Source organism: Pinus tabuliformis, chromosome 1_2, assembly GCF_031772625.1.
Source record: "Pinus tabuliformis cultivar Carrire ecotype Pingquan chromosome 1_2, CPIR1, whole genome shotgun sequence".
In the NCBI taxonomy this organism is placed as follows: domain Eukaryota; kingdom Viridiplantae; phylum Streptophyta; class Pinopsida; order Pinales; family Pinaceae; genus Pinus; species Pinus tabuliformis.
In genome coordinates, this window is record NC_142298.1 from 642,966,376 (window position 1) to 643,038,464 (window position 72,089).

Here is a 72,089-nt window from a genome sequence, read left to right on the forward strand (position 1 = left end):
ACAAGGCCTAAGGCTATATAAAGGGAAGGAAATCATTAGGCAAGCGTATCTGAAATGTCTCGAATATCTGATGAAGCATTAGATCCAGTATGCAGGTTATGGGTTGATGATGCATTGCTTGATCTGAGCTAAGGAGAGATCTCATCGGTTGATGGAGAGCATGATCTAAGGAGAGATCGGGATCAAATGGTTTGAAATGAACTATCTTTATGATGCTTATTCTAGATCTACATACTGACGCATGTATTGTTCTATAAGTATTATGAGTATGATTGATGTCTAGAACAGCTGCAAGTTATGAGAAATTATTTTTAGATCTGTACGCGGGTTGTCTTTGGCGAAAGCGCGTATACACGCGTGTTTGATTCATCGAAGTAGCGTATACATTGTAAAGCTTGATACTTGAAGTTTCAGATGGGTCTGATGGTTATTACAGAGTTCTGTGTCTGCTCTGTGTTCTGGTGACGGTGTTGTTAACAGGGTTTCAGTGATTCAGAGTTTGATGATTGTTTTGAGCTTCAATGATAGTTATGGGTCCAGTATGAAAATTGGATGAAATGTGGCCTTTCAGATTATGTGTTGTGCTTCAGTGTATCTAGTCTGAAAATTGATGAAACGTGGTACCTGGAGGAGAGAAGATTGTAGGCAAGCACCTACGTACTAGTATCTAAGCTAGTACAAAAGCTAAAGGAGATCTTTGGAGCATTGTAGCAGGTAGCAGCCTGCGTACTAGTAAATGGATCGGCTAGTACAAGAGCAAAGGGGGTTGTAGCTCCCGTACTGGTATAAGACTGCACCAGTACAAATATTGTAAAAGGATTTTCTTATTAAGAAGAAGATTGAGATGACTTGCAGCAGGTGGTTTTCACCCACATTGGGTTTCCACCTTATATCTTTGTGTTCATGTGTGTGGCTCTTGTGTGATGTTCTGTTCTGTTATTCTGCACCCGTTTACTGTTAATATGCTTAATAATGATCTGATGCATTTACTGAAGATTAAGCTAACTGAATTATAAGATCTCTGGATATACGCGAGTTTCATTAGACACAGTAGCGTGTACACGCGGGTTCACTTAATTGAAGTAGCGTATATGTTTCTGAGTATGAAATTGAAAAGTTTGATTGATCTGATAATACTGATTCACCCCCCCCTCTCAGTATTATTTCCAACACTCAAGCCCTGTGGACATTATTTTCCTTCAAGAGACTTTATGTAAAGCTGACTCCGCCACCTCCCTCCTTGGTTCATGGCTGCCGGGGTGGTCCTTCTCAGCCATCGATGTGTCGGGCAGATCAGGAGGCATTGCGATCGGCTTCAAAAACATTTCTATTAATCTCAAGAACATCTGGGGTGGTGTGGGTTTTCTAGGGGCTGATATATATTCAAAAGACTTGGAGGAACATCTTAAAATTATAAATGTATATGGCCCCTGCCAAAACAGAGAACTTTTCTGGCATCAGCTGCTCGGTTCTGAGCTCCTACTCGATGAGAACATTATATTGGGGGGAGACTTAAATTTCTCCATGGGCTTCTCCGAATCATGGGGTCACCAGGCACAAATTGATCCACTCTCTGATTTCTTTGGACAACTGCTTGAAGATTACCGCTGGATTGACCTCCCATCCGCAAAAATCCAGTTCACATGGAAGAACAACAGAACAGGGGACCACAGTTTAGCAAGGAGGCTAGACCGTTTCATTCTCAAAGAAGGACTCAGCAATGTACATCCTAGAGCTAGGCAATGGGTGGGAAGCGGTGGGATCTCGGATCACAGACCAATATATTTGGAAATGAGTGCAAGACATCAGTCTCAAAAAGCCCCATTCAAATTCAACGCTACCTGGCTGAGGGATCCCACCTACATCAAGCTGATATCGGACTACTGGAAGGCACATCCGATCCGGGAGGATGAAGACCCAGCCACTGGATTTGTAAGGAACCTCTCAGAACTCAAAGTGGTCTCGAGAAATTGGGCTAAACTGAAGAGACAACAGGATGACTAGACCATCTCCTTTGCGGAACAAGCATTAGAAGCCCTTGAATCCCAATTGGATGGTACATATTTATCCCCAGATCAGAAGTCAATATATGATGATCTCATCAAAAGGAGGACCCATATTCTCAGGGATAGAGAGGATTCCTGGCGCCTTAGAAGCAGAGCCATCTGGCTAAAGGAGGGGGACGACAATTCAAAATTCTACCACCGGTTTGCAAATGGACGGAAGGCAATAAATACAATCTGGGAACTACAGGATGAGCATGGTTACTCGGTGAGCAGGCCTGGAGACCTAGCACACCTTGCCACCTCCCATTTCAGAAAAATATACAAAGCTCCAGATCAAGCAAGCCTTCTCGAAATAATGAGGGTGGCAGAACTCTTTCCTAGATTTGTGGAGGAGGAGGATGCAGAAGATCTCACTAAAGACATTACATTGGAGGAGCTGAAATCTACCATCAAAGGTTTTCAGAAGGAAAAAAGTCTGGGACCGGACGGCTGGACCATTGAATTCTACTCAGCATTCTTTGAGCTATTGGGGCAGGACATTCTAAACGTTATAAATCACTGCTGTCATAATGGATCCATCCCCTCAAGTATAAAAGCCACTTTCATAGCTCTTATTCCTAAATCAGACAAGCCGGTATCCTTTGATGAGTTTAGGCCCATCTCGCTCTGCAACTGCCTCTATAAGATTCTGGAAAAAATTCTAGCTAACAGGATCAAGCCTATCCTCTCGGCCAACATATCCTCTGAACAATTCGCTTTCCTCCATCGCCGTCAGATTCATGAAGCAATTGGTACAGCACAAGAGCTTCTTCATTCAATGCAGAGCAAAAATCTGAAGGGCATGATTCTCAAGGTGGACCTATCAAAAGCTTTCGATAGGGTAAATCTCTTGTATATCAGAATGCTCCTCACCCATCTGGGCTTCCCCTTCCTTTTCATCAAGAGAATAATGAGCTGCATATCAGATGTCCCGTTCAGTGTCCTCCTCAACGGCTCCCCCTCCCCTTTCTTCACTGTTGAGAGAGGCCTCAGGCAAGGTTGTCCCCTCTCTCCCCTCCTTTTTCTCCTCATTATGGAAGGCTTAAGCAGACTGATAGCATCTGAACATAGAAGAGGAAGATTAAAAGGGATAAAAATATCGGACAACTGCTTCCTCACACATCTACTTTTTGTGGATGATGTATTGATCTTTTTAAATGGCAGTATGGCAGACTCTTCGACGCTAAAATATGCTTTTGATCTCCTCCAGAAAGCAATAGGAATGGTAATAAATATTCAAAAATCCACCATAACGGAACTTGGTTGCACTCCTCAGGAGATCATCTACATCAAAAACCGCTTCCCGTTCCACTTTCATCCCTTAGAGGAAGGGCTTAAATATCTAGGTTTCAAGGTGAAACATGGAGGATACAAAATAGTTGATTGGATCTGGCTAATCTCCAAAGTGGAAAAAAGGATAAATGTCTGGTATAATAGATATCTCACGAGGGCAGGAAGGCTCACTCTCATAAAAGCTGTTTTGGAAGCAACGCCGGTTTACTGGATGTCTCTAGCGTGGATTCCCAGAGGAATATTAGCCAGGCTTCAAAAAATCTGCTGCAGATTCTTATGGCAGGGGAACAGACAAGGAAATCTTTTTGCTTGGGTAAAATGGGACACCATAGCCAAACCAAAAAAATGGGGAGGCTGGGGGATTAAGAGACTGGACCTATTCGCAAATTCTTTGGCGGCCAAGTTGGGATGGCAACTTCTTACATCAGAAAGTCTCTGGTCGAAGGTAGTTATGGAAAAATATATCGCTCCTGAAAGCATATACAGTTGGATCTGTCGGGAACAGAGAGGAGGAGGTAGGCACCCAATCATATGGAAAGCGGTTTTAAACTCTCTTCCCCTTATTCGTGAAGGCCTCACCTGGAGAATCAGACAAGGTAACATAGTCCGAGTTGGTATAGACCCCTGGATTGGCTGTGGAAACATGCATACTCTCCCAGCACAGCTCATAGCCCACCTTAGGGAGCAAGGAGCCTTCCAGATTGCTCATATTGCAGATCAGGGAAACACTTCCTTTCTCCATCAGGCCTGGAGGACAGCACGAGACCTACACATTCCAGACCAGTGGAGACGAGCATGGGAGTTATATACGGAGGCTCTCACACAAGCACAGATCAGATTGACGGAGGGAGAGGATGAAATTGTCTGGGCTCTGGCAAAAAGCGGATCATACACACCAAAGGAGGGATACCTGCAGCTCATGCAGCCAAACAAGCCAGACAATATGCAGCAATGGTGGAAGACAATCTGGCATTTAAAAGCAGCCCCCAGAACTCGCCTTCTAATGTGGGCAATTCTCTTCAACAAAGTACCAACAGGAGCAAATTTAAAAAAGAGATCCTTCCATGGACCTTTCTGGTGCCACTTATGCAAAAGCAATGATGAAGACTCTGAGCACCTCTTCCTAACATGCCCGGTTGTCAAAGAACAGTGGTCTACACTTGCTACAAGGTCCCCTTCCATCCATCTATGGCAGGGCCATTCTATTAGCGATGCCTGGGATAATTGGCATGCTCACCATTCAGGCAAAGACAGGAACATCCCACTCCTGATGTGCTGGACCATCTGGACAGCCAGGAACAGGGCCATTTTCGACCAAAAAAATCCTCACTGGCCTACCCTCATAGCGCACCTCTTTGCTGACTATGCCCTCATTCCTGAGGATCCTCCACCTGCTCCCCATAGGATCATCACCCCGGAGACAATTGACAAATCCTTTCCCTGGGCCTATTTTGATGGCTCAGCCCAAGAGGCTGGTTGTTGGGGGGGTTCCATCCTTTATCTGAGAGAAAACCATTCATACTTGCTGCAAATTTACTTGGGCAGGGGCACAAACAATTATGCTGAACTCACCACTGCTAAACACCTAATATCATTTGCACATGAAAAGGGTTGTACAAAACTACAATTGTTTGGGGATTCACAAATTGTATGCAATTGGCTCACCAGGAAATCATCATGCACTGTTTTCTCTTTGAGACACATTCTGGATGAGGCACTCAGACTAACAGATGTATTTGAAACATTTGAATGTCGACATATCTACAGGGAGCGCAACTCTCGGGCGGACTACCTGTCCAAACAAGCAGCGCAAAGGCAGGAAGAGGACTGGCTAATTCAAGAAGACCTGGATGGGACCTTCTATCAGCATTACCACAGACCCTTTGATGACCATCAGGCACAGAGGGACACTCAGAACTGAAAAGGGTCCCAATATGCACAAAATGACGCTTTTTGTTTTTTCCATTACATACTATTTAGATAGACTTGTTTATATATGGACAGCATAGTAAAGGTGAACTGTTATTATCACCTTTCTCTATTTTTTGTGCCTCCTTATGAGGGGCAACACTCACAGCAGCACAGTATATATGTTTTTTTACACAGACAGACTCTTGTGACAGATACCTCTCTGAAACTCCCTGCGTGGAACAACAGTTCAGAGAGAGGACGGTGGTTTTTTGTTATGATCGTACACCTGGTTCCCTTTTGCACTTTATTTTTGGAACTATGGACAGCCTCTGTTGAGGATATTGTGAGACACACAGTCTCAGTATGCATATGCACTGCATCTACAGAATGTAATTTCTCCTGACTAATAGAAATTACGACTTTTTCCATGGGAAAAAAAAAAATAAGATATATTTATTAAAAAATATGGAAATGAATTTGTTGATATCAATTAATATTAATTATAAATAAAAAAAAAATTTAATATATATATTTTTAATTATAAATTTATCAATATTTTAATTTTGTAATTTTGACTAAGTTTTTCATCTTCCAATTATTATGCTTTGATATGTGGAAACAATTTAAATTATTTTTTTTAATATATATAGAGTAAATTATTCATTATAATGGCTTTTGCCAATTTATTATATATATCATTTATATCATTTATTATCTTAAAAGTTGTACATGAGTTGATCATAAAGATTTTCAAAAATTATATCAAACACTATTTAAAAATTAGAATATGATAATTTGGGATTTATATTAATATTTGTAAGATTTAAGTATAATGCATTTTTACTATTTAATTAAAAAAATACTTGAAGAGATATTAATCTATAACATGAAATCTACAAGTATGCTTTCGTAGACTTAGCAGTGGTTTATATACCAATTTGGTGTCTTGATTGGTCCTGACCTTAAAATTAGATAATAATAATAATATCCACATAAATTAGAAGAAATGGTTAAAAAGTTTTAGTAATCAAAATTTAATTATCAATTAATAAAATGGATAATGAATCAATATCAAATACACAATAAGCACTTGTATTTGGGTATATTCTTGAACTAATAAAAAAAATCATTTAAAATTTTGATGATAATATGCTAATGTAACATCTACATATAAGAAAATATAATCAACTTGGGTTGATTAGTTCATTTATATTAAGTTCCTAGTTCATTTATGTTAAATTCTAACAAATCTTCTGTAGATATTTTATATCAATAAATTCACCACTACATGCAAGATTTAATTAAAAATCTAGCTTTATTGGCTTTTATAAAATAAATAAATACTCCTAATCATAACATTTCTTTTAGTTTTTACGTAATTTTATCACTTATATACACAATTTTAACAAATAAATATTTATGATATAAACCAAATATTTAAAATAGAATTCAATTTTTTTTAACATTTAAATTATATTAATATATCATAAATTTTTTCAAGTATACATTAAATTTTCCAATTATGTAACTATGTATTTTCTAATTTGTATATAATTTTGTCATGAATTATTAATGTATATATTCAATTTATTAATATATAATTTCAATATTTTTTAACATGAGAGTTAGTTCTTTAAAAATAGATAACTATTCCTAAGATGGGATGTTAGATAAGCAACAATGTGGAGGTGGATTGCCACCATCCCACCAAGGCACTTGGTATGCCATGCAATGCCATTAAAGTTCAATATGCATGCTAGATACCTGTACTTACTCAATCGATGTTGTATCCACTATGAACCTTTGCTCGACCTAGAAACAAGTCACATTTCTCGGGCTTATTAATTGTATTTTCCTTCTTGGGCTCACCACAATATTTAGCATGGTGACAATGCTCGAAGCCTTTATGCTACCTTGGTTTTTAGAGGGGCTCTAGAATGTTCTTTTCATTTCATTAGCCCTCCAAGAAGTGGTTCCTCCTCGACTCTATAATTTCCATTCTAGTAGAGATACTCTAGGACTATGGTTTTATGGGTTGGTACCTGGAGGATAATATGTACTTGCCTCCTCTTTGTCGGTGAATTGACACTAGGCTTGTTTTGTTAGGATTATTTGGTAGAATCTTGAAACCTCGCCCACTCATTCTTAGCTCCATCACTTTTGAAGCTCGACTTTGGAAGGAGACATCCACATATACTAATTCTTTCCTCCCTCTCTCAACTCACAGTGTCAATCTGGAAACAACTCCAACTCTAGGATTCTCCTCGCAAGTTCATGGTCCTTTCCCCTTGTCAAAACCATGCTTATTTAGGGTTTATACACCTTGAGTTTATAATATTTCTCCCTTGGGTTAAATTTTTTTATCTTAGGGTTTATATACCTTGGTTTATAATAGGTTTAATATTATTCTCTCGGTTTATAATACCTTGGGGTTTTAGAATTAATCATTTAGGTTTATAAGTAATCTACATTTACTAATGTGCTTGTGGTTGTGGCCTATATCAATCATGCTCAACCATGGTCCAATGTGGCATTGTGACAAATAGTCTCAATATGAATACTAACCATGGTCAACCATGGTCCAACATCACATTTTGACAAATATTGTCTTGACATTAAATTAAATCATGGTCAACCATTCTCCAATATGAAAATCAACCATTGTCCCATTGTGGCAAATTTTGTTTCAATATGAAAGTCACTCAAGGCCAACTTAGTCATAGAGTTGCTGAGATGTTGCTTGAGGGATGCCCCCTTCTGCCATCTCGAATGTCTGATTCTGATTCGTTGATCAATTTTGAACCCAAGGCCTCCTCAGAGAAGAGAAACCCTTGTTGATCAGTTTCCTATGCATCACAAGCACATCATTGGTCTCTATTTTCAGTTGTAAAAATTAACAGTTATGGCTGAATCATTCCCAGGTCTCCTCAGAAGGGAAAACAACCCAAACAGGAATGAGTCAGCTGAAAATTTTTGAGTTTTTTTATTTTCGAGGAGTTTAAAGAGTGTCAGTAGCTATTGTTCTAAACTGAAAGAAAAAAGAAAAAAAATTGTAAAGGAAGGAAAATGCCACAGCCCTAGCTGTGGCTTTAGAGAGATTGATTTTGTGCATAGGGTGGACCATCCGACACACGGATCTCGTCCATCTATGTGTCCTCTATTCGCTAACTGCCCATATTTTGTTGCAAACCCACTTTAGAAAGTTGGTCTGCAAATTCATTGTGTTCCCTGTATATAAGACATAGAGAGATGATGTTGAAATGAGATTTTAAATGCATGGTTTCTTCTAGTAATGTAGAGAAAATGTAGTCCTGACATCTGCTTGTTCCATTGAACCATTTGACAATATTCAAAGAGTCCCTAAAGATCTGAATTGTGGATATGCCCAGTTGGGTGATCCAGCAAAGGAGTTTCAAGGCTGTCAGCTCGGCGAAGTTATTAGTTCCAAACCCTAAGCCCACTGAGGCTTGGAGGCATCTTTGGGGATTTAGGTGAATGATTATCCCAGCACCGCATTTGTTGTCTTGGCTGGAGGCCCCATCGAAATATGCCCATGGAATCCCTTCCTTGATATTCTCCTCTTTGATCGGGCGAGGTAAATCCTCGTGGATGGGTTCAAGGATGCTTGTGAAGGTAGACGCACTTCTAATAGTTGTGCTCTCCACCAAGGGAATTTGATCTTGAAAAATATTTTTATTCCTTGCGAGCCATAACCTCTAGGAGATGATAAGGGGAAGGTTCCTCATATTTCCTTCAGGATATGGGTCCACTAAGATTTCCAGGATTCTTCTATCGTCCGCCCATTCCATGAAACTCTTTTGTGGATCAGTTCCCCAACAGCTTGCCAGATTGCTTTGTAGAAGGAAAAATCTATGAAGAGATGAAAAATTGACTCAGAGGCCATTTTTCAAAGGGCGCATCTCCCTAGTCCTAACTTGTATCCTTTCTGTAGGATGTCCCACGTAGGAACCTTCTCCTTTAGGATGCACTAGAAGAACATTCGAGCTTTTGCCAGGCATTTCATTTTCCAGATTGAGGTTACCCACTAGTCCTCATTTCCCCAGCCTTTCTTTGTCATTAGGTACTTGTAACCTTGTTTTGGGGAGTATTTTCTTGAGTCTGGATGGGCCCATACTACCTGATCTGGTCTATCTCTTAGTCGAAAATTTGATCTAGACATCTCTGAGGTGAAAGTGATCCACTCCCCTCTCCATTGAGGGTTGAGATTTAGGTCTGATCCTGTAAGCCATGCTTGGCCCCATATGGGGGAGTGGCCATGGTTCTCAATCTGACTAAGGTTATTAATGCCTCTTGTGTTAAGATGGTTGATGAGGCTCAGGGATAGTGTGAAATCTTCGTTGCATCCTACCCAAGGACCCTTCCCTATTCGGACATGTTCGCCATTCCCTACCTGCTAGGATAGACCTTGTTCTATGATCTTAAAGCCTTCTAATGTTGCTTTCCACACCACTGAGACACTCCCTTTTTTTTTTGTTAGGCTTCTGATCTAGTCTTGTAACGGCATTGGGTCAATATATTTTTGTTTAACCACCGTAGTCTAGAGGTTCTCCATTTTCATAATCCTCCATCCCAACTTTGCTGCCAACGATGGTCCGAAGGCAGTTAAATCTTTAATTCCCCATCCTCCCCAATCCTTTGGCCTTGCCACCTTTTCCCAGGCCACCCATGGGAGTACCAAGTCTTCTTGTGATCCTACCCATAAGAATTTGCTATAGACTCTTCTGATTTTCTCCAGAGTCCCTTTTGAAACCCAGGTTAATGGAGCCTAGTAGACCGGTATAGCCAGGATGACTGATTTGATTAGTGTCAATTTTCCAACTCTAGATAGCCATTTGAAGCTCCAGTGGGTGACTCTTGATTCGATTTTTTCTATTAGCCAGTGCCAATCCTGATTCCTGTATGAGCAAGGCATTAGGTAGAACCCAAGATATATGAAGTAGTCTTGGAGCCTCATATCCTCGAAGGGCAAGTCCTTTTTGATTTCGATTACTTCATGCTAGTTGAATCCTTCCAACAGAAGGTGTGATTTATCTACGTTAACTTGAAGGCCTGTTGCCTTTAAGAAGACATTTAGTATCCTTTTTAATTCGTGGGTTTTGGATCTTCTTCCATTAGAGAATAGCAGGATGTCATCCACAAATAGGAGATAGGTTATTTTTAGATTGACTGCCACTTCCAACCCTTGGATATTTCCTTTCCTTTGGGCATCAATGATCAATTGACTGAGGCCTTCTACTGCCAAAAGGAAGAGGAGAGGAGAGATGGGACATCCTTGTCGTAATCCTCTCTACCTCTCGAAAAATGAGGTGGTTGCTCCGTTGATGAGAATTGCAAAGCGTACACTAGTTAAGCATCCCATTACCTGGTTTATGAAGTCTATGTGGAACCCCAGGTGCGTGAGAAGCATCCGAATGTACATCCAACTGACCCTGTCAAATGCTTTAGATAAGTCAATTTTCACTACTACTCCTTAGATTTTTTTTTTGGATGATACTGTGAATGGATTCCTGGGCTACTCCAATAGCTTCATGGATCTACCTCCCATTCAGAAAGCCGAACTGTTCTCTTGACATGTTCCTGGATAAAATTGGCTTAACCCAGAGGGCTATCACCTTTGCTATGATTTTATAAATACAGTTGCAGAGGGAGACCGGTTGGAAGTCCTAAAAACAGGAAGGGTCTTCTTTTTACGGAATGAGGTTTATGAAGGTTGAGTTGAAGGGCGGGTAGATTACCCCTTTCCTTCTAGATTCTTCAACAACTTTGGTAAGATCTTGCCCTAATTGCTCAAAGAAATGTTGGAACAGTTCCACTGTCCAGCCGTCTGGGACAGGGCTTTTGTCTTTTGGCATTTCTTTTACTATTCCTTCCACCTCCCCCCTGGTGACTTCTTCCATTAGCTCCAGCGAATCCTCTTCTTCCACATAACGACGAAAAGTCTAGGTTGTTTGGATTACTTCTGCCAAGGAAATTTCGCGCTGGTCAGAGAACAGGTTCTGAAAGTGTCTTATACCCATCTCGAATAGATCCTCGAAGGATTGGGCCTCTTTGCCTCCTTCTTCTTTTAGGTGCCAGATGGTGTTTGTGTTCTTCCTTCCTCTAGCATACTTTTGGAAGAATTTTGTATTTTCATCCCCTGCCTTTAGCCAAATGGCTTTGCTTTTCATTCGACATTGTTCTTCTCTTGCCAAGAGAATTTTATTCCTTTGGCCTTCCTGCTACATGATTTTTTCCTTTTTATCTTGGGTTTCATAGCCATCGGCTTCAAGGCTTTCAAGCCATTGGAGATTCCTTCCTATTTGGATGAGGTCTTCATCTTCTTTCAGTTTCTTTTCCTTGGCCCAATTCACTGTGGCTTTTTTAACATGTTTTAGGTTCTCCATAAAGAGGAAGGATTTATTATCAGCGTCACTAGTCCTTGTAGGTCTCCAAGTGGACTCAAAGAGGGAGTTGAAGGAATCCTCTTGAAGCCAGGCAGGGTTGAATTTGAAGGGGCCTGCTAGTTTTTTGGGGATCTTGGATAGTTCTAGCAAGACTGGTATATGATCCGAGTTCCCGCCTTCACCCACCCAATGATGAAAAGTTGGAATTTTTGCTGCAGCTTCCTCCTGAAGGAGAAAACAGTCCAGTCTTTTTGCTACATGGCCTTCCCCCACTCTTCTATTTCTCTAGGTAGGTCTTACCTTCAGCAAGTTAATGTCCAGTAATTTGTTGTCTCTAAAAAGGTTGGTGAAAAAGTCTGATAGTTGATCTTCTCTGGCTGAGGGGCCCCAGGTTTTGGAGGAGCCTATGGAGAAGTTTAAGTATCCCTCGATTACCAAGTTGGGGCTGTTCATAGACGATTTGGAGAGGAGGGTCTTCCAGAAGAGGGCTCTTCCCTGGCAGGGGCCATATATGTTTACTAGCAATAGAGTGGTGCAGAGTTCTTAAGAGTAGACTTCCATCCCCATAACCTGGTCCATCCCCCATGAGTTTAGGGCTTTAAATTTCTCTTGCTTATATGCCATGGCTAGGCCCCTAGAATGGCCTTTGGCATCCAAGACCTAGATAATCTAGCTTGGCATAATTTTTCATAATGATTTGGAGACCTCTTTTCTTGCTCCCAGGGTTTCTTGAAGGAGAAGTATATCCGGATTGTAGTTCTAGATTACTTCTTTTAAGGACACCTTTTTTGGGTTGCTCACTAAACCTATGCAATTCCAAGAGAGAATGATCATTGGTTTACCTCCGGAAGGGGTTTTGCTGCTCTAAGCGCCTCAAAAATGGACATTTGCTTGACATTTTCAATGTCTATCTTGGCTTTTAGCTCAACCTTGGATAGGTTTCTTTTTCTCCCTCTTGTCTTCCTGTCTTCTCGCTGGGAGGATTGCATGTCAATTCCTCCTACTACCTCCAAAGTTCCCCACAGGGGAGGTTTTCTCTCTCAGGGTCTAAGTTTATAAGGATTAGAGGTAGGGAGGGTTTCTTCTCTCAGAGCATCAGCATTAGTTAGAGCATATTCACAATTCAGATCTATGTTGGGGATGGAGGTAATTATATTCTTAATTTGCATGTTTTCTAAGTGAAAAATAGGAGAACCAATGTTTTGATGCTTGGAGGAACTAGACACTGATTCATCTATATTTAAAGAATTTATAGGAGAAATAGAAGGTGGCTTTAAGGCTAGACCCATACCCTCTTTAGCAATAGTGTGGCTTCCTTCATTGTGAGCTTGAGAGCTGTGAATCATTGCATTCCCTTCGAGCTGGATGGGAGGCTGCTGCTCCTGGGTGGCCTTTTGCTGCTCTCCTTTTTTCCCATTTGAATTATTTTGGGGTCTATCCGTGTCCATGTCCATCGACTCTTCCCCCTTGTTTCCTTCCAGTGGGTTGGTTCTGTGCATTTCCAATGCTGATCCCCCTGTCTCCGCCTTCTTTTTCTTTCCTCTACGTCTATAAGCCATCGCGCATTCTTTTGCCAAGTGTCCATAGATGTGTCACCCGTGGAATCGAAATGGAAGGTGTTCATAGTCGAGTTGTTGTAGGTATTTGAACTCTTTGTAATGCAGCTGGATTTCTTTGGCCAATCTTGCCTGAGGGGTGTGGCTTACCAATATGCGAGCCATCCCCAGATCCCTGGTTTATAAGGACATGTCTGTTTCCATGTATTTCCATAGATGGTTCCCGATGGACCTGAAGACTGATTCAATGTAGAGGAATGTTGGCAGCCTTAGCAAGCGGACCTAAACTGGTAACTCGTCGACTCTTTCCCTCTGGGCATCAAACAAAGGATTCCATCATTTGAATAAGATTGGGTTCCTTCTAAAACCCCAATTCCTGCCCAATACCCAGTCGACCGCTTCTTTTTTTGCAAATTTAACCATAAACCATCCCTTTGCGAGTGTCAAAACTTGGAAGGCTGAGTCTGAGGCTTCCTTCTAGTGATGGGAAGCCCACTCCTGGATGAAATTTGTTGAGTGCTTTTTCCCTCTTGCCCTTCCCACCAGTGTCAGATCTGTGACTTCTATGGCTTCGTCTATTGACACATTCATTCCCAGGATTAGGTTTGCAACTGATTCTTTTCTCTTAATTAGCTTGGGCTTTTTCCTCTTCTCCCCTGTCTGCCTTAGTTATGACCCTTCCTCCCTGCCCTGAGCGGTCATTTGCACATCTGCGACTTCTACTTGGAGCGTGCTAGTTCTCCTCTCTTCCTGGGTGAACCCTCTTCCGTATTTTGTGTTGCCTTCTGCTTGTCCTTTTTCACTTCTTCCCTCTGCCCCTCCGAGTGTTACTTCCTCCCCTTGCTTTAGACCCCCCTCCGTTGTCTTCTCCTCTTCCTCCACCCCATCTGCTAGGTTTAGGATCCCCGCAAAGCCAGACATTAGGCTCGGAAATTGTTATTTCGTCTGCCTGTAGCTGGATGTATTTTGGGGTTTCGCGGCCTAATCTAGGCTCCAACTCGACTGTCCATTTCTTACTCGGACCACTTCTGGCTTCAGGACTGAGCTATTTCCTTCAATGCTTCCTAACCCATAGCTTATCACGACGTCTTATAACCCTCCAGAAAAGAATAGGCTAAGGGGATGGGGGTTTGCTTGACTTACTTGTGGGTTTTTTGCTGCCACTGCGATCGATTCTTCCTGAGTTTGTGCCTCTTGTATGAAAGGAAATTCCTTTCGACTGTTTAGGAATGACAGGCCTAGGTTGTCCTCCAGCCGCCTTAGGGTTCCCTTCAAATCCCAGACCTCCTCCGAACCTCGCGTTTCCTTCCCAAAACTTCTAGCTGGACGAATATACCGTTCTATGTTATGATCTGTGACCTCCAGACCCTAGACCGTCAAGATGTTGCCAGGTTCGGGGTCCAGATCAACGGTGTCGTTCGGGTTGACCATCCTCCTCTCGGCTGCTCCTTGGTAACTGTTGGCTACACCTTGGTAACTGCTGGCCATAAAATTCGCCTCTGTTCAAACTTCCCCCATTTGCGTGCTGTGGGCTGAGAGCGGCAGCGCTGCTAGCTTGGCTGGTTAACCCCGTTTTGGTGCCCATGTTCGTTTCCTTGCGCCGCGCATGGATTTTTTTTCTCTGTTTCAGGTTGGGCTCATCCACTGTCCTTTTCCAGTTGTCTCCTTCTTCGTGCCCTGGTCTGATGTCCCTTCTTGTGCAGCATCCAGCCATCTGCCTCCCGTACTCGCCCCTATCCTTGTCCAAGCCTCATGGCCTCCACCTGCAGGCCTTCCTGCCCCTACACCCACCTAGTTCCTTGCTTCGAAACCCCTTGAGATTAACTATGTTAGTGTTCTCATGGTCGAGATTAACAGATCTTGTGACTATTGATACTTTCCTCCTTATTAAGATTTTTATTGTTTATTAATATTACTACTATTATCAAATAAATATTATTATTGAATTAATAATATAAGATACTTTTTTAAATTATGTAATTGATATTACATAAATATTAAATTACATTTAATATTAAATAATAATTAATACTTATTATTAATTATATTGATAATAATAATAATTAATATTAAATAATAATTACTACTTATTATTAGTTATATTGATAATAATAATATTTTTATTGTAATAGTTTAGTGAAAGATTGAAAGTAAATTTTAAGGGAAAAGGTGGTAAGCAATTTTCCAATGATTAATGTATGCAAGATCTAATGCATAAATTATAATTTTTAAAATATCTTTAATCAAAACAATAGGATGTTTTTCTTTGGGTTGTTGATCTAATTTATGTGAATTAGAACTTTGAATTTCATGCTTTATCTATTACTTTATAACACGACTATTACTAATTAAGCAACATCCCACAAACTTAATCAAAAGAACGGAAAATTCATTTGTGGAAATTAAGATTGTATAATAATTAATACTTATTATTAATTATACTGATAATAATAATAATTTTTATTGTAATAGTTTTTTTAAATATTATTTTTATTATTATATATGTACTAATGATATATACAAATGAAGCCTTCAACTTATATTAACCACATTAATATTTTTAATGTGGTTGTGCTACTTAATATATTTATATATTTATATATATCATTGGTGAAAGGTTGAAAGCAAAATTTCGAGTGAAAGGGTGGAAAACAATTTTCCAATGATTAATATAGACAAGATCTAATGCATAAATTATAATTTTTAAAATATCTTTAATCAAAACAATACGATGTTTTTTTTGGGTTGTTGATCTAATTCAGAACTTTGAATTTCATACTTTACGTATTACTTTATAACATGGATATTACTAATTAAGCTACATCCCATTGGCTTAATCAAAAAACCAAAGATTCTGTTGTGGAAATTAAGATTGTATAATAATTAATACTTATTATTAGTTATATTAATAATAATAATAGTTTTATTGTAATAGTTTTTATAAAATATTATTTCTATTATTATATATTCATTAATGGTATATACAAATGAAGCTTTTAGCTTATATCAACCACATAAATATTAATGTGGTTGTGCTAGTTAATATATTAGTATAACTATATACATTATTAGTGAAAGGTTAAAATCAATTTTCTAGTGAAAAGGTGAGAAGAAATTTTCCAATGATTAATATATAGAGATCTAATGAATAAATTATAATTTTTAAAATTCTGTTGTGGAAATTAAGATTGTAAAATTTAAATATGTTTTGAAAAATGTTATTTATTAGTTTAATATATGATTATTAAGTTAATAAATATTGATACGAAAGAGGAGAATGACCAATGTCTATTAAGATTAAAATAGTTAATTACATCTAAAATATAAAAATAGTTAAAATAAAATTATAATTTAATTCATTTTTAGAAAAAAAATTATTAACATAAAATATATTTTTAATATACATAGTTATTTACCAATCATTTAACTTATATAATTAAACTAATTAAAAAAAAATCTTAATACTTTCTTTTAGAATTTAATTTTTTTTTTTTAAATATATTTAATTAATATTTTATAATTTTTTTATTTTAAAAGTCCTTTTATCCCATACCATATTAATTTTAATAATTTTAAATTTTAAAAATGATATAATAATTTTTTTAATAAATATAAAACACATTAATAATCCGATGAGGCATGACATGAATAATCCGATGAGTAAGGGAATAATGAAGGCTTTTGAATATATTCAAATATACTCTCTTATCAATCTCGTTATCTATATATAGTAAGACCATGAAAATTAAAATTAGCAAAAAAATATAGTTACCTCTCACTCCCTCAATTATAGCCACAACTCTGTTTTTTTGCCTTGAGTATTGTTTTGAGTATTGTTCCATGCAGATGAATTTCCAATAACGATATAGCTTTAATAGTCCATCCACAATAAAAATGAGTGATCAAGACAAGTGAGGCTTGTGCTTATATGTTGAAGTATAAGATTGAATAATCAAATGAGTCAAGAAAGCATGAGAATTTTGGAATAAATTCAAATATTTGTTTGATAAATATATGGTATTATCATGAAAATTAAAATTGGAAAAAATGAAAGTCACCCTTCCCTTACTCAATATTAACCATAATCACAATTTTATTGGTTTGAGTAACATTTCCAAGAACCAGAGTCCATTCCGAATTAAAAATAAGTAATAAAAAAAAATGTTCTCACCCAAAATGAGATAGATATTTAGTCTAAAACATTATAAAATCATTATAAAAGTATATTCCCACTTTTATTCGCTCCTCCCTTGAGGGACACTATCGCATCTTTTCTGAAACGATGTAATGTAGTCAAAATCAAATATTTGCAACACACCTCGGAGCTCTCTAAATTTTCAGTTATAAGAATATTTTCTATTGAAACATAATGAAATACACAAAAATTTTAGGTTAATTTCCATGATGTCCATATCACTTCAAAACCTAAAATAAAATACCTTAATTAAAATATTTATTAATCAATGGCCAATTAGTACAACCCTCGTTCATTGGATAATCGATAATTCCAAAGAGAGTTGGCTTTGTTATTCCAAGGGTTTTATTGTTTATTTTGAAAATGTTGAAGATAAGAAATGATTCATGATTCTAAGATGAGATATATTCATTATGCATTCTTGAATTTAATCTAGTCGCCATGAAATCATACTCAACTCCAGGGTGTAATGTTTTCAAAGCTCTAGTTTTATTTCATAGAATGATGTATTGGAAGGTTATAATGAAGGTGTTTCATACTATCATATAGTTGTTTATATTTAACATTATGAATGAGTATTTTATTTATTAGTCTTTGCCTCGTCATGGACTATACTATTCACTCCATGCTCAAGTTGCATTGATTGTACATTGTTTCGCTGTGTTTTTGCAATTTTAACCAAACTTTCGGGAAAATGCTTAATATTTATATTTTTGCATAAATTGAAAAATAATTTTCGTATTTTTAGTAAATGTTATTTGTAATTTCTGATTGGATGAGGAAGCTCTAATGGGTAATAATTCCCCTAGTGTAGGGTCTTTTATTTTTGTTTTTCCCAATACGTGACAATTCATTTTAAAAATAAAATGAAAGTAATTTTGTAAGTGGTCATTGCGTTGGTGACTTCTTTGGCATTATCACTATTATCTTAGCATTGTATTCAATGGTGCAAGGATGGATGCACTTGTGGGACACCTTTATGGTAGCGCTTTGTTCAATGATGCGATAATTGATGCACTTGCGAGTTGTTTGCATAGGCCACAGGGTGTGGGGGAGGTGAACAATGTTGAATTAATATTATAATGTTTCCTTGTGTGGAGGATAGAGTATGTGCAAGAGAATTGAATTCCTTTGCATAGTAAGTGTTGTGATACTATAAACGATGAGGTAATTGGTACGGTTTCATTATGTTAAACATTTACTATGTGGAGGAAAGAGTATGCATAGTAGAATTGGGGTCTTTTGCATATACGAGGGTGGAACTGACGGGGTGTAGAGGGGGCTTGTATGTTAGTTCTCTAGTCAATGATGTGAGAATTGATGCGGTTGAAGGTTTTTTTGTATCGTGTTGAACAAATATGCTATTGATATTATTAAGGACTATGTGTGGGAAAACTGGGGTTCTTTTGCATAGAAGGGGGTGCTAAATATTTTTTTTTCCAATCCCTATGAAGGCAAAGCATTGTTCACTCAAGAAAAAATTGTGGAAGGCTTTATGGAAGGTTTATTAAAATAGGTTTTTCGCAACTATAGAAGTAGTTGTGTGAAGGTGGTTGTGCAAAGCTAGTGTTCGGAGGTAGCATGTGTGAAGCTTTGAATGTAAATGAATGATCGAAGAGAATTATTGAGTGTGGAAGTACTTTTGCAGACGAAGTTGTGCGGAGGTGGTTATGCGTGTGTGGATGTTATGTAAAAGCTTCGCGCAAAGTTTATTAAAATAATAAATACACAAATCCTTTTTTTAATTTTTATTTAGGGACGTATTTAATATCAATTTTGAATATAAATGACTGAGGGCATTACTAAGTGTGGTAGTAATTGTGCAGATGTGGTTTTCTGTGTGCGGAAGTTGTGCGGAGAACAAATGCATGTGCAAAATTGGTGTGGAATGAGGGAAGTGTATAGGGATATTTTAATTGTAGTGAATTTTGATATTAGTATATTGTGCACAAGAGAATTCTTATTTTGTTATTAATAGATTTTGTGGAATGCGGAAGTGCATACAATGAAAGCTCGAGAGCCTTTTGCACACAATGGAAAATGTTTTCCGAAGGTAGTATTTTTTCCAACATTTATTTCTGAACAAATTCTTAGTGCCCATGATATATGGGACCCACATTTATAATATTAGTTTCAAATGTCAATGGCTAATGGAAGGGAATTGTTGGGTCCGAAAGTGGTTGTGTCAACCATGATGTTGTGTGGAGATGGTTGTGTGTGAGAGATTTTAGTTCATAAATGGATTTTTTAACTGTCCAACTATTATTGAAAGGAGAAAAGGGGAAAGGAAGGGAATGCCCCATGTGGGAAACACAAGGAAAATAATACATTTCCACTCATCACCAAATTTTCAGTTGACATATTGGATGGTGATATGAATTGAAAGTGGCATCCACCCATGGTGTTTATCCACCCATGGTATTGTAATCAAATTATGGTATTTATCCACCTATAGAGTTTACCCATGGTATTCATTCACCTATAGAATTTACCCATGGTATTTTAAGTGGCATCCACCCGTGGTATTGTAAGTGGCATCCACCCATGGTATTCATTCACCCATGGTATTTACCCACCCATGGAATTTACATGTGGTATTGTAACTAGAAAATAACTATAAGTAACAAGTCACATTTTGTAAAAAGAAATATTGTCCACCATAATGTTGTTTTTATAATTATTTTGTATTTTAATAAAAAGTTTCTTGGTGGTTTTTTCTCATCTTCTTATAGCAATTCAATTTTTTAGAACTTGGGGGCTTGGCCCCATGTTCCGAGTCAATGGTATTAGGGAAGGTTATGGCTCCATGGGAATGTTGAAGTGCAATGATGGATGAAACACAAAGCAACAATCTTCAACAAACTTCATACAAGTCCTACGACCTCCGCATATAATTTCAAAAGGTAAAAAAAATAGCTCGTTTGAAAAGATTTTTTGTTAGCTTAAATGGTTTTTTTTAGAAAATGATTTTGTTTCCCGGCTTGAGAGATATGAGCAATTGAAGTTACATATGTCTGTATTGTTGCGCAAACGTGCATAGTATGAGTTTTAGGAATCTTTCTCTCACTCCACAGGTCATCAAAGTTCAAGTGTCTTATATCAATGGAAATATATCTTCAATACCTCAAATAGGACTTTGACAGAATTTCATTTGATCACATGTAGCATAAGTTATCAGCAAAGTTGCAGTAAGAGATTTATAACTCAAAAACAAACAAAATAATGTGAAAGAAACCTTTACAACATCTCACTGGATAGGATAATGTATTATACAAGCCACCATACTTTTAGTAAGCAGATTGACAAACATCATGGTTATGGACCACCCACAAAGCCAAGGTTATGAGTGAATCGCACAATACCCTTGTTATTGAAGTCCATTTGTTAGGCCTCATACTGTTAGTATCACAGATGGTCACAAGGATTACAATGTATCTCTATCTTCATAAAATCATTTGTCACGGTTATGGGTCATCCACAAACCCATGCTTCATCGAAGTCTATCTGCTAGGATGCACATTGTTAGCATTACAGTTGGTCGTAAGCATTATATGGTATCTCTATCCTCGTACCTTCATTCATCACGGTTATGAGTTAATAACACAATGGCCCCCCTTCAGTGGCTCTTCATATTCAACAAAGGCTTCTCAGGAGGGAACTTCACGCAATGGGGACCATTGCTTCTTAATGAGGGAATAATGATCTAAATGGAAAGCGACATCCACCCATGGTATTTATCCACCCATATTATTTATGCACCAATGGTATTGTAAGTGGCGTCCACCCATGATGTTCATTCACCCATGGTATTTATCCATGGTATTGTAAGTGGCATCCACCCATGGAATTTACACATGGTATTGTAAGTGACACTCACTCATGGTATCCATTCACCCATGATATTTACTTACCCATGGAATTTAATTGTGGTATTATGACTAAAACATAGCTATAAGTAGCAAGTCACATTTTTTAAAAGGACAAATTGTCCACCATAATGTAGCTTTTACAGTTATTCTCCATTTTAATAGAAAGTTTGTTAGTTCTCATCCTTTTCTGGCATTTCAATTTTTCTGACTCATTTTAATAAAAAGTTTCTTAGTTCTTATCCTTTTCTAGCATTTCAATTTTTCTGACCTTGGTGGCCTCCCCCAATGATTCAGATCACATGGTGTCACAGTGGCTACAATGTTGGATCCTAGTTCAATTCATGGGCTAAAATTAAGTAGATTAAAAGTAAGTAGATTCATAGTGATAGCATAATAAAGAAAATGCATGGAAAGAGATTAGAAAGATATGTAACCATACCATCTATGATAAACAACTATCAATGGATGTGATGAATAAATTTAAGAGGAAAAGCTAGCAACATGGTTCACCAAGAAAAATCCACATTCCCAAATAAATGCATTTATAGAACATTTGATGTTGCAAAACAAAGAAGATTTCAACAAAAAGTGACATTGAATTTTGATCAGGCCTGGAAATTGACGTCTTACAAGACGTATTTTAAGTTTCAGCACGTATTTTATAGTTGGTGAAAATTTTTGCACGTGAAATCTGACGTCTAAAATATATTAAGGTCTCGTCATTCTGACATTTAATTAGAAATACAAACCGTAAAAATCTATTGTATCAGAATTTACTAGTCCCCAAAATTATTTATTATAACTAAGGTTGAGTTTACAAAAATCTAATCATGGGTGATCCAATTGGATTGTTCTGTACCTACGGAGTCTGGACTAGAGGGCTATGACAGGGCTATGGCTAGCATGCTATATTCTTTCAAGATTTGGTTGTTGAGAAATAATGGAACATTATGGGCATTCTTTGAAGATCTGGTTGTTGAGAATTAATGGAAAATTATGGGCATTGGGCAATGGGGACTACAGGGCTATGGTAGGGTGCTCTATTCTTTCAATATCTGATTGTTGATGACATAATTTAATGACCTATTTACTAGCATTGGATTTCACTCTCTTGCGAAACAATTTTAGAATTTATCAGGGTCTAGTTACCACTTTCGCCATTAGAATTTACGAGGGTCCAGTTACCACTTTAGCCTTTGGCATCTAACCATATGTGGTTTGATGAATTATGTGTTTTATGGTCTTACATTTTCCTCTGTGATTGCTCTTGCTTGCTAATTGGGAAAAGCTGCAATCTTTTAATTTACACTACTGCACTGTTGAATTTGTTTTTACACTATTGCAGTGTGTGTTGAATTTCTTAGCCTCTGAATATGGCATCCTTAAAAACTGCTAGACTGGTGGTATCAGCCTGAGGTATGTACTCTTTATTTACTTATGCCGTTAGTTTATTGTAAAACCTAAAAAATGCTTACAAGTTATGTAAAATTTGATATGGTATACAGCCCTGGGAAATTTTGAAGTAAATTATTGTTAATTTATTGTAAAACTTGAAAAATGCTTACAAGTTATGTAAAATTTTATATGGTATACAGCCCTGGGGAAATTTTGAAGTAAATTATGGTGTGGTTGTTTTGATTTTGTTTTTATCCTGCAGTGTTGAATTTGTTAGCCTCTGAATATGGCATGCTTTCTCGTTCAAAACTGCTAGACTTGTGGTATGTACTCTTTATTTATTGATGTCATTAGTTTATTGTAAAACTTGAAAAATACTTACAATTTATGTAAAATTTGATATGGTATACAACCCCTCAGGAAATTTTGAAGTAAGTTAAGGTGTGGTTTCTTTTGAATTCGTTTTTACCCCAAGTAAATTAAGGCGTGGTTTCTTTTGAATTTATTTTTACCCTACTGCAGTGTTGAATTTGTTAGCCTCTGAATATGACATGATTTCTCGTTCAAAACTACTAAATTGGTGATACTAGTGGTATCAACCTATGAGGTATGTACTCTTTATATATTGTAAAACCTGAAAAATACATACAAGTTATGTCAAATTTGATATGGTATACAGTCCCTCAGGAAATTTTGAAGTATGTTAAAGCGTGGTTGCTTTATTTACTTATGTAGTTAGTTATTCTAAAACTTGAAAAATACTTACAAGTTATACGTAAATTTTGATATGGTATACAACCCCTCACGAATTTTTGAAGTAAATTAAGGCGTGTTTTTTTCCTACTAGCTTAGGGAGCCCCCAAAGAAATTTTGAGGTAAATTAAGGCGTGATTTCTTCCAACTAGCTTGGCGAGCAGCTAATCTATTATGTGTTTTGTAGTTTTATGTTATTTGGTAATTTTCGGAAGTTGAGGATTTTGAATTTTCAAAATTGCAGTGGATAGATCAAAATAGGTTTAATGTTATTTGGTAGTTTTCTAGAAAAGGAAGTTGAAGATTTTGAATTTTCAAAAATAGATAAAAGGTTTCTAAGATATTAGATTTATTTATGAATCAAAATTTTAAAAACATTTTCTTTGATTTCTCTCCAATTTTTTGCATGATGTTCTCGCAATTGTTTTAAGAAGATTTTTAGGTTGACAACCTTGTTAAATAAGGAACTGCATAACTAAGGAGTCTGCCCAAGACTTAGTAATATATCCAAATTCATGGTATGTTAAATCTATTTATTTTGTTTGTTGACTTCTATAATGCTAGATTTGTTTGAGTATGGTAGTGAGGTGCACAACAATAAATGACTTCTCCTAAAATCCTCATGATTGATTAAAAACTAATTGTTGTGTTGTATTTTTATTTTTATTTAATTAAGTTAAAAAAATGAAAACCAAATATTTGTTTTCTATTTTTAGTGAGGCATCTTATTTTTTTGGATCTGGAAATTATAATAAAACTAGTTTGAAAACTAACTAATTTCAGTTGTATTTTTATTTTTATTTACTTAAGTTAAAAAAATGGAAAACAAATATTTCTTTTTAATTTTAATCAAACTCATTCTATTTTTTTGGATCTAGAAATTGTAATAAAAATAGAATTCGAGTATTTTAGTGAGAGGAGATTGAAAAATTTCATATATAATATATGTATAGACTAGAATAAGTTAAAAATAATGCTTCCAGCTGGACAAATGTATATACTTATAGACCAAAATATGCTAAAAATAATGTTTCGGGGTTAAATGTTTGAACATTTTGTCCTCTGTACATTGTTGCAGATGTGTTGTTATGGTAAAACTACATAAAATATTACAGAAAAGTGAAAAATATGTGCGATTACATAAAATATTACACAAGAATGAAAAATTTGTTAATTGTTAATGGTTAAATTTGTTAATGTGATGTCATAGAAAAATATTGCTTGATAATCATAATAATGAATTTCACTTGTATTGGATAGGGATTATTCATTTTTAGAATAATCTCGAAAATTAAGCATTCATTCCTCATTAAAGGTGGTAAATAATAAAGCTATTATAAAGGGATATGTTGTAATTTTTGTAAAATTTATTATTTAGGATTGAAAATGCTTTTTACATTTTAAAATAGGATTAGTTAAAATGATATATGTGTATTCATTATCATTGTTGGTGACTTTTCATTATTAGTGCGAAGAAATTTTGTAACTTAGTAATACATATAAAAATTATTTAATAATTAATTTTAAATATAGTTTTAAATATTTCAAACTAGTATAGTTATATAAATTAATTCATTAATAAATATTAATAGTCATTAAAAACGGATATGTGCTATTTAATTTATCAATAATAGTTTAATTTATGTAATGTTGAGAGTGGAGATCTCAAACACCACATAAGTTTTGGAATAGAAAAAGTGTTTGGAAACTTTTAATTTCATAAGTTAGATTGTGTATACTAATAGAAATATTCACAAACTATTAAGTCCAAACCATTCATATATATATAAAATAAAAATTCTTGAAAACCATACCTAAGTATTGTTGGAAACCTTGAACAATATTGAGAGAGGGAGGGGGCAAAGTGTGGCGGGGAAGGTCATGAATCATTATTGTGACTTATGACCAATTTTACCATTTTTTTGTATTTTTTATCACAAACCTTGATTCATGCATTCATTAGCAGCATAACAGATAACAAGATCTATGCATAAGTATGAACCATAAACAAAATATCTAAGCACATAACCATGAGAACATCAAAGCAAGTAACCATAATAACAACCATAAAAAATATCACACATAAGGGGCACCAGATGTAAGGTGGAAACCCAAAGGGAGAAAACCATCATCCAATGTTTTCCTTTGCTCTTCTATTATTATAAAATTCTTCTTTTACATAGTCATCGGGAACCACTAGTGCGCAAGCTAGCACTTGTCAAACATGTGAGATGTTACTCACTCTAGGAAACAACCTGTATGGACTTTGCAGGCCACCACCAGTAGTAAGCCATGACTCCCTCAACTTTGCAAGAAACCACTTATTGGAACCCACCACTCCTAATAAGTGTTACCCAACCACCACTGAATGGAAGCCACCACTCCCAAGTTCTTAGGATACTACGTGAAGGATGTTGCTACACCCTTAATATGCAAGACACCACTTGTTCACTCAAGACCCTAACCTTCAAGCTCTTTCATTGACCATGTTTCACAACATTTCATACTGGATCCACAATTTCTTCATTCAAACACTTCTGAGGTTCATTTCATAAATTTTCATACTAGACTCACATTAACCACTATGCTCATACAATCGAATGAAAGCTATAATACAACAACCAATCTGCATACAAAACTATGGAACACAATCTCAACCACAATCAATACATCACCTCAACACAGTCAATCTCCTATGGAACTAAAACACCACAGAAACATACAATAATAATCTAAACTTCACACTCAGCCATCACTGCCATACTCTAGCAAACAAACAATACATATCCAAAGACACTACAATAATAAAATCTCCAATGGAACCAAGTGCAACACAAACATATTAGTAATCTGAACTCTGATCCAAAGTCTCTACTAAAGCAACTACAAAAATATCCTCCTCTCCATATCAACAACATAATATTCAAAGCAATATAATCTACATCACAAACATGTTAAGCACATAGAAATACAATAACTCCATCATCCTCTAAAATATGCTTCAAATTTGAGCTCTGATATGCGCATTATCTCTGTAATACTATAGCTAACATTCTCTCTCAATCCAACCCCTGTATTGCACACTCTCTATCAGTAATGGAAGATGAAATCAATACTCAAAATACTCCTCATCATATTTGACTTGATCACCTTCAAGAATGAATATTAACTCAAGTTGAATTTATCTACCAAATGACATGGGCAAAAACCATAGTAAATTCCCTTGGAATTCACTAGAGTATGCATAGAATCGAGGGAATTCAATCTAGGAGTAACGCAAGTTGTCCATTGGCAAAGTGAGTTATAACAAAGGTTTCTCTATTGTGAGTTACCCTATTTTTCAGCCCAAAACTCAATCAAACCCTAGCGAATCTGCTCCAAACATCTAACACACCTTCTCCAACACCTACCGAACTTCTCCAATCCTACCAAACTTATCCAATCCTTGAAAAGTCTCAATAACACCTCCATATTCTCTATAAACCTTCCTCAACCAATCATGAGAGTCACCACATGTAAGTGTTTCTTTAACTCCATTTGTAGCTCAGCTTCATAACCATAAAACTGTAAACATCATACAAAGCATAAAACTCATACATTTGTTAACATTAATGGAAACACTACAATGCCAATTGTGTTAAAACATTCACAAATATATATATATATATATATATATATATATATATATATATATATATATATATAATTTCCCCGTATAACTTTGTATATAAAAGAAATAGAAGCGACTGGTTTGAATGGACTATTGTGGATAAAAATAACATTGAGATGTATGTCAAAAGTAGAGAAACAAAATAAGTATAAAAAATCATGTATATATATATATATATATATATATATATATATATATATATATATATATATATATATATATATATATATATATATATATATATATATATATATATATATATATATATATATGACCAGTCGGATGCTTTCGTAGCCAAGTCCATAAAAGGAACTTTGAGATATACATTGAAAATAGAAAAATAAAGTGTGTGGTACGATTGTAGATGACAAGCGCTGCAAAAGGAAAGTCTATATATACTTTATTCTTTGTCTGTGCTGATTGCCAGAAATAGTTAGAGCTTCACACCTCCTTTGTGAAGCTCAATCAGAGAAGACAGATCAGAATTGATATTCATTACCCACAGAAAATTGCGCAGCTGAGGAATATTATAGATTCTTACACAACTCTTCCAGGGAATCTCACTTTCTGTGAATTTGATAAACCCATGCAAAAAGACATTTTTGAGCATTGCAGAAATTATAAAACTATATGTCAATGGAATTAGCTTTAATATAGATTTTAATATTTTGAACTTCAAATATTGGAGCTTCCACTAAGACAAGAAAATGCTAAAGAAAAAAAAAAAAACATCTTGTTCTAAAATCTTCAAGTAAAAGAATCTTGACAGTGAAAGATCTAACCACGAAAACAAAATAAAGAAAGTAAAGTGAAAAGAGATTTGTTTTTTTTTAAATGGAGGTGAAATTTTGAATTTTTTTTAAATGGAGGTCGATGATGCGAAAGGCGAGCTGATGACGGTACAGTCTGAATAAGGTTCAAAAATATAAATGGATAAAGCATAGGATCAAAGGTGATTTCGGCAAGGTATTCATCCCAGATATTTGCGATGATAGAAACGTAGGGATTCGTGCTGCAGAGGTTGCCTTTGATCCCTTCTTTGAAGAAAGAATCTTCTAAATTGTTTCTCTATTAAACGTAGGAATTCGTGCTGCACGTTTTGATATTTGATTGCTGTGAACTAGCTGTATAATGAGAAACAGTATGTTGCATACTGTTAATTTCGGACCTGGAAGCAAAAACTTATTCTTAGTATGTTTTTAATGGAAGCAGGAAATAAGTGATTGTAGCTTGTTCCAATTGTGTAACTATTCTTTTGATTGTAGCTTGTTCCAATTGTGTAACTATTCTTTTTCCCAGCTGAGCACGGCACCCGAAGCTGGAGGTCTAAGCGAGCGCACAACGAATAATCACAAATAAGAAGCTGATATGAAGAACATCATTGTCTGCTGGTTGAACCCTGACGATGGACTCAATAACGCTTTTCCTTTCGCATCTTGAAAACACCTGATCTCTACAATCCAAAGACTTTTCATGAAGATTACTATTGTAATCACCGACCCTCAAAATGTCTACGATCCAGCGATCTACGAGTTGAAAATAATTAATATTATTTTGTATTAATGGAGAAATGGTTACACCAGTTGTAACGTATCTCCTTAATTTAGGATTTGTTCCTAGAGTTTAGGAGTTTGGTTGCAACTTCCTGATCTCTAGTAATGTACTTAATGATGTAATTGCTCATTTGATGGATGTAGAGTGTACGGAGAGAGTTCTCTTTGTTTGAGTGCAATCTCCAGGTGCAATACTCACCTGTGAGCTGCAACTCCTTTTTCAATTGAAGTCTGATTTTTATCTTTGTATCAGAGCACAGAGTAGGGATAGCCTTAATTTTTTTTAGGATGCATCATTGATTACAGCACTGTAGTGGCGGTGGAGTGTATAGAAGCATTCATAGAATTAGGTGGATTGCAGTAACACCTGAAGACAGGTCTCAGATGACTGATCATCTCTGAGCAGAAAATAGGGTTGGCGCGCGGTTTCGTCGTGAACAGTCGCGCCATTTTTTAGTGGAACGAAGGGTTGGCGTGATTTATTAAGAAACAATAGTGCCATTTGGCCCGGTTTTGAGAGATATAGTCGCGCCAGTGCGCCAGAAAATGCTATTGGCACGGAAAATAAAGCCTTAATCGCGCCAATTTCGTAAGATGCATCGCTTTTTTTTCTCGGCGCGAGTATTTCGCCGTCGAGAAGCACTAGCCTCTTTCTCTTTGGAAAATCTGTAATTTTTTTACAGATCGATTTTGCTCGGTGGTGGCGCATTGGAGTTCCTGATCTGTTCGGTGGCAGTAGATAGGATTTGCCCGGTGGTGGCGCATTGGAGTTCCTGATCTATTCAGTGGTAGCAGATCGGATTTTCCCGGTGGTAGCGCATTGGAGTTCCTGATCTACTCGGTGGCACCAGATCAGATTTGCCCAGTGGTGGTGCATTGGAGTTCCTGATCTACTCGGTGGCAGCAGATTGGATTTACTCGGTGGTGGCGCATTGGAGTTCCTGATCTGTTTGGTGGCAGTAGATCGGATTTGCCCGGTGGTGGTGCATTGGAGTTCCTAATCTGTTTGGTGGTAGCAGATCAGATTTGCCCTGTGGCGGCGCATTGGAGTTCCTAATCTGTTCGGTGGTAGCAGATCGGATTTGCACGGTGGTGGCGCATTGGAGTTCCTGATCTGTTTTGTGGTAGCAGATCGGACTACCCCAGTGGTGGCTCATTACAGACTTATTCGTTAGAGGATCATAAATTTTATCAGTCCAATATGAATAACAGTGATGAGTACTCTCTTAAGCTAGAAAAGACGTGGTCTATTATCAGGCCAGTAGATTATTTGCTCAGGGAGTAGCGGCTGCTGTTTATTTTGATAGGAATCGCCATCGCATCGACTTTCTTTATCCTTCAGCCTGGTTTTTTGGCTTCTAATGTTAATGAAAATGGAAGGTTTGTGCCTGAAAAACCTCATCGGGTTGTTTATGAGACGTCTGTTTCTCGGTTTGCGCAGTATCATTCAGGTTCGATGGTGAATTCGGGGGCTAAAGTGCCCCTAGGTTTGAAGAGAAAGTCTCTGCGAGTTGTCATGATGCATGGAGCTGGCTTTCTTGGCAGTCATCTACATGACAGGCTCATGGCAAGGGGTGACAATGTTATTGTTGTCGATAATTTCTTCGCAGGAAGGAAGGAGAATGTTTTGCATCATTTTGGCAATCCGAGTTTTGAACGGATAAGGCAGGATGTTGTGGAACCCTTATTGTTGGAGGCTTGCCCCACTTCCCCTGTGAATTACAAACACAATCCTGTGAAGAATGTCAAAACTAATGATGTGGGAATCTTGAACATATACAGACTTGCCAAGCGTGTTGGGGCAAATTTTGAGGTTTGGATTGCTCAAATTTTCAATACATATGGTCCGCAAATGTGCCGTGATGATGGTCGGGTTGCAAGTAATTTTGTTGCTCATGATTGGCGCAAGGAGCCTTTGACAGTTTATGGAAATGGGGAACAAATAGGAAGCTTCCAGTTCGTTTCTGATCTGGTTGAAGGCCTTATGCGACTTATGGAGGGCGAACATGTTGGTCCTTTCAATCTTGGGAATCCTAGGGAATTTACAATGTTAGAACTAGAACAAGTTGAAGAATGAAAGGATGACTCTAACAGTGATTGGGACATTCCATTGCTAATGGAAGAAAACAGTAAGGAAGATGAAGAGCAAGAGCAGAAACAAGAAGAAGAAGTAACATGAAATGTAATCAATAATGAAAGCCCAGAAAAGGATGAAATAGACAGATTTGAGGTAAGTCCCCTACCAAGGAGATCAAGTAGGAATTCACGATTACCTTCTAAATTGAAAGACTATGCATTAATATCAAAGTTTTTAAACATTTTAGAACCTGCAAATTATGAGGAAGCAAGTAAATCTGATGCATGGAGGGCTGCAATGTATGAGGAAATAGAATCAATAAATAGAAACCATACTTGGGATTTGGTTGAATTGCCTGAAGGTAAAACCCCCATAGCATGCAAATGGCTGTATAAACCAAAAATAAATGCAGATGGGAGTATAGAAAAACTTAAAGCTAGACTGGTAGCAAAGGGTTACTCACAGCAAGAGGGAATAGATTTTGATGACAACTTTTCTCCTGTAGCCAAATTAAACACCATTAGAATGCTAATTTCCTTAGCAACAAAACACAAATGGTAGCTACACCAGCTAGACGTTAAGTCTGCATTTCTGAATGGTGACTTGAAGGAAGAAATTTATTTAGTATAGCCTGAAGGTTTAAAATGGGCACCCAGGTTGTGGTATGAGAAAATTGACTCATTTTTTGTACAGCATGGCTTTCATAGGAGCTTGAAAGGTCCAAATCTGTATACCAAGTTTAATAAACAGAGGCAAAATATTTTGATTTCTTTGTATGTAGATGATATGATCATAATAGGTAATGCTAACAATCTGATCAAAGAAATCAGATGTCACAAGTGTATGAGATGGAAAGACCCCGGAAACCTTCATTATTGCTTGGGATTAGAGGTATGGAAAGACTCTGGACAAACCTTTCTTACTCAAGGGAAGTATGCCAGAAGCTTGCTAGAAAGGTTCGGAATGGAGCAGTACAGATCAGGAGCAACACCATTACAACAGAACTTAAAGTTGAGTAGTGACGACGGTACTAAAAAGGTGGATGCAACCATGTACAGATAGCTAGTTGGCAGTTTGATATATCTGACTACAACTAGACCAGATTTAGCATATTCTGTTAATGTGTTGAGCCAGTTCATGTCAAAACCTCTCGAAAGTCACTGGGTCACAACAAAAAGTGTGTTGAGGTATCTTAGTGGTACTAGTAATTATGGCATTTTGTACACTGACACTTCTGATGTTATTCTAGCAGGTTTTTTCAGATTCTGATTAGGTAGGTAACTTGGATGATCGAAGATCTATCGTAGGTTATGCATTCAGCATTGGATCCAGGGTCATAGCATGGAGCAGCAAAAAGCAGAGCACTGTAGCTTTGCTTCATCGAGAGAAACTACTGTCAAAAGAGATATGTGTTGAATATTGTAAAACTTGTGATAACATGGCTGATATTTTTACTAAACCTCTTGGGCGTGTAAAGTTTGAATTGTTTAGAGGGATGTTAGGAGTTCAGGATAATCCTTTCTCCATTAAGGGGGGGAGTTGAAAATAATTAATATTATTTTGTATTAATGGAGAAATGGTTACACCAGTTGTAACGTATCTCCTTAATTTAGGATTTGTTCCTAGAGTTTAGGAGTTTGGTTGCAACTTCTTGATCTCTAGTAATGTACTTAATGATGTAATTTCTCATTTGATGGATGTAGAGTGTATAGAGAGAGTTCTCTTTGTTTGAGTGCAGTCTCCAGGTGCAATACTCACTTGTCAGGTGCAACTCCTTCTTTTTCAATTCAAGTCTGATTTTTATCTCTACGTAAAACAATAGCGCTCGACCAATCAATTTCTCTTCATTCGCAACCTTCGAATAAAGGCGATTATCTTTCCAAAATAATCAAACAGTAGTGTCCACAGATCATTTATCCACGAGGCCTCACAACTTTCCACAGAAATGCCTTCGTCTAGCTGATATCTTGTTTCAAAAAGACCCATTAGTATCCTCATAGAAATATCCTCAATGCAGTTGTTTATAATACACATTTCTTCAGACAAGGGATGAAACTTTTTATAGTTTCAGAGAACTTCAAGCTCGTCTTCCTGTTTTTTTTAGTATTACTTGATTGAAATAAAACTCACTTTGTTTGCAAAGATAACCTGTGCAATACTCTTTTGTCATATCCAAAAACTGAGCTGTGCATCTTAGAGTAGCAATGCTGAAAGGATTCATGAGGATCGAGGAACCATAACAGTAAGCTTCTATCATTTCAAAAAAATTTGCCCCGCCGGGGAAGGCTTGTGGGAGATAAATCTCATTCCCTTCTATTAGTTGCCACTTCAAGGAATTACTTCTTGAAACCAAGGGAAACTAGCCATTCAAAACAATAACAAAAGATAAGGACGTTAAAATCTTTTGTTTCCAGCATTACAAAAAGTTAGTGTTCAGAACAACTTAATGAAATTGAAATTCAGTCCATTTTGAGCTGAAAATAAACTTGTGAATCTTGAAACTGTGGCCTTTATCGTACACTATAACAATTATTGGAAACCCTGTGGTTTCACCCCATGACCAAACGCTTCGTCGTAGAATATCTTGATTAACTGCATATGAAGTGTCATAATGGTCGTTTTTGAGTAAAATGTAGGCGCCACCATTGGGGAAAGCCAGATTCTTGCCATTGTGGCATGTGTTATTAATCGCATCCCCTAAAGAGTTTGATGAACAATGGTTTCTTCATGACCTTCATATATGGTATCCACAATACCAACTCGCCAATGGATTAAAAATCCTCACGGGAGATGATCATATCATCCATGTCAATTGATGGCAATAAATCTTTTAAAAACTTACAAAATCTTGGAGAAGCATGGTTGGAATATGCAGGGGCCTTTCACATCATTCGAATTTTGTTTTGGTGGAAAAAATCTTATAATCCTATTTTGCTCTGAATGCAACCACATAGCAATTTCGAAGTTTATTCTAGTTGGTTGTGATTGCATGTAGGTTGCATCAATATTGACATGGAAAACAGAGTTAAATGAATGAATTGAGCCACTCCCTCACACCTCTCATTATCATGTATTTATGGCGTTTGTGCGCCTATTGAATGTCATATCGTTCCCCTGCAATGATTTTATTTCACTTGTTTAGACATGGTCGCTTGTTCTGAGTCCTAACCATTTTTTTTGCACGCAAAGCTAGATTAACCAGATTTACAAGGTATCTGATATTCATATGTAGGCTATGTGGGTGAATATGCAGTTAAGTAACTCCTGAAATTCGTGACAGGTCAAGTCTACCCACTAGACTTCGCTGACATTTGCGACTGTGACTATATATTGGAAATTTCCTTAGTTTAATGGGAGAGAGTATAAATGACGTTTTGATAAAAATATCAACTGTCAATAATATGTTTTGCACAGCTACAAACACGTCGAGAGAAACGGTCATTAAAAAATTATGAACGTCAAATACGGAAAAAATGCCCTATGATGGGAAAAATTCCCATCAAATGCGAGAATCTCCCATGGACAATCATTTCCAAGAGTAACAGCATGTCCATCAGACTTGTGGACATATAATAAAAATAAAAGAAAGAAAACGTGTTTATATATATATATATATATATATAGCATGTTTATAATAAAACTATGTTTATATATCAAAAAGTAAATTTAATATATATAAATATATTGAGAAATTAAAAAGAAATTCTTGATTTACAGATAAATAAAAACTAATGAAAGGGAGCCCTAAAAATTACTAATGAAAAAGAGCCATTAGCCTACCAAACTTGGAGTTGCTTAGGTTGTTTAAGCTGTAAACGATTTGACTATTCGAGTAAATAACATGAATAAATAAGATGTGGTGTAATAGTTAAGTGGGGATATTTTGCCTTTACAAATTTTATGGTCTATAAACAAGACTATATATACTTGAGAGCGACTCCAAACAAAATTACTTTAATTGAAAAAAAAAACAAAAATAATAAAAAATACATAAATAACCAACATAATAATTTTTTTTTCATAAAAGCTCACATAATAATATGTACGCATAGTGACAATCAATCTAGTTGTATTGTAATTTACAAATACAATCAATCCACTGAACTTAAATATCAATGTAGAGCACAACAACGGTTGGGATGAATTATGCCATTCTTGATATCTATGCGATTCTTGATATTTGAAGCTGAGAGTCCTGACACTAGTTTTTTTTAATTTTCCGCGGGATAATATGCAAAGAAAATAATGCGAACATCATTTCCATCTTCTGTTTCCATCAAAATTGAAGTCATAGAAGATGGAAATGATGAACACAATATTTACTACTGCTGCACTTTTCATGATCATCACAACGTTTCTTGCATGCATAGTTTCAGCACCTTCAAACCAAATCGTGTCTTTGAGTAGAGCACATGTAACAATTATATGACAATTTTATAAAAAATATTTACAAAATACATCAATAAAAAAAAAATAGTTACATTAACATACAACTATTAGGCATTATGTAATGACCACTGGTAACAAACGGATACACATAAATATCATTTAAATTTACTTATGGAATCCGGATAGTCTTCTATGTCAATATATGTTAAATTAAATGAACATGTGAGGAAATCTAGATGGGGACCCTCCTCCTTAATTCTGCACATTTATTCAGGGCATATTATGTTGTATTGGCTCTTGTACGTGGTAACATGCAATGAGCAGTTGGACCTTGGGACAATACTCGTGTTCGATCTCGCCATCTATTTCATTCTACCACCGTTAATCTTAACCTGGAATCTGACAACAAAGTAAGGGTAGGGTTTGGTTCTCTAACCAATTTTTCACACTCAAGCCTTGGAGGTTTAATTGTTATGGTTGCTCCTGTGTCTCGTAGAGCCCTGGCAATCTGACGATGAAGTAAGGGTAGGGTTTGGTCCTCTAACCAACTCTTCGCACCCAAGCCTTGGAGGTTTAATTGTTACGATTGCTCCTGTGTCTCGCGCTGCTCTGCGATGGCCGGGTCTGTCAAAAGCCACCAATAGTATGCTACGTTCTCTATGGTTTGAAATAATAGAGACAGTTGAATTTGTGGTTTGAAACAATAGAGACAGTTGAACCTACTGGCGCAGGTATGCCATAGAGATTAGTAGATAGTGAGTTTCATTTGCTTAGTTTTGAGGGTTTGACGTTTGTATGGGGTTTCTAACTTAAACTTGTTCTAAAGGTCCATCAATATTATACATAGATGGCCCAAGAGGTTCGGGAGGTCATGGGAGACAAAAAGCACCATGAACCATTTGAAAAAGGTAACCCTTTCGCAGCGAAATTTCATAGCAAAAGTTTTCATTCCAGTCTCTATTTAGATAAGGTTTTTCTTCTAATCCATTTTTTTTTTCACTAAGCTTTTCAATTCGTAACTGAGTCCAATCGTTGGTCTACAGGTAGGCGATTCACCAACGATATGTCCTTAAATCAGGTAAGAACCCTCCTAGAGTATCATTCTGCTTATGTATATGAATGAAAGGTTCTAGCTCAATTTGTATCTACTGATTTTCAACCTCTATTACAGGTACGCTTATTCTCGGAAGGTTTGAAGTTCAAGACCATGGCCATTAAACCCTTAATAGATCACAGTGTCCTGGTTGATTTACACGTTGGAGCTAAATCTTTTGTTGTTATTGTTCTGGGCTTAAATGTTTAGGGGTCTCTTTGGAGGGTTTTCTCCTTATAAACGGGTTTAAGTTATTAATATATATACTAGTTTCTTTTGCTTTGTCTGGTCATATGACAAGCTCCAACTGTCAATAGTTCCGTTTTTTGAAATGTAAAGCTATGTGAGTTGAATATTTATACTTGGCAATTGTCGGTAGTTCGTTTAAGAAGGACTATAAAACTGTTTCCATTTTGGTTTGAAGGATGGATTGTAATAACTTTCTTAATTATTTGAAGGAGAGGCCAAGAATGCCTATATTTGGCTTTTCTGATAGCATCGACCACTTCATCGATTGCTCCTAGTTTAGGAATACACGCTTTCAGTTTATTACTGTGTTAATATGAAGTAAATACATTGTTCTCAATTTCCTTGTGGATCGATATCCTGTGACAGTTATGCAACATTTATGTTATGTAAACTGTACTTAATCAGTTGTGATAGTTTATTGCAAAAAATTCTTGTAGCATTACCTACTATTCATTATATAGTGTTTATTCATTACGTATAACCTTTGATGATAAGCTCTACCAAAGGTTTCACTGCCATGTTATGGTTAGCTGTTTTTCTTAACTTAGAATAGGGAATTGTTTAATATTTGGATGAACTTTAATCTTCTGTTCTACTAATATTTATGGTTAATATGAAGTTTTCCAGAAAGGATATTTACGATTCCCTTTATTTTAATGATAAGTTATATTCGCAATGATACTTTCTAGGATTTATATTAGCATATTCCTATTTCTACTCTATAAAACAAATAATTATGTTGTAACCATTCAATTAATCCATTATCAATTAAGCATTAGCGTAAGCGCCATGGTTATTAGTTCAGAAGTAAGCCTTCTATCCTACTTATTTGTTTAACCTACAAGTCAATAATAATATCTACAGTCCAATATTAAATCTTTAGAAGCTTTCTATCTTACTTATCTGTTAACCTGCAATGAAAATATATTTCGGAAAGTCTCTCATCCCAGCCACAAGTCTAAAAATCACATACAGACTCTCCCTTGAGCACTTTCTATCTTTCACACTGGATTATATCAAGTTACAGTCAGTAGCTCCTCTTCCCCTCTCTATATTTTTCTTTCCAGGAAAAGGGTAACTATTTCTTGGTAATCGTTTCTTTTAATTAAACAAAACAGTTTTATTCTTGTTAAAGTATCATTACCAATAATTTAGGTAACGACAATATATATTTCTTGGCCACTCAGTCAGTTAAGCGATGAATTTATGCAATTCTCCATGCTAACTAAATAGAATTTCCTGAGCTCCCTCCCAATTCAATTAAGAGGATGTTTTTTTTTATCAGGTAAGAGTAGGACCTTCTATTAAGCTTAGCTAAAATACATAATTTACAAGAAACCGCACCCGCTCTGTGAGAGTTCAACAGTTAGCAGGGCAGGCCGAACCAAACCAATTACCCAAAACCAAGAGAAACCTAAACATGAAAACCGAGGAGAACCGCCAGACAGTTAAGGCACAAGGCCATCTTGTAGTGCTGCTGTGCAACAAATGAAACTAGAAATCCTTGGAGAACCAGTCCATCGAACCGAAGGTCACAAAAGACCACAAATGACTCGTCGTGGGTCCACAAGAGGTCTCACCACATGCTACGCTGAAAACTATCAAATGGATTCGACGAAAATTAAAAGCATACCACTCTAATATTTTTTCGGGTCTGACCAACCACTACAACAAAACCAGCGATTTGCGCCAGATTTAGCGCCAGATTTTAGTGCATTTTTTTTGTAATTGTGATGAGCAACCTGGCGCTAAATCTGGCTCTATTGTACAATTTTGAAAGCGTCCTTTTTTGCACCTGATTTTGCATCCCTTTTCACGCTAGATTTTGCATCATTTTTTACACCAAACTATGCATCATTTTTTGCGTCAAATTTTGAACCAAGATTTGCATCTTATTTTATGATAGGTTTTGCTTCTAGTTTTGTGTCATTTTTTGCATCTATTTTTCATTCTCTTTTGCTTCCTATTTTGTGTCATTCTTTGCTTCCATTTTTGCACCATCATTTGCATCAAGTTTACACTGTATTTTGAATCCAATTTAACGTCCTTTTATGCATCCATTTTGTGTCAGTTTTTGCATCTAGTCTTACGCCAGGTTTTGTATCTAGTCTTACACTAGTTTTTGCTTCTATTTTTGCACCAGCTTTGGTGCCTATCTTTGCACCATGTGTTGAATTTGATTTAGCACCAAATTTTGCATCCATTTTTGTTCCCATTTTTGCATCTTTTTTTGGACCATTTTTTACATCCACATTTACGTTTGATTTGTCTCCATTTTTCCCATCTCATTTTGCACCATATTTTGCGTCATTTGTTTCATCCAATTTTGCATCATTTTTAACACCATCTCTTGCATCTAATGTTACATCATTTTGAGCATCGAAATTTGCATTTATATTTGCATCTTATGTTGAGTCATGTGTTGTGTCCACCTTTGCATCTTATTTTGTGTCTAATGGTACATTCAATTTAGAGCCATTTTTTACATCTACTTTTGTATTTGTTTTTGCACCAAGTTTTGCATCCAATTTTAAGCTATTTTATGCCCCATTTTGCACCATTTTTTTGTGTCTACTTGTGTCCAATGTTGCACCATTATTTACACCGACTTTTTCATCCAATTTTGCATTTTTTTGGTGTCTAGTTTTACATCGTTTTCACCATCCAAATTTGCATCTTTTTTTGCCTCATTTTGTGTCCACATTTGCATATAATTTTGTGTCTGAGTTCGAGCCTAAATTTCTATGTGATTAGGAATCATTTTTTACATCCAATATGGCATCCTTGGTTTCACCTTTTTTCAACCCCATTTTGCATCTTGTTTTATGTCTTTTCTTACATCTTTTTTTTTTCCTTTTTTGCACCCAAGTTTGCATCCCAAATTTACACCATTATTTGCATCATCATTTGGCATATTAATTTGTAACGTTTTTTGTTTCTTTTTAACGCTCAACTTTGCATCTTATTTTACATCTAGTTGTTGTCTTTTTTTGCATCTAATTTGGTGCCCATTTATGTGTCCTTGTTTTTGCCCAATTTGATATCTTTTTGTATGCCATGTTTTGTTCCCTTCTTTGTGTCAACTATTGCACAATTTTTCACTTCTAATTTAAAACACTTTGTATATCAATTGTTTGCATTTTGTATTAATTCCTAGTTTAACATCCAATTTTACTTTCAATTTTGCATCCATGGTTACATCCGCATTTGACTTCTTATATAGAGTATATTTTTCTTTACATATATGACCCCCTTTATAGATTCATAGTGAAATATATGATAGTTTCTAAATATCATTAAGGCAGATATCACAATTCAAAATTATTTGTAAAGAAATTTAAGAGAAATTGACAACATCCATCCAAAAAAATAACAATGTGCCATTAACAATTTTCAAAACATGTATAAAATAACAACATAATACTAATAAAATCAGTATTATTTTTAATCAAAACAACTAAAATTCAAATATGATTAACAAATCAAAATATTTCATGAATATCGTTACGATAAATTAACAACATACATAAATCAAACTCATCGTATGATTACAAAATCAAAATGTCTCATTGATATAGGGTAAATTCACAACACCCATCTAAACATAACAATGTCATTCTACACAATAATTTCTTCATAAAAAACAATGCATGTGCATTCCTAGCTACCACCACCAAGATCATCCTCATGATCATCTTGACCATCCTCATTACTCTGATCCACATCATCACCAACACTGCAACTATCATCATCATCTCATCCTTCACCACCATCATCCTCATCCTCATCCTCATCATCTCCTGATATATGTTGAACATAATTTGGATCATCGTCTTGGCAATCATTACCTATAGCATTCTGACAAAAAAAATCAATATTGCATGTTAGTATTAATTACATAACACAACGCATGTTTTTGTTATACAATGTTAACCATAAAATGAGGTAAGATATAATATCTAATAGTACTAAAAAATAAAATGAAAATATGGTTTAAAAGTATATTGGAAATCCAACTAAGATTACATACCATAGAGTCCATCCAAACAACAAATTCAACCCATCTCTTTTGCTGCAGCACCTCCTTTTCCAAATGATTTGGAGGTCTTCAGGGTAAAAATATATATCCCATGGTTTATATTTGGCCTTAAAAAACAGTAGAAAAAAAAAATTTGAGAACACAGGAGCAAGATGAAAAAGGAATTGCATGTCTAAACATTTTGAAGTCTCAAAAAGCATTCATCAACATAGAGAAGACTACAACACTACTCTTCACTTCCAAGTTTTCAACTAATGGATTTAACTGACCAGCAATGTTTTTTGCATGAACCATGCTCAAATGCTCAAGATGAGGTAATGAATGGATGTTATGCACCTATTTGTGAATTGAAACCACAGGCATACATGTAAGTGCAAATTTGTAAATCTCATACCCAGATTTACCCATCATCAAGCACACAACTTTTGCGGGATCCATTTGACATATCTTATGTTTAAGAAGGAATAAAATCCTTGAAGAGACTCATGGCTTTTCTTAGGGAAGGATCTTTGCATGCAGAATCTAGATTAACTCTGAACATTTCAATCAAACTAAGGTAAATGAAAGGCAACAATCCATCGGTCAAACCTCACAGGTTAAAAGCACCCGCTGAGTTTCACACAAATGAGAAAGCCTAAGGGAAAAGATTTGAGACATGCATGCTACATGATTTCATGTAGGATAAGTACCTAAGCTTAAGGAAAAAGATTTGAGACATGCAAATGTATGAAGTACAAGATTCAGATAAAGAGAAAGAAGCTCCTTCATGCCATATTCTCACTGACAGTGAATCTCAGATTAGGTACTTATCAAGCATGAAATCATGAAGCACACACCATGATAAGATTATCTGACTCCAACTACTGCATCAAGATGAAAAATTCAGTACTCTAGACAGTCACAAAAGAATAAAAAAACATTCAAAAGATATGAATGCATATTAGCCATTATAGAGGACCAAAACATAAACTTACGCCATAGACAGTGTGGCTGAACCTTTCCCTGCTTTTGCTTCAACAACTTCAGTTCCTCCATCCTGTGTGCGCTTTGTCAAGGCTTTAATGTCCTCATCAGATAATACAGAGTTTGGCTTTGGTGTTGCCTAAAAAAATTTATCAAAACAAAAATGTGTATGTTCCCTTTTTAACTGTATTGAAGGGTAGGTAATTATGATCTCATTTTATCTTTGATAAATTAATCTTCTAATATCCAAGAGTAAAGAACAAACTCAAGATGAGGATCCAACAATGTCATATACATGTGAAAAAAGTGGAAGAATTGTAACACCCGCATGTCCACCTACAACAGGAACATCAACTTCTGCAGATAGCATAGGATGACATCAACAACAAACATAAAACTGAGAATTGTATCTAATGTTAAAAAAAGCATGATGTTGGTAAGATCCTGCAGCATATCATGTATTGGGTCTAGCCCAGATGGTTGTGTGCAAAGACTGTTATCCTTCCCACCCGGGTTCAATTCCCTCAAGTGACATCTTGAGCTGACTATATTTCTGATGGCCTTGAGCCCTATGATACCATCCTTGAAATGAGGAGAAGTTCCTGGCATGTTTGCCCAGGATGCATATTTCATGATTAAATTATAAAAAATAAAAATATTTTACAGAATACTAAATATTTGAGAGTAGCTAAGCATAACAAGCCAGAATTTTAAATACCTTCAACAGGAACCCCTGCTTTTGAAGCATAGAACGTCTTTGCACGGACAACATCAAGAGTAGTAACACCAAAGAGTTTCTTTTCATTATAGGTCCCTACCTTCTTAAAAACCTCAGTAGCTATTGGTACAGTAGAATTTACAGGATTGCTGATCATATTTACAATTGCCTGCCATGGATATCAAGTCCTCAGCAATGCCATAAAAACCAATTCTAGATGATTTCTTGAATCCAAATATACCATTCCTGATAGAAGGAAAACATTATCCATTACACTCTCCCCCCCTCCATATCTCTATCTATATAATATGTAACAATATACTATACATACTGTACACACACACCAGTACATGAACAAAACAAATAATTGTGAAACATACTTCTTTATCTATTAACTTGCCACACTAATGGTAGTACATACTGATTGTATGTAATATATAATGTTATAGAGGATACCTCGTGATCAGTGGATTTGTGCACAGTTAAATAGAAGACCAAGGATATTTTTTATATTGATATTCATATGCCAATTTTCTCAAAAGTCCAAAAGCTAAGTTACTAACTACAAGAGGAGAAACAAGAATAACAGGGCTTTAACAGTGGCTGCAAACTTATAAGAGCGACTTATAAGAGCGTTTGATCTGGACTTACTAGAAAAGAGGAGACTTCTTATAAATTTCAGCAAAATCTATCTCAAGGCACTCCTCAGCAACTCTAAAGCTGATTTCTAGCATCCATGTTGCAGGGTTACATTTATCAGTAATCTTTGTCACACCTTCAATAGCCTGTCCAGGACATTTCAAGTTGCTAGATTCAATGAGACTTGAATAAATTGTAAGATGCCTTAATAACATATGCTGCATTAGCAAACATTAATCATATACCTGGAAGTACTCTATGACATGGATTGAATGGCAACCTAGTGGACCGCCATATATAATTTGACCACCTTGTTTCATCAACAGCAGCTGCAAAAAAAGAAAGAATGCTATTGTAGTTGGGATTGTTTGGGAAAGTAAGCATCATTAAATATTTGCAAGGTTTTGTTCAATAAGCATTGCTTTACACACATGATTATCAGGTTTTACCTAGGTGTCCAAATGCATTGCCCTTCAGAGTGGGCAGTGAAAATTGTTTTAAATATTGATATTGGTGGGCTTCTAAAAGATCTTCCTTTCTAGAAATTTACAGAACCATCTACTTCTTCCTACAATCCATCTTATAACCTTTTCAAAACTAGCCATTTTGCTGAAGACCTTTGATATTAAATATTTTACTCCATGGCCTTGGATTTGAAATTTAAATATAGCTCTCCGAACTCTAGATACATCACTACCAATTGGCCCCCTATGATTATTGTCAGTGGTTTGGATTTCTAGTGAAAAATATTTTTCCTTCCATGACATGTGGTCTCATGCATGCTTTCATATTTTTTTTGTGGGTGTCTGATCACAATTTCAGATTTGGCTATATTAACAACCTGTAAGGAGTTAGAGATGTATCTTACCTCATCAAATCCTTCAAAAATATCTATACTTGGCTGATGGATAGTACAGACTACAATTCGGCCTGTGTCCACTGTATTCCTAACTGTATGCATAGCGATAGTTGCAACTTTGGCATCCAAACCAGATGTCGGCTCATCCATGAATATGATTGAAGGATTTGCAACAAGTTCTACAGTAATGGTTAGTCTCTTCCATTACTCAGTTGATAGACCAGTCACACCAGGAAGACCCACCAATGTGTCTCTCAAGCTATCAAGCTCTACAAGCTCCAGCACTTCATCCACAAACATCTGTTAAATAGAATAATCTCAATCTTAGGAAACCCAATATTAAGAATGAAAGAAAGAAACTATATTAAAGTCCACAGGTGGTTCATAAGCGGCTCTCCAATAAATAATTATTGAATAAAAATAATAAATTGAATCTAAAGGGAAATTCCAGTCCTTTACTATACATCTGTAACAATTTTTATGTGTATTCAATTTTTATGTGTATTTTGTCATATATTTTTCATACCAGCATTTTGAACCATACATTACAATGAATCAAAATAGTTGAATTTTATCATTACTATGAGAAAAAGCAGTGATGAAAGAACAAGGCTGGAAAGCGCTGTGGGCTGGCAATGGCAAGACCTAAGGGTCTAGATTCATCCTCTCCTCTCCTCACCAAGTCTATATAATGAAGCCACTCCAGAGAGAGATAATTACATGATGCTGAAAAATCTTAGAGAGAGCTTTCTTTCTGTCCCTTAGGAATGACTTCATTATATAGACTTGGTGAGGAGAGGAGAGGAGGATGATTCCAGACCCTTTTTCCTAGTGAATTCAAAGTTTAGTACGAGTTCCCAAGCGATTAGATGAGGTAATTGAAAATTCAAACCTTTTCAAAGTGATCCCCTAAAAAATGAACAAATCTAAAAGCTTGACCAGGTCATTGCTGCTGAAGGGCATTAGGCAATCATTGCTCCTTGCAGTAAGGACAAGGGCGATGCATTGCTCCTTGTCAGTGTACAGGGAGCAATGAACCTGCTAATCTTTGCTTTTAAGGGAAGAAAAGTGGTGTTTCAGCAAAGTGACATCGTGGGACCCATTTTAAAACAAATGAACCATATTAAATTTAATCCAAAAGAAAATCGAAAAATCTAACCTTAGATTACATCTTCAGAAGCTTACCTTGCATCATTTGTCAGTCGTTGCTCTCATGGAGAGAGCTTGCAGTTGAGATGTTAAGTAAACCTTCCCTGTTGTTGTAGCTGATTTGGAGATGATTTCACAGGGGAAACCATTTCTGTCTGAAAATGACATATACATACTTGTACAGTTATCAGCAGAACCCCAGGATCCAATTTATAATTTTAGCGTATGACCCTGGAAATTACGCTCTACTGCGGTGTAACCTGAGGATCAAACTTGCAAAGCTCAATGCCTGTTAAATGACATTACAGGTGTCATGATGAAAGGTTCCAGATATTTTATCCTTAAAATGTAAAACTATCTTTAAATGTTTTCTGTTTTAAATGCCTTAAGAGGACCGAATCTGCAGAAATAAATATTATAGTTCTCCTCTCTTGAACAACCCACAATCTAAAGAAAAGCATTGTTCTTGTTTTAGCAATTGACAGAGTGCATTCAAAGCAATCTTGGATTTCAACTGTTCTCTTCTCCCATCTGAATTCTTGTTGATGATTTCTAGATCAACATTTCCTAGCAAGCAATTTAATCTGGGTTGAACTTCAATGGTGAAATTCTAATTCGTTGATTGGATATTTAAGCGTCATTTTCCATTTTGATTCCCTAGAAGGAGGTCTTGTCATCTATATCTGTAACTTTCTTCAGACTGTTATTAACTTTATCTAGCATGCAGGGCATTGGCATTGTGTTTTGGCATTTTCAGGCAACAGTTGTAAGCAACATGATGGGAAAGGCACACCTTCTGTCTGCATTCCTTGACTACAAGATTTGGACAAGTGATTAGACCCCCTTGGGCTCATTAAGAGGATCCATAAAAGAATCTGCAACTGTATCAAAGGTAGTTGCATCCATGACCAGACTTGCAGACCTTTGAGAGATCTACAAACTTTTGAGAAGGGTGCCAGTCTCTTAGGGATATATATTAATAATCCAACTTTTAAGGTCACAGCCAACCGAGACATCAAATTCATGTATAAGATCTTTTTGTTTGTGCGACAAGGGACCTACCTTTAAGTAGCCATTGGATCCTTCAGGCAGCCATTGTACTACTAAAATATACAAAAGCATACATAATCCACACTACTCTGGATTTTAACAGGAAGAAACACATGTTCTTAAGTTCTCACTGATCTTCTTCTAGAGCTGTACGTGGTGTCAAGTTGGCAGTCGCAGCAATCAACCGCATTTTGTACACAAGTCACCAAAAAGGAAGCCAGAGTCCCAGATAGAGAAAGTAGGTTGGTAAGCAGTCCCTGAAGCATTTTCTCAGGGAAACGGTTAATTTCATGTTTTCTTGTTTCACACAAAATGTAATACTCAGCCGTTAACCCTTTACATGCTTAATGACTCTTAACCAGTTTGTCTACCAATGTTTTGTACTTTCATCTTCGAAGTTCGAACTACAACATCTGGAAAATTTTACAAGCTAGGAATCAAACCCAACCCAAGACCAAAGCTGCTCTTTGACCGTGCTACGTGCCATTTTCATGAAGACACGCTTAAGAGTTCGTTGTAGGAATGTGAATTGCATATTCAAAAATACCATCTTCCCTGCAATTTGAAGGCAGAGGAAAAGGGCCAACTTTTATAAAATAATATTAAAGAAGGGACTCAAGACACCAAACTTGATCATTGACAACCACTCTTTCAATAAAAGGACCATGGCATAAAACCATAAAGTTCAAAAAAGTTCTTGCTTTACTAAACTTTATTAATCCCTTTTGCATGATGAATCGTTTCTGCTCTTAAGACATTACACAGTTTACACTACCCCGTAGCAACAATAACATGTTGCACAAGCTAGTAGCCATGGAGCTTCAAAGCCTACGATGGAGACTCTTTTTCGACAACCAGGGTCAACACTTGGTCTAAAGACGATCTCCCGTACATAGTCAGGGATGCTTACTCAAAGCATTTAAATAAGAAGCCATCTCTTACAGTTCTAGCTGTATTGTGTCTATTTCCCTCTTACATAGACAGCCTGAACCTTTCTAGCTGTATTGTGTCTATGACTATTTCCCTCTTTCTTAGAGGCTGTAAAGATCAGCTCATTGCATTTCGAGTAAAATTGACAAAAGCCAAAACACTATGTTATTTGGATAAACTGGAAATATGCATTTGGGATTTCTGAAGCTAAACTGGAAATATGTATTTGGGATTTCTGAAGCTGCACACTGAGTCCAGTATCCATATTAAATCATAAATGTACCAAATGCATGGATTTGATTCAATACACGCTTGGTGGGAGCAGGGGGCGTGGGGCAGTGGACACAACTCAGGTTGTAGAATACACCTCCATTTTGTTCTTGGAACTATCAAGGGATTCGGGAACCTACTTAGCTTAATGGGTATTTGCTTTTCAAATCAAAGAGGTTTTAACTACTTCAGTAGGATTCCTTTGGTTCACAGGTCTAACACATGGAATTCAGGCATGTAAAATCAGCCAGGAATCACACCATCATTAAACACAATACCATAACCAAACTTAGGCAAACAAAATTAACTTGGTATGAAGGAGAAGAAAGAGGAACCAGGACAAGTATTACCAACAGTTGAAAATATACAAAAGCATACATAATCCACACTACTCTGGATTTTAACCGGAAGAAACACATGTTCTTAAGCTCTCACTGATCTTCTTCTAGAGCTGTACGTGGTGTCAAGTTGGTAGAAGCAGCAATCAAACGCATTTTGTACACAAGTCACCAAAAAAGAAGCCAGAGTCCTGGATAGAGAAAGTAGGTTGGCAAGCAGTCCCTGAAGCATTTTCTCAGGGAAACGGTTAATTTCCTGTTTTCTTGTTTCACACAAAATATAATACTCAACCGTTAACCCTTTACATGCTTAATGACTCTTAAGCAGTTTGTCTACCAATGTTTTGTACTTTCATCTTCGAAGTTCGAACTACAACATCTGGAAAATTTTACAAGCTAGGAATCAAACCCAACCCAAGACCAAAGCTTCTCTTTGACCGTGCTACGTGCCATTTTCATGAAGACACGCTTAAGAGTTCGCTGTAGGAATGTGAATTGCATATTCAAAAATACCATCTTCCCAACTTTCAGGTGATGAATCTGATATGCAAAATGATGAAGAAGCTATTGTCTATAGAGGGAGCTTCAAGAATGGATACAACATTGGAAATACTCCAAACCAAATTTATTGTAAAAATCCAAAGCATGTTTCGATGGATTTGACAAAAACTTCTCATGTGGTTGGAGAATATAACCCAAATTCTTTCATAAGAAATGATAATAATGTTATAGTGCATTCATGGTCAACACAATATCCAGCTCCTATTTCAAGGACTCTACCCACTCATGTAGGTAAATCTTCCTCATTGCAAAGGATTCAAACAGCTAGTGTCATATTGTCTGCACTTGATAAGCCTATGCAGACATTATCTGTCACAGATTCTGGTCAACATGGAATGGCTTCTAATGAAACAAATGCAGGACAAACTTCATATTTTTGGGTGCAACCTAGCGATATTCAAGGTTTAAAAAGACAACTTGTCCACATTCTCAATATATATAGAGGAAGTATGCTTCTTGTACATGTTCCATCTGAATATCAAAAGGTCTTTGGCAGACCTCTATATTTATTGGAGTATGGTTCTTATAATCTAGTTAATTTGATAGAAAAGATGCATGATGTCTTCACCACATCATTGAAAGAAAAGGAAACAATAAGTTCGTGTCTTTAAGAGAGTTATCAAACAAGTTCATACAAGGTAATATAAAAATGAACTCTTCTACCAATGATTCAAGAGATGTGCTTAGGAAGAAAGAACATACTGGAAAGTTAGAGAAGGGAAAAGTTTAAAGGAGTCCAAGAATTCACAGATTTAGGTGCTTGTAATGACCTATGTGATGACTTTGATGCATATGGCATAGAAGTGAAAATGGCTTCACATTGAGATGGAGGTTCAAATGATGGAAGTTGAAGTGAACAAGATGACGAAGATGGGGATGGAGAGATGATCCTCCAAGGAGATTTGAATGTTGATGAATATGCATCAGAAGCAAGCCTAGAAATATTCAAACGAGAACTGCATGGGATTTTGGTAAGCCATTCCTGTGCAATTCTGCTGCCAAATTTTTCAACACTGGACTAACAAAGATACACCGAAGATCTTGATTACAATGTATTTGGTGTTTAATAACTTGAAGCACTAATTCAAAAATTTGTAGATGTTGCAATTGTGATGGAGGAACGCGACATTAAAAGGAAATTCGTTGTTGCTGACGGTGGTTCTAAAGTTTATTAAAATTAACAATCCACCGATGTTGCAGTCACCATTCTTTGTCTAGATGTAAGTATCAAATCTTAATGTCTCTGGATAGATGATTTCAAACTATTTAGAGCATTGTCAAAATACATTTTTTAAAGAGTTAACTAAGCAAGTAATTGACATCTTGATTCTCAACAGCATTTTGAAGTTCTTGGCTTCTCAAGAGTTTGAAGCTGTTTCTAAAAAGAAAATGCTAGAGTTATGGAACAAAGCTCTAAATGATATTGAGAATTACAGGTTTGTAATTTATCTATAGCGACATATAAATATGCAGAGTAGAGGTTATGGTTTGCATTTTGGAAGATGTAATTTATATATTGTATTGAGGAATTCTTATTACAAATATATAAGATGAAATGAGAGCTTTTATATTGTGAGAAAGTTGAAGGCTGACATAATGATTTTGTTTTTTAGTCTCTTGTGATGTGATTCTAGCAACATGACTTGTTTGATTACTGATCAATTTTATTTCATGACTTGTTATTAACTAATGCAGGATGTACAGGACATGTGACCCCATAAAGATGATATTTCCCATTTTCTGAACAGATTATATAAACGTATTTGAAAGGAACAGAATTTCCTGATTTCCAAATAAACCTGGACTTTCACCTTCTGAGGATATATTTGGGGATTTTCTGTTTCAGGTCTCCGCAACATGGTTTCAGTTTCCTCTCAGTGCATAGGTCCACATTAGTATTGTTCTAGTAGTGGGCATGTGTTCATGAGACAAAATTGTCTGGGGTCAGCTTGTTTAAATGCATCTTTCGGGCAATGGCATTTTTGAATGTGCAAGATGCGTAAAAGTTATATTGCAAAATAGATATGGCTCGTCTTTCAAGCTTGATGAAGTTCCTTAAGAAAATTGCAAATAATACTATCCCATGTGTTACTGGTCACTGAATAAGTACTGGTTAATAAAGTCGGAGGATATTTCTAAATTGGGATATTGAAAATTGCCCTATTCCTAAGGAAGTCCATCCAGAGGATGTAGCAGGTAATATTAGGATGGCTCTTGGGTTGCATCCAATGGTTACAGGTGTTGTCACTATGCTCTCGGCATTATGGAGATTTTAATAATTTTCCTCCAAGACTGAGAGAAGGCTGTCAAAAGACTGGAGTCAACCTCATTAGCCTTCCCAATGGAAGGAAAGATGCAGCATATAAAGCGATTTTAGTGTATATGTTTTCATTTTCTCTTGATAATCATCTTCCCTCTACCATTTTATTGATTTCATGAGATGTTTATTTTTCTCTTGCTTTGCACAAACTAGGGAAATGGGGGTATACAATTGTTCTTGCATTTCCAGATGGAGTGGGTGTCTCTTCTTCACTACACAATGATGGTCGATTTGTGTGGGATTAACCATGTTTGGCTTGAGGTGAAGGTCTTGTTCCAGCAAAATCCTTGTCTCTAGCACCCGATTTCACTTTTTATCATGTTGGTTGTCTTTCAGGTGATGACTCTGTTATGCAAAATGATGAAGAATCTGACCATGGACAATATCAGAAACATAAAATCAAAGAACTAATAACAGGTAAAACACTAACGAAAAGTAGATCCTACCAAGTGGGTTGTCGTACAATCGATCCCAATGGAGATCCCTTCAAACTAAAATCAAAACATCTCTATCGTTCGCAGAGAGAATAGATCCAGCATACAGGGAACGAAAAAAACACGGTAGGAAAAGAGGAACCCACCTCAGCATGGCTGTTGATGTGGCCGACATCTGCAGCCACACCTGGAGTGACAGCGATATCATAGAGCGCCAACTTTGACACCAGAGGATTGAGTTTCATCAGAAGAGCCAATGGCTGCCCGATACCCCCAGCAGCTCCCAACACAACAACCTTGCGTGGCGGACTTCCACCACTCGAATAAAACCTTCTCGGCATAACATTAGTTTTGAAAGAAGAAGATGATGCATTCTTCAGTGCAGATCCCACCAATCGTCGCATTGCAGAACTCATTTTTGCCGCTGGTAACACTGAAAGAATGCAAGCTGAAGGCAGATGAAGAAGAAGGGGGAGATTCCAGAGCTTAAAGGCCGAATCAATGGAGATGTGTGGATACGACTTTGTCAAAAGGGATTTTAAAGCCTCATGGTACTATGCAGGGCTTTGGTTTAATCTATTTTATTGCGAAATTCTTAGTTATTGACAATCAGACAGTTCGTGATAGAAATCCCTCTTTTGGGGGGACGAGGTTCGGGAATGGAACATCATGTGATTGAAATTTTCAGTTGGTCAAATGTTAATTAAGTTATTATAAAATAGAGATATTTTTTATTTTATTTTTTTAAATAAATTTAATAATATTAGGAGATTTTTATCAAACTCTGGTTAGGGGTCAGACTAGTTTACAATGTATTTAAACATTGCAAATCTCGGTGTGTTTAAAAGGAAAGTGTTTTTTTTTTTTTTCAGGGGTGTTAATTATTTATGGAATATGTCATATTGTGGATATTTTGATTGATATTGGACCATTTTAGTTGTTTGTTATGTATGTCGAATAGTCCAATCCCAAGGAATCCTCGAAAGTGGTGAATCTTTGCAGAGAATCTTTAAAAGTGGTGAATATGATGTTAGGGTGTTTTTTAAAAGGGAGTGATAATTGAGATAGCTATATATTTTAAAAGAATATGTTTTTAGGGGTTATAAGAGTGCGAAGGACCATTTTCCATTCTAGGGAAAGGGAAAGGTTTATATTTAGGGATTAGGATAGTTTTTAATTTTTATTTCAAAGTAATAAGATCATTGAGGAAAGATATTATAAAAATATAATTGTTGATGGAGATTTATAATGATAATTAAATCTTTTTATAAAGGTATAAGGTAGGGTTAAAGAATGTTGTTATAAATAGTTTAGAGGATAACTAAAGAGATAGAATTGTTTGAAAGAATGGAGTTATTTCATGCGCTTAGCGCAGTAAATAACAAGGTAGTTGGGTTAATGTAGCAAGTAAGTTAGATAAACGAGTATTTTAAAATAAAATCCGGTAAGTAAGGGTATTAATCCCATAAGAGTTCAGCCTTGAGCTAATAATGACATATTTTTGTAAGATTAGAGGATTTAGATTATATTACTGCGAGAAAAAACGTGATTATAACATATATGGATTGGTTTGGTCTATCGTTAGGGAGGTCAAAGCAATAGCACATAAACAAAATTTTCATATTGCTTGCATTCTTTCTGACCTGAGAGTCTGGGAATTTAAACCAAAAACAAGGATATACATAGACAAAATTACATAAACTAAGAGACCAAAATACATTCTGAAACAAGTAGAAGAATAGAGACGGTATAGAGAGAGTTATCATTTTTCCTAGAGTTGCACTTGAGTTGTCATTCTACAGGGTGTTAAGTATGAGCTCGAGGGTGAGAGTCATCTCCTGTGGTTGATGGAGGCTGGGTAGTAGATAGAATTTGGTTGAGGTTGTCATCCATGTCATTCAGCATGTTCTCCATGTTGTTCATTCTGTCCAGGAGTTCTAACATCAAATAAGGAGCTCTTGTTAGGTGTCAACCCTGTCAGTAAGTACTCGGCCCATGAGTGTCTCAGTATGCCATTACAGGTTAATATTCTTAAGCAGAGGCCCTCGCCCTGGTGGAGTTTCTGTTATCATGAGTATAATCTTGTGTTTCTCGCTCCACGTGATGATTTGGCACGTATCTTCTAGCCTAGCGAACTTGCCCTTTGATGTAAGCGATAGCTCACTACATGACCTCAAGAACGAGACGTTGATAATGGTCCATGATGGCTCCGGTGGAATCCTGAGCATGGGAGGCATGCAGGGAGGGAGGAGTAGGAGAGGGGAGTTGACTCAATCTGCCCCTATGTTCTGCCTCTGTGGAGATGGTGGTGCAACATCGAACCATGACTGAGTGAGAGGTAGGGGCGGCAGAAAGTCGATTGAAAGGAGGAACAAGTCGATGGTGGGTAAAAATAAACTAGATAGAGGTTAACCTTTCTAACTGAAAGTGGGGGGGGGGTTAAAATTGTGAGGAGGCTCAGGTGAGGAAACCTGCAACAAAAATAAAGCCAAGCATGGGGACAGAGAGTCAAGATCCGAAATTCCAAATCGGAGCAAGAAGAGAGGTTGTGGAAAAGAACCAATCTTGAAGTGAGTTGCAAGGGGAGTAAAGGAGAAGACCAAACTTGATTGATAGAGATCCTTGTAAAGGAGAGGCATGGATGATAACCGAAAGTGGAGATCCTAAGGGGTTGATTGCAAGTGCAAACGTCGGGGATTACATGGTGCTTGCAAGCTAGATTCATTGATAGAGTGTTGCAGGACCCCATGACCATATGCTCTATTTTAGAGGCTTCGAAAATTGGCTGTATTTTTCTCTTAATGATCCAACATGATATGCTTTGCTTCTTTAAATGACAGTGGTGTACTCACCTACACAAAACCATGAATGTGTGCTCGATTCGAAGAGTGTGAGATCTACGAAATGATAGTAGCCTACCTCCTTTCGTACAAATGCCTCTAATACCATAAATATCATCCTCTATTGAGAATTGTGATGGTGGTGGCAGATATGCCATGCAGGTCGCTGGGTGTGGGCATCTTGCCTCCCTCTCATATGATTACTATAGATCATGGTCAATCAGGAAAATTAATGTTGTGTACCCACCTTAGGGAACTTTGTCTTGTTCAACAATGTCCTGACATTCATGCTTCCATTGAGCAACAAAAATTTGTTCCCATAGAGATTCCATGACCTCTAAAGTGAAGTTGAGTCCTTCATTGGCAAGCATGTTTACCAACTTGTTGCCCTTTCTTAATATGTGTTGGAAAGCGAGTGCATTTAAGTTTAGGAGTTGTTTTGTGATATTCTCTAGACTAGCCAAAAGTCTCCAACTCCTTTAGCTCGAGTAGCCCCGCCTACCACCATCTATTTGATCTCTGCAAAGAAATGTAGTAAGATCATTTCACAGACTAGGAAATTTGTTTTCCTTATGATTCACCCTCAGGACAAGAAGAAGATTGTGGCCACAAATTCCAAACATGGCTCCTCCGCACAGTAGTAGCAGATGGACAAGGTCATGGAGGAGTACAAGGACATTTTCACCTCACCTGCGGGGGTACCTCTCCATTGTCAGGTCAAGCACTCCATCGATCTGACCCCAAGCGCGTCATTCCCAATGGATCAATATATCGACGTTGTGTTCTGGATAAGAATGAGATCAAGAGGAAAATTCAGGAGTTGTTGCAGAAAGGGCACATTAGGAAAAGCTCATTACCCTGTGGGAGTCTGATTATATTGGTACATAAGAAGGATGGGACCTGGAGACTCTATATTGACTATCGGGTGCCAAACAAAATCATTGTCTATAATAGGTACCCAATCCCATGGATTGATGACCTTCTGGACCAGCTCAAGGGGGCCAAATATTCCAGCAATATTAACTTGAAGTTTGGTTAATTCTGATGTGTGGAAGACTGCCTTCAAATCCAAGGAGGGACTTTTCGAATGGTTGGTCATGCCTTTCAAGTTGACGAATGTTACTGCAACCTTCATGAAGTTGATGGATGACATCTTGTGACCCTTCACCAATGCATTTGTGGTGGTGTATTTAGATGACATCTTAATCTTCAACCAAAGTTGGGAATGAACAAGAGGTTAGTCATGATGATAATACATGGAATGAATACTTTGATACAATTGTTATACTTTGTGGGTGTTATAAATAAGTTCAGTTATAAATTAATGGACGATATAAGTACATCATATAGTCTAATCTCTAACCTTGGAAAAAATAATGCATGTATCAATTATTTTAGGTTGGCAATGGAATCAGAACAAATGAGGAGTTTAATCATTTTGATAGACCAATACAAATACCTGCATATGGACGTGGCCTACGCCGTACAATTAAATCACGCAAAAAGAAATGGGTGGAAGAGGATATGACAATGGAGTTTGTAAATGAAATATAAAATCAACACAATGAACAAGAGGTTGGTCATGATGATACTACATGCATAGATGAATAATTTGAGACAATTGTTGTTTTTGGATGTTCCTAAGGTAGAAAATCTAAGAATATGAAATTAATGTGGCTTGTTTTTAAAATAATGTGTTCAAAAATAATATTTTTAATTTATTGTATACATGTATAATGTTGTTTTGTTGAGTAATTTATTGCGTATATCTTTGAAATGGATCCATGTTCTATACAGTAATTGCTATCTAACATTAAATAATGGTTGCATTTAATTATAGGTAAACGATGTTGATGATACACCTATTAATGATCAAGATCCAACTAGACCATTAAGAATTCAACGAGATGATCCAATTCATCCTTTAAACCATACTAGGAGAAGAAGAGAAGCATTGAAGAGAGCACTACCACGTGAAAAATTTGAGGAATTGATGAAATTAGCATACATTGATGACATGCCATCCACTACTCAGAGTAGAGATGTCGATGGAAATGTAATGCATGAAGAATGATAGTAATACGTATCCAGAAGATGGTATTGAAACTAGTAATTGTTCACGAATCCATAAGATTGTAAGGTCATTCTCATTATCATAATCATTGTCATCATCATCACCATCATCCTTGTCATTGTTATTGCCATCATTACATTATCATCATAATCACCATTCATGCCATCATCATCATCATTATGGACATTGTTTGCAATTGTTCATAATTGTAGATGTTGTAAGAAATATCATCAACCCAAAAAATGTGATCAGTGCTAGAAAAGGGTTGTTTAGGACACATTGATATACGTAAGAGAAATAACAACTCTATTTTTGACAGAGGATCGATGATGATCATCATCACCACCATTATCATCGTCATTGTCATTTTTATCATCCCCATCATCATCATTAATGTAATTTCTATCGACATTGTTGTAATCATGCATCATCATCATTCATGCCATTATTGTTTTTTATGATGACCTAGATGAAAATGATGATCATGACACCAAAGATAATGCTTATGATTATGACAATGACAACATCTAAAATTGGGAAGATTCGCCAACGTCATTAGCATCGTCATCATCATAATCATTGCCATCATCATCATTGTCATTGTAACCACTATCGTCTTTATCATCATAATCACAATTCATGTCATCGCCATCATCTTCATTTTCATCATTGTCAATATTATTGACATTGTCATCAATTGTTCATAATTGTCAATGCCATAAGGAATATCATCAATGCAGAAAATATGATGAGTGTTGGAAAAGGGATGCAAAAGTGAACATAGAAATGGGGGCAACAATAGAAGTAAAATTGGATGAAAAGTGGATACAACATAAGTAGATGCACAACAACATGAAAAACCTGACACAAAAGTGGATGCAAAAGTAGATGCAGTTGTCAATGCAAACTTGGATGCAACCATGAAGGCAAAAGTGGAAGTAAACATGGGTCCAATGGTAGGTGTAAAACTTGGCACAAATTGTGGTGAAACAAATGTGGATGCAACAACGGAAACAAAAGTATATGCAAAAATGGATGAAACAAAAGTGGATGCAAACGTGGAAGCAAATGTGGTTGCAATGGTAGGCGTAAGATATGGTGCAACAAAAGTGGATGTAACAATAGACAAAAAATTTGCAAAATAAGATGCAAAAATGGATGTAAAAGTGGAAGCAAACATTGATGCAACAGGTAAAACAAAATTGGATGCAAAAAATGGATATAATGTAAGTAGATGCAAAAGTAGATACAAAACGAGATGCAAAACCCAATGCATAAACCTGACATAAAAGTGGATGCAAAAATAGATGCAATATTTGATGCAAAAGAGGATGTGAACATGGATGCAAAATTGGAAGCAAACGTGGATACAACAGTGAGTGCAAAACATGGTGCAAATTGTGGCATAGCAAAAGTGGATGTAATGATAGATGCAAAAAAAGAATCAAAGTATGATGCAAATGAAGATGTAAAAAGGGATGCAAAAAGTGAAATTTAAAATGGGTGCAACAGTGGATGCAAAATTGTGTGCAAAAGTGGATGCAATAGAAGTCGATGCAAAAGTAGAAGCAAAACGAGACACAAAACCCGATGCAAATCCCGGTCCAAAATTGGATACAAAAAGGGATGCAAAAATAGATGCAGTAGTTGATGAAAACCTAGACGCAAATGAGGATGCAAACGTGGATGCAAAATTATAATCAAAAGTGGGTGCAAAAGGAGGTGCCAAACTAGGCGCTAATTGTGGCACAAAAATATTAGATGCAATAGTGGGTACAATAATAGATGCAAAAGAGGATGTAAATATGGATGCCAAACAAGAGGGAAAAGTGGATGCAACAAAAGTAGATGCAAAATTTTATGCAAAACTAGACACAAAACTCGATGTAAAACTTGGCGCAAAAGGGATGCACAAATGGATGAAAAAATGGATGCAAAAAATGATTTAAAAAAGGATGCAAAAAAGGATGCAAAAGTTGATGCAAGTGTAGGTGAAAAAAGTGGATGCAAATGAGGATGCAAAAGTATGTCAAACAAAATTAGGTGCCAAACTTGATGCAAAACCTGGAACAAAACCTGGTGTAAAGGATGACACAAAACTTGGCATAAAATTTGGTGCAAAACGTGGTGCAAAACCTATTGCAATACCTGGTGCTAAACTTGGTGTAAGATTTGGTGCAAAACTTGATGCAAATTTTGTGTCAAGTTTTGCACCATATTTGATAAATGGATGCAAATAGCACCAAAAATGGGCTCTAGATGTAAAAAAAGAAGTAAAAAGGGACGCTAATCGCTGGTTTTGTTGTAGTGAACTAGCATAAACAAAACCCCGCCATTGATTAACTGACTAAGATCCAACGGTCTTTCTGAATATCGGGAGGTCGAGAAGTGCGAGAGTTAACTACCCGATGAGGGAAGTTTTCTCTCAGCTCACCCTGCCATGCGTGGAATCAGATCCAATCTCAAAAATAGCATAAACCATTCAGACCCCGCCCGATATACCACTTTTGGTTTTGGAATGGTTGTTGCGCGGAAAAACCAAACACTTCCTTTTGCCACGTGTTGTCCTTCAATTCCGTCCCGCGAGTAGATCTTGAGCCAATCCTGTCCACCTAAATTCTCAGTCAAACACCAACTAAGCAAAACAAAAATGGAAACCTCATCCTGTGGTGCTATCCAAATCAGTCCTTTCATCATTCAATCAAAAGAATTCTAGACTATGGGCAACAGTCGAACCAAGGCGGGTTAGACCGTGTGGGGTTCTCCATCCACTCGCTGGTCTTCTGAGTCCCTTTGATCTATCCTGTTAGTCCATAGTTCCATATCCTAGGTTGCCTGACTGAGACAGTCCTCCCATAATTTTCCTGGAGGTAACAAGTCCCAAGCATACCTAGAATCCCTGTCCCGATTGGTGACTCCTTCATTTGCCAAACAATCCGCTAACATATTAGATTTCATTTTCACATGAATAAATCTGATAGTTTTAAGGAGGTGAGAGTAGATGCGGTAAAAAACCCGCAGAAGCTTCCAGTGCTTTGACACTTTATCTGGAGAGGCTCCATTGCTGATTTTCTTAGCCGCTCTAATAATTAATTCCAAATCCACTTCAATTATAAAATTGTGTGAACTTGAATCCACCAGGATTTTGAAGAATTGCTTTTATGCCATGAGCTCAGCCATGTTATTAGTGGCCTTCCCCAAGTGGGCATGGAAGATTTTATGTATTTGTCCTTGATCATCTCTTATGGCATCCCAAAGCCCACTAATCCCGGGTTGCCCTTAGCTGCTCCATCAATATTAACCTTTAAGAAACCATAACGAGGGGGCTTCCAGATGTTAACACCTTTATTTATTAGGCTTACTTTCTTTATTATTCCCATAGGACTGATAGACTAGAGAACCAAGTGAAGTGTAATTCTCTCCTCTTGGGGTAGAGCAGGATCTTTAGGAAGGGTCCTCAACAAGCTTCTTATTGTGTCTTTGAGCTGCCTTAGAATTTGATCAATTATGAGTTGGGGCATGCTTGTTTTTTTCTTTGAAGATCCAACTGTTGCGCTCCTTCCAAATATTCCGGATGACAAAGCCTGGAACCAAAATCCAGGCTTTATTAACAATCTCATTCCCTGAGAAGTTTTTCCTCCAGTTCTTCAGAGTGTTGGATATCTTGAGACTATCCCTATCAGTTTGTCTAAAAATGTAGGCCACCCAATCCCACACCGTTGAAGTGAAAGGACAAAGGTTGAGAAGGTGTTCAATCATCTCCTCATGAGTGCCACATAGGTGACATTTGGAAGGCCCAATGAAGCCTTTCTTAAGGAGATTCTCCCAACTTAAGATCTTCCTTTGATGCACTAGCCAGATGAATAACATTATTTTCATCCAGTGTGGACTTTGCCAAAGTTTCTTCTAGCCTTGATCAGGATTCACAAAGTTAAATCCTGTGACTTCCTGTTTAGCCTCTTTGAGGTTAAAGTTACCTTCGGTATTCTTTCCCCATCTTAATTGATCTCGTGAGGAAGATATCAGAATCCTTCTATGATCTAGATCCTAGCTGAGAGCTTCTGCCTTGGTCTTCAGTGGGTTTTCATCACTGTATCCTAGATCCTTCCACTTCCTCCATTTTCCCTTATTCCGTCCTTGGTCCCAAAAGTCTTTTAACAAAGCTATACTTTTGTTATTTGTGTCACTTTTGAGAGCTACAAGTTCATCCCTATAAAGGTTGCGTTCTTGTTGCCAGTTGTCCTCCCAAAATCGAGCAAGGTCCCCTGCTCGAATTTCCCAAAAACAATGTTGCTGAACAATACTTTTATTATCCCAGGCAAGGTTCCAAATATGGGAGCCCCTGATTTGCCCAGACATTCTAACGTGATCCTTCTCCTTCCAGTACTTGGCATACTTTTTTTTCCACAGCTTAGCCTAGGGGGCATTCGGTTCCTTAATCCATCTCCACCAAAGCTTGGCTCCCGAAACTCCGTTGAGGGTCTCAGTATCATGAAGCCCCAATCCACCATGGCTCTTGGTTTGCAAATCTTGTCCCAGGCTACTAAAGCCCACTTCTTTTTCTCTTCCCCTCCACCCCACAAAAATTCCCTTTGTATGTTTCTTATATGTTCCTTAATACCTTGAGGAGCAGGAAGAGCTAAAAACATGAAAGTGGGAATGGCCTGCAAGACTGCCTGTGTGAGCACAATGTGCCCTGTCAAATTCAGTGACCTGAATGTCCATTTTCTGACCTTGTCCTGAAGTTTATTTAGAATTGTCTCCCACACTTTCTTGCTTATAGGTTTGTCAGTAAGAGGAATGCCAAGATATTTGGATGGTAGCTGTTCCCTTTGAAATCCAAGAATTCTGGTAATGTTTCTCTGAATAGCAATATTAGTGTTAAAGAAAAAATCTTTGGACTTGTTGAGGCTTACCTCTGTGCCTGTTGCCATAACAAAGTCATTTAAGATGTTTTTGATTGCTCTAGCTTCCCTAACTGTGGGTATGCCCTGCAACATTGTATCATCCACAAACTGTTGATGAGTGTTTGCCTCTCCATCCGTGGTAAGTTTGATACCTTGAATTCTTCCTTCAGCATTTTCCATTTTGAACGCTCTACCTAGCCCTTCCATCATGAGGACGAAGAGGAACAGTGAGAGCAAATCGCCTTTTCTAAGTCCTCTGGAGGGTGTGAAGGTCCTAGATGGAGCTCCATTGAGTAGTATGGAAAAATTGGTCGTGGTAACTAATGCCATCACCCACCTTAATAATGCAATTCTGGTCAAAACCATAGGCTTTTAGAATTTCTCTTATGTAAGATCAGCTTAAAATGTCGTAGGCTTTTGCTAGGCCCAATTAAATGATCATACCAGCGTGTTTGTTGCTTTTGAGAGAGTGTACCACCTCATGAGCTTGGATGATATTGTTGAGGATTTGTCTTCCCTCCACATAGCCTGTTTTCTCCTCTGGGATGAGAAAGGGTAGAAGTGGTTTGAATCGATTGGCTATTACATTGGAAATAATTTTATACACCACATTACATAAGGCTATAGGCCGAAAACCCTCTGGAGTCATGGACTTTTCCTCCTTTGGGATAAGAGCTATGAAGGATGCAGTAAGAGCCTTCAGTACATTTTGGGATCTTCTTGAGTCTTCCACAACCTTGAGGATGTCATGTTTGACAGTTTCCCAGCAGGCTTTGAAGAAGTTTACATTGAATCCATCCGGGCCTGGTGCTTTGCCATTCTGCATTTCATTAATCACTTCACTAACCTCCTCTTCCAATACTGGCTTGTTGATATTATGGTTGTCTTCTCTGGTAACCAGCTGAGGGATATACTGAATAAAATGGTCAATGAACCTAGGTCTGTCCTCCAATGGCTCCTTTGCAATATTGTAGAAGTGTTGTACCAGGACTGATTCCATATCATTGTGAGATACAAGCTCTATACCTTGAGAATCTTTGATCTTAGTGATTCTATTGTGTGCCCTGTGAGCCATAGTGGATGTGTGGAAGAATTTTGTATTTCTTTCTCCCTCTCTAATCCATTGTATCCTTGATTTCTGCCTCCAGAAAATTTCCTCTTGTAAGCATCGATCCTCCCATTCTTCCTGCAGAGAGTCAGTTAGTTTTTGCCGCTCTTAGGTGAAGCCCTCTGTGATGTTGATCTGATTGATCTCCTGGAGCTTCTGCTCAGTTTCTCTTTTGGCTTTGAAGATATCTCCATATTCCTTTTTGTTGTAAGCTTTAAGACGAGATTTGATATGTTTAAGTTTCTGTTGGAGCATGAACATTTTTGTACCCTGAATGTTCAGCTCCTCTCTCCACCATTTATCAATGTTACCAGTGAATTTAGGGTGTGAGAGCCAGGCATTTTCAAACCTGAAAGGTTTGTTTCTTGGTGTGCCCATGAAGGTGGCTTCCAGCTGTATAGGCCAATGATCCAATCCTCCAAAGGGCAGAATGGAGGTTGTCATGGTGGGTCCTGTGAGAAGGAGGTCCTCTGAAATAATAAATCTATCAAGTTTGGAAGCAACTTGAGAAGCCCCTCCCCTTTTGTTGTTCCAAGTGAAGGTTCCATTAATTGTTTCAGTGTCCACTAGTCCCATGTTCATAATGAAGTTCTGAAAGGCCATGGAGTCTCTGCCTAGCTATCTAGTGCCTCCTTGTTTTTTGAAAGAGATCTTATCATATTGAAATCTCCTGCAACGATCCAGGGCAAAATGGGATGTCTTTATCTTAAATCCTCTAGGGAGGTGAGAAGCTTGAGTTTTTCTGCTTGCTTTTGAGGTCCATAGACATTTGTAATCATGTATATCTCCTTATCCCCTATAGGTTGAAATATCAAGGAGAGGTAGTTCTTGGATGCTTCAGCATCCAAGATTCCAAATTTCTATGGATCCCACAACGTGAGGATTCCCCCCGCCGAGTTATTAGCCTTAACCTCTAAATACTCATATTTGATTAACCACTTATTATGAATATTCCTTATCTTGTCCATCGAACATTTTGTCTCCTGAATAAAAACCATGTCTGGTTTTTCTTCTTTCATTCCTTTACTAAGATTTCTTTGTTTCCTTCTATTCCCAATGGCTCTAATGTTCCAGGTTGTAAGCTTCATTAAGAAAGGTTAGTAAAGGAATAACTGCTAAGATCTTTCATCTTATCTGAGTTAATCAATAGTTTTCCACATTCGTTTAGCAGCTCATTCTGTCTCTTTCTTCCTCTTTTCCTACCTAATTTCTTTGGAGATTGTGCTTGTAAATTCTCCATCATCTTGACCCCAGTTGGCTCCTGGCTTTCATGATTTCTTTTGACTCCAGCTCGCTTCGCTTGTGACCTCCATAGAAAGAGTTGTTGTACCCTGTCATAATCCTCTTTTGGCAGAGAGTCCACACCTATGCTTTTTCATTGTTCCAGAAATTTCTCTAGATCTAGATTTTTCTTATCCAGAATCTCCTGTAGCTCGTGGTCCTCTGTTCTCGCTTAACTTGGAGTCATCTCCTGGTCCCTACTGACCTCCATCAAACTTAGTGTATCATCATCCTTTTGCTGGTTGCTTACTGTGATTTCCTCCATGTTAGTTACCTTATCCACCTCCTTTGTTACATTCTCCATGTCCTGGACTGTCTCCTTGTTCCCCTCTTCTTCCTCCAGGATCTTGAAGCTGTTGTGTCTTTTATGTCTGTCCTCGTTTACCTTCTTGTGTGGACGTTTTCCCCCTTTCCTTTTGCTCCCAACCTTGGTGAAACATTCGTGATCTCTCTCCCCAGTGGATTTCTGGTTACCTTCCCTATTGATTGTGGGGCAGTCTCTATATAGATGCCCATATTCATGGAATTTGAAACACCTAAATGGTATGTGCTCATAGTTCACAGTCCACACCCATTCTTCATCATATACTTCTAAAATTATCGCTTCCGGAAGGGCTCCAGATAGATTCATTTCCACACATATTCGGGCAAAGGAGGTATATCTTCCTTTCAGAGTTTCCTCTGAGATCTTTAGAAAATGCCCCAGCTTGTTGCCTATGGTTTTCAAAGATTCTGGTAGCCAATAATCTAGAAGAAGGGAGTATAGTCTGATCCACAGCGGTACTGATGTAAATGTTTCATGTTCTGGGACAAAGTTCATCATCCACGACCGCATGTAGAGTCCCGCCGCAGCATAGAAATAGGGCCCCCCTTCAAACACTCTGTCTTTGTCCTCTAGGCTTGTGAACACTACTGTGAAAAAGCCCTTAGAAGCCAGATGTAAACGTATTTCTCCCTTTGGCTTCCAATGGCTCCTTATCCAGACGTGTAACGCCCTCTCCGTCGGCCATACCCCCATAAACTTGCATATGATTGCATGTTCCGTCATATGATCCCTATGTGCTTGTATCGCTGGGTCGCTCAATACAACCCTGGGAATAATGCATGACTTGGGTTTGCAGAACCCAGTTGTTCTTATGGAAGCAGGTCTTTCACTACTCCCTCCATTCTCCTTTTATTTACTTGCTTCCTGTTGGTTCCCTTCTTGATTCTGAGGTTCACTTCTTCCAGATGTTCCCTGGCTTTGTGCTTCTGAAATCTTCTCCAGAGGTTTCTTGAAATGCTTCTTTCCCATGTCCTTACGTCCTTCTGTGACTTCTTGACTGTAGGAGGGAGCAGCACTCCCCCCTACGCTCCCCGCCATGGAACCTTGATTCCAAAACCCTATCTTCAACTCCAACCCTACCTTTATTTATTAGGCTTACTTCCTTTATTATTCCCAGAATACTGATAGACTAGAGACCCAAGTGAAGTATAATTCTCTCCTCTTGGGGCAGAGCAGGATCTTTAGGAAGGTTCCTCAACAAGCTTCTTATTGTGTCTTTAAGCCGCCTTAGAATTTGATCAATTATGAGTTGGGGCATGCTTGTTTTGTTTTTGAAGATCAAACTCTTGCGCTCCTTCCAAATATTCCAGATGAAAAAGCCTGCAACTAGAATCCAAGCTTTATTAACAATCTCATTCCCTAAGAAGTTTTTCCTCCAGTTTTTCAGAGTGTTGGATATGTTGAGACTATCCCTATCAGTTTGCCTAAAAATGTAGGCCACCCAATCCCACACCTTTGAAGTGAAAGGACAGAGGTTGAGAAGGTGTTCAATCATCTCCTCATGAGCACCACATAGGTGACATTTGGAAGGCCAAATGAAGCCTTTCTTAAGGAGATTCTCCCAACTTAAGATCTTCCTTTGATGTACTAGCCAGATGAATAACTTTATTTTCATCCAATGTGGACTTTGCCAAAGTTTCTTCCAGCCTTGATCAGGATTCACAAAGCTAAATCCTGTGACTTCCTGTTTAGCCTCTTTGAGGTTAAAGTTTTCTTCATTATTCTTTCCCCATCTTAATTGATCTGGTGAGGAAGATACCAGAATCCTTCTATCCTCTAGACCCTGGTTGAGAGCTTCTGCCTTGGTCAGTTAGTTTTTGCCGCTCTTCAGTGAAGCCCTCTGTGATGTTGATCTGATTGATCTCCTGGAGCTTCTGTTCAGTTTCTCTTTTGGCTTTGAAGATATGTCCAAATTCCTTTTTGTTCCAAGCTTTAAGACACGATTTGACATGTTTAAGTTTCTGTTGGAGCATGAACATTTTTGTACCCTGAATATTCAGCTCCTCTCTCCACCATTTATCAATGTTACTAGTGAATTTAGGGTGTGAGAGCCAGGCATTTTCAAACCTGAAAGGTTTGTTTCTTGGTGTGCCCATGAAGGTGGCTTCCAGCTGTACAGGCCAATGATCCAATCCTCCAAAGGGCAGAATGGAGGTTGTGATGGTGGGTCCTGTGAGAAGGAGGTCCTCTGAAATAATAAATCTATCAAGTTTGGAAGCAACTTGAGAAGCCCCTCCCCTTTTGTTGTTCCAAGTGAAGGTTCCATTAATTGTTTCAGTGTCCACTAGTCCCATGTTCATAATGAAGTTCTGAAAGGCCATGGAGTCTCTGCCTAGTTGTCTAGTGCCTCCTTTTTTTTCTGAAAGAGATCTTATCATATCGAAATCTCCTGCAACGATCCAGGGCAGAATGGGATGTCTTGCTCTTAAATCCTCCAGGGAGGTGAGAAGCTTGAGTTTGTCTGCTTGCTTTTGAGGTCCATAGACATTTGTAATCATGTATTTCTCCTTATCCCCTATAGGTTGAAATATCAAGGAGAGGTAGCTCCTGGATGCTTCAGCATCCAAGATTCCAAATTTCTATGGATCCCACAACGTGAGAATTCCCACCGCCGAGTTATTAGCCTTAACCTCTAAATACTCATATTTTATTAACCACTTATTATGAATATTCCTTATCTTTTCCATCGAACATTTTGTCTCCTGAATAAAAACCATGTCTGGTTTTTCTTCTATCATTTTGTTACTAAGATTTCTTTGTTTCCTTCTATTCCCAATGCCTCTAATGTTCTAGCTTGTAAGCTTAATTAAGAAAGGTTAGTAAAGGAATAAATGGTAAGATCTTTCATCTTACCTGAGTTAATCAATAGTTTTCCACATTCGTTCAGCAGCTCATTCTGTCTCTTTCTTCCTCTTTTCCTACCTAAGTTCTTTGGAGATTGTGCCTGTAAATTCTCCATCATCTTGACCCCAATTGGCTCATGGATTTCATGATTTCTTTTGAATCTAGCTCCCTTCGCTTGTGACCTCCATAGAAAGCGTTGTTGTACCCCGTCATAATCCTCTTTTGGCGGGGAGTCCACACCTATGTTTTTTACTTGTTTCGAAAATTTCTCTAGATCTAGATTTTTCTTATCCAGAATCTCCCATAGCTCGTGGTCCTCTGTTCCCACTTCACTTAGAGTCATCTCTTGGTCCCTACTAATCTCCATCAAACTTGGTGTATCATCATCCTTTTGCTGGTTGTTTACTGTGATTTCCTCCATATCAGTTACCTTATCCAGCTCCTTCGTTACATTCTCCATGTCTTGGACTGTCTCCTTGTTCCCCTCTTCTTCCTCCAGGATCTTGAAGTTGTCATGTCCTGTATGTCTATCCTCATTTACCTTCTTGTGTGGACGTTTTCCCCCTTTCCTTTTTCTCCCGACCTTGGTGAAACCTTCGTGATCTCTCTCCCTAGTGGATTTCTGGTTACTTTCCCTATTGATTGTGGGGCAGTCTCTATATAGATGCCCATGTTCATGGCATTTGCAGCACCTAAATGGTATGTGCTCATGGTCCATAGTCTGCACCCATTCTTAATCATATAGTTCTAAAATTATCGCTTCCGGAAGGGCTCCAGATAGATCCATTTCTGCAAATATTCAGGCAAAGGAGGTATATCTTCCTTTCAGAGTTGCCACTGAGATCTTTAGAGAATGCCCCAGCTTTTTGCCTATGGTTTTCAAAGATTCTGGTAGCCAATAATCTAGAGGAAGGGAGTATAGTCTGATCCACACCGGTACTGATGTAAATGTTTCACGTTCCGGGACAAAGTTCATCATCCATGGCCGCATGTAGAATCCTGCCACAGCATAGAAATAGGGCCCCCCTTCAAACACTTTGCCTTTGTCCTCTAGGCTTGTGAACACTACTGTGAAAAAGCCCTTAGAACCCAGATGTAAATGTATTTCTCCCTTTGGCTTCCAATGGCTCCTTATCTAGACGTGTAACGCCCTCTCTGTCGGCCATACCACCATAAACTTGCATATGATTGCATGTTTCGTCATATGATCCCTATGTGCTTGTATCGCTGGGTCGTTCAATACAACCCTGGGAATAATGTCTGACTTGGGTTTGCAGAATCCAGTTGTTCTTATGGAAGCAGGTCTTTCGCTGCTCCTTCCATTCTCCTTTTCTTTACTTGTTTCCTGTTGGTTCCCTTTCTGATCCTGAGGTTCGCTTCTTCCAGATGTCCCCTGGCTTCGTCCTTGTGAAATCTTCTCCAGAGGTTTCTTGAAATGCTTCTTTCCCACGTCCTTACTTCGTTCTATGACCGCTTGACTGTAGGACAGAGCAGCACTCGCCCCTGTGCTCCCCACCATGGAACCCTGAGTCCAAAACCCTATCTTCAACTCCAACCCTACCTTCTTAGAGCTGCCCGCAACCCCAACTTTGAATCACATGGACAATTAAGAGGATGTTGATGGTTAAAGAAATTTTCAATTAATTAAGAGTATGTTGATGTTTAAAGAACTTTTCTGTTGTAACTAAATCTCTTAGGAAAAGAATATTTTTTATTTAAATAGTAAGAGTTAATTGTTAGTTCAAATTATTTTAAATCAAAATGTTTTTAAGAAATTAGTAAGACAGTTAATTAATTGTTAGTTCAAATTATTTTAAATCACAATATTTTTAGGCAATATTTTTAGAAAATATTAATATTAAACAAATCTAAATTATATTTAAAATTTATTTAATAATAAAGAACCAAATAATTAGTTTAGTCATTTCTAGTCGTATCTAACATTTATTTAATAATAAAAGAAACGACCATTAACTGCTAGTTTAAATGGTTTCTAATAAAAATGTTTTAAAAATTTAATATTTTAGGAAATTTATTTAATAATTAGTTAAAAAGCAACAATGAACTGTCAGTTTAAATTATTCCTTTTGGCTATTTTAGTAAGCACATCAAGTACCACATTGTGAGCACCAACCTATACTATTGCCATCTTTCTTTCCAATGATACGATTCTTATGTAAATTACATAATTGTATCAGAATTATGAGGGTTAATGCTCTGTTTATGAAGCTTTGTTTCGTTATGTAAATTATGTTGCAGAATTGTATCAGTTCAAATCTAGATAAATTTTCTTGACGCAACGCAGTGAACAGACTTTGTTTCGTCCTAGTGTAAGTTAGGTCAAAATCAGTAGTCGTAAATCAGATAGTTGATGACTCGTAGTCAAATATTGTACTCATTTGATCAGATTCACTTTATATCGGGATATCTATAACAAATAAATATTTATGATATAAACCAAATATTTAAAATAGAATCAATTTTTTTTAACATTTAAATTTTCTTAATGTATCATAATTTTTTTCAAGTATACATTAAATTTTCCAATTATGTAACTATGTATTTTCTAATTTGTATATAATTTTGTCATGAATTATTAATGCATATATTCAATTTATTAATATATAATTTCCATATTTTTTAACATGAGAGTTAGTTCTTTAAAAATAGATAACTATTCCTAAGATGGGATGCTAGATAAGCAACAACGTGGAGGTGGATTGCCACCATCCCACCAAGGCACTTGGTATGCCATGCAATGCCATTAAAGTTCAATATGCATGCTAGATACCTGTACTTACTCAATCGATGTTGTATCCACAATGAACCTTTGCTCAACCTACTCGACCTAGAAACAAGTCACATTTCTCAGCTTATTAATGGTATTTTCCTCTTCGGGCTCAGCACAATATTTAGCATGGTGACAATGCTCGAAGCCTTTATTCTATCTTGGTTTTTAGATGGGCTCTAGAATGTTCTTTTAATTTCATTAGCCCTCCAAGAAGTGGTTCCTCCTCGACTCTATGATTTCCATTCTAGTAGAGACACTCTAGGTCTATGGTTTTATGGGTTGTTACCTAGAGGATAATATGTACTTGCCTCCTCTTTGTCGGTGAATTGACACTAGGCTTGTTTTGTTAGGATTATTTGGTAGAATCTTGCAACCTCGCTCAATCATTCTTAGCTCCATCACTTTTGAAGCTAGAGTTTGGAAGGAGACATCCACATATACTAATTCTTTCCTCCCTCTCTCAACTCACAGTGTCAATATGGAAACAACTCCAACTCTAGGATTCTCCTCGCAAGTTCATGGTCCTTTCCCCTTGTCAACCATGGGCAACCATGCTTATTTAGGGTTTATACACCTTGGGTTTATAATATTTCTCCCTTGGGTTAAATTTTTTTATCTTAGGGTTTATATACCTTGGTTTATAATAGGTTTAATATTATTCTCTTGGTTTATAATACCTTGGGGTTTTAGAATTAATCATTTAGGTTTATAAGTAATCTACATTTACTAATGTGCTTGTGGTTGTGGCCTATACCAATCATGCTCAACCATGGTCCAATGTGGCATTGTGACAAATAGCCTCAATATGAATATTAACCATGGTCCAACATCACATTTTGACAAATATTGTCTTGACATTAAAATAAATCATGGTCAACCATTCTCCAATATGAAAATCAACCATTGTCCCATTGTGGCAAATTTTGTTTCAATATGAAAATCACTTATGGCCAACCATATTCCAAAATAAATTTGTTATTTATAATTAATAATATAAAAAATAACATTTTTTATTAAATCATTAATTATTATATTATTAATTATAAATAATAAATTATTAATTTAAAGATAATTAATAATTAATATTAATAAATTAGGAAATTATAATTAAAATAAATAAATAAATTATTAATTTAAAAATTATTAGAATCATTATTATAATGAATTAAATATTATTATAATCCTTTTAAAATAATTAATTTTATTAAGATTGTTACTCTTTTTTTCCGAGAAAAGAAATCGAACTTTTCACTAGAAAGCAAAAAGTTACATTGTATATGTTGTTAGGCATTTAGGTGATTGTATGATTTTTAGTCATAGAGTTGCAGAGATGTTGCTTGAGGGATGCCCCCTTCCGCCATCTCAAATGTCTGATTCTGATTCGTTGATCAATTCTAAATCCAAGGCCTCCTCAAAGAGGAGAAACCCCTGTTGATCAGTTTCCTGTGCATCATAACCACATCATTGGTCTCTGTTTTCAGTCGTAAAAATTAACTGTTATGGCTGAATCATTCCCAGGTCTCCTCAGAAGGGAAAACAACCCAAATAGGAATGAGTCAGCTAAAAAAATTTTAGTTTTTTTATTTTCGAGGAGTTTAAAGAGTGCCAGTAGCTGTTGTTCTAAATTGAAAGAAAAAAAAGAAAAAAAGTGCAAAGGAAGGAAAATGCCACAGCCCTAGCTGTGGCTTTAGAGAGATTGATTTTGTGCATAGGGTGGATGATTCGACACACGGATATCGTCTATCTCTGTGTCCTCTATTCACTAACTGCCCATATTTTGTTTCAAACCTGCTTTAGAAAGTTGGTCCACATAGTCATTGTGTTCCCTGTATATATGACATAGAGAGATGATGTTCAAATGAGATTTTAAATGCACGGTTTCTTCTGGTAATGTAGAGAAAATGTAGTTCTGACATCTGCTTGTTCCATTGAACCATTTGATAATATTCAAAGAGTCTTTGAAGATCTGAATCGTGGATATGCCCAGTTGGGTGAGCCAGCAAAGGAGTTTTAAGGTTGTCAGCTTGACGAAGTTATTAGTTCCAAACCCTAAGCCCACTGAGGCTTTGAGGCATCTTTGGGGATTTAGGTGAATGATTAGCCCAACACCGCATTTGTTGTCTTGGCTGGAGGCCCCATTAAAATATGCCCATGGAATCCCTTCCTTGATATTCTCTTCTTTGATCGGGCGAGGTAAATCCTCATGGATGGGTTCAGGGATGCTTGTGAAGATAGACACACTTCCGATAGTTGTGCTCTCCACCAAGGGAATTTGATCTTGAAAAATACTTTTATTCCTTGCGAGCCATAACCCCCAGGAGATGATAAGGGGAAGGTTCTTAGATTTGCTTCAGGATGATGGGTCCACAAAGATTTCTAGGCTTCTTCTATCATCCGCCCATTCCATGAAACTCTTTTGTGGATCAATTCCCTCACAGCTTGCCAAACTGCTTTGGAGAAGGAATAATCTATGAAGAGATGAAAAATTGACTCAGAGGCCATTTTGCAAAGGGTGCATCTCCCTAGTCCTGACTTGTATCTTTTCTGTAGGATGTCCCATGTAGGAACCTTCTCCTTTAGGATGCACCAGAAGAATATTCAGCCTTTTTCTAGGCATTGCATTTTCCAAATTGAGGTTACCCACCAGTCCTGATTTCCCCAGCCTTTCTTTTTCATTAGGTACTTGTAACCTTGTTTTGGGGAATATTTTCTTGAGTCTGCATGGACCCATACTACCTGATCTGGTCTATCTCTTAGTCGTGCATTTGATCTAGATAGCTCTGAGGTGAAAGTGATCCACTCCCCTCTCCATCGAGAGCTGAGATTTAGGTTTGATCATGTAAGCCATGCTTGGCCCCATATGGAGGAGTGGCCATGGTTCTCAATCTAACTAAGGTTATTAATGCCTCTTGTGTTAAGATGGTTGATGAGGCTCAGGGATAGTGTGAAATCTTCGTTGCATCCTACCCAAGGACCCTTCCCTATTCAGACATGTTCGCCATTCCCTACCTGCTAGGATAGACCTTGCTCTATTATCTTAAAGCCTTCTAATGTTGCTTTCCACACCACTGAGACACTCCCCTTTTTTTTGGTTGGGCTTCTGATCTAGTCTTCTAACGACATTAGGTCAATATATTTTTGTTTAACCACTGTAGTCTAGAGGTTCTCCATTTTGATAATCCTCCATCCCAAATTTG

At 37.1% G+C, this 72,089-nt stretch overlaps 1 long non-coding RNA gene and 2 pseudogenes across 1 annotated transcript; 1 reads left to right on the forward strand and 2 right to left on the reverse strand.

Moving 5' to 3' along the window:
- The first annotated feature begins 30,100 nt into the window (after positions 1-30,100).
- On the forward strand, positions 30,101-30,721 carry LOC149207307 (UDP-glucuronic acid decarboxylase 4 pseudogene; annotated as a pseudogene).
- Positions 30,722-40,169: 9,448 nt separating this feature from the next.
- LOC149207308 (uncharacterized) lies at positions 40,170-41,560 on the reverse strand. The gene is made up of 3 exons (XR_016251999.1): positions 41,466-41,560; positions 40,483-40,598; positions 40,170-40,310 (listed from the first exon to the last, which is right to left on the reverse strand). It is a non-coding gene; the product is annotated as an uncharacterized LOC149207308 (long non-coding RNA).
- Positions 41,561-42,770: 1,210 nt separating this feature from the next.
- On the reverse strand, positions 42,771-43,820 carry LOC149207309 (ABC transporter G family member 29 pseudogene; annotated as a pseudogene).
- Between the last annotated feature and the right edge of the window lie 28,269 nt (positions 43,821-72,089).